We start from the raw sequence: 72,089 nt of genomic DNA, 5'->3' as shown, positions 1-72,089 counted from the left end.
TTTGGAAAGCCTCCAAAAGTGTCTTTTCTTAAGATTTGGGGATGTGAAGTATACGTCAAACGATTAATTTCAGACAAACTTCATCCAAAATCTGACAAATGTATCCTTGTGGGCTATCCAAAGGAAACAAAGGGGTATTACTTCTACAATACATCTGAGAACAAGGTGTTTGTTGCTCGAGATGGTATCTTTTTGGAAAAGAATCACATTTCCAAAATGACAAGTGGGAGAAAAGCAGACCTCGAAGAAATTCGAGTCGAACAACAAACTCTAGAGAATTCTCAAGATGACATTCAGGATGAAACTCAGAGATCTTTAGAAGTTTCTGGTGAGATTCATGGACAATCTAGAGATGTAACCCCGCGTAGATCGCAGAGATATAGATCTCAACCGAAAAGGTACTTAGGTATTTTGACGAACGAGAGCTATGATGTTCTATTACTTGAAAGTGATGAACCTGCGACTTACAAGCAAGCTATGACGAGCCCTAGCTCCAAGCAATGGCAAGAAGCCATGCAATCTGAATTAGACTCCATGTCTGAAAACCAAGTTTGGGATTTGGTCGATTTGCCAGATGGCTACAAAGCCATTGGAAGCAAATGGGTTTTCAAACTGAAAAGGGACAAGGATAGGAAACTAGAAGTTTTCAAAGCTAGATTGGTTGCAAAAGGTTACAGGCAAGTCCACGGTGTGGATTACGATGAAACCTTTTCACCAGTTGCAATGCTAAAGTCTATTCGGATAATGTTAGCAATCGCTGCATATTACGATTACGAAATATGGCAGATGGATGTCAAAACCGCTTTCTTAAACGGCGTTTTAACAGAAACTGTGTTTATGACACAACCTGAGGGTTTTGAAGATCCAAAGAATGCTAAAAAGGTATGCAAGCTAAAGAAATCAATCTACGGATTGAAGCAGGCATCCAGGAGCTGGAATATACGTTTTGATGAAGCAGTCAGTGACTTTGGTTTCATCAAGAACGCAGAAGAATCTTGTGTATACAAGAAGGTCAGTGGGAGCAAAATTGCTTTTCTAGTATTATATGTCGACGACATATTACTTATCGGAAATGACATTCCTATGTTGAACTCTGTCAAGATTTGGCTTGGGAAGTGTTTTTCGATGAAGGATCTAGGAGAAGCACAGTACATATTGGGCATCAAGATTTACAGAGATAGATCTAAAAGGATGATTGGACTTAGTCAAAGCACTTATATCAATAAGGTGCTTGATAGGTTCAAGATGGAAGACTCCAAGCGAGGCTACCTACCCATGTCTCATGGAATAACTCTAAGCAAGACTCAGTGCCCAAAAACACTTGATGAGCGTAGACGAATGAATGGGATTCCGTATGCATCATTGATTGGTTCAATAATGTATGCTATGATATGTACACGCCCGGATGTTGCGTATGCACTCAGTGCTACGAGCAGATACCAGTCAGACCCAGGAAAGGCACATTGGACTGCTGCCAAGAATATTCTGAAGTACCTGAAAAGGCACAAAGATGACTTCCTGGTCTTTGGTGGAGATGATGAATTAATTGTTAAAGGCTATACGGACGCAAGTTTCCAAACCGACGAAGATGATTTCAGATCACAGTCTGGGTTTGTCTTCTGCCTCATTGGAGGAGCAGTAAGCTGGAAAAGTGCTAAGCAAAGCATCATTGCGGATTCTACAGCTGAAGCGGAGTACATTGCTGCACATGAAGCAGCAAAGGAAGCTATATGGCTAAGGAAGTTCATAGGTGAACTTGGTGTAGTCCCCTCCATTAAAGGACCAATAGCCTATATTGTGATAATAACGGAGCTATTGCACAGGCAAAGGAGCCTAGACACCACCAAAGAGTCAAGCATGTACTTCGTAGATTTCACCTTCTACGAGAGTTCGTTGAAAGAAAAGAAGTCGAGATAAGCAAGATTAGAACTGATGACAACATATCAGATCCATTGACTAAACCTCTGCCGCAGGCGAAGCACAACTCGCACACTGCAGCTATGGGAATCAAGCATATAGGAGAATGGCTTTGATGTCCTTATTTAATGTTTTAAAGTTTTAGAGTTTAATACTTTGTAAAACATTATTAGTTAATCATTCACAATAAATGAATAGAATTCATTTTCCATTTAATTTGTGGTTTATTAAATGATGAGTCCCTTCAATTTGACGAAATATTCAAGATAGACTGTCAGGACCAGTCCTGTGACTAAGAAATGTCTATCAAGTGAACTTGAATGTCAAAAGTTGAAAATGGTCCCTGGTCGGAGTTTTCTATAAAATTGGACGCATAGAAAACGTTAGACGGCTAGAATGCAAGATGACTAGTAGTTCTGTTTCTTGAACTATGTGGACATGGCAATGTCATAATCATTTGCATAGATACTTACTTTGGACAGACCTATGAAACTTTACTGTAAGATATGAAAATTTGTCATAAGTAAATTTCATTAAAATTATTAGACACTAAATCCTCAATACCTGAGTGATTTGAGATTACTTGTTTGAGAACTGGTTACTTTGACGTTGACCAACCGTCGCACCGTAAAAGGAGGCTATAAAGGCAACGCTCAAGTAATCACCTATCAAACTAAGTCTAATCTTAAGATCACATGATTGGGATTGTCCTCCCATAAATCGGGATGAGATGCTTAAAAGTTGTACAAGGACACTCGGAGAGCTAGAAACTGTGAAATGCATGGCCGTGCTCGGATGAATCATAGGATATGATTATCTGTTTATTTGATCAGTTGAACTCTGAAACCGAGAAACACCTCTAGACATAATAAGGATGACAACTCTTACCTTATGTTCAAGAGCAAGCATCGAACGACAAAGGAATTAGGAAATGCACACTTGTCCCTAAGGACAAGTGGGAGACTGAAGGAAATAGTGCCCCTGGTCCAAGTATGCATATAATATTAAGTCTAATAAATGCGATTCAGTATTAATTAACAAGTTAATAATTCAGTGAGATCAAGTGAGATGAATGCCTAGCTAGAGGCCGCTTCAGTTCAAGTGGAATTAATTATATTAATCCACAGCTTACTCTTGACTGAACTCGTAGGGTCACACAAATAGTATGTAAACGGATCAAGTATTTAATGGAATTAAATACTCCATCTATGGATATTCGGAATCGACGGATCTTGGTTTCAGTGGGAGCTGAGATCGTCACAAGCAAGAAATGAATACTCCGGAAACGATGATATTGCCGGAAACGGAAATATGGATCGTATCGGAAATATAAATATTATCCAAATCGTAGATGTTGCCGGAAACGGAAACATGGTACGTATCGGAAAATATTATCGGAAATGGAAATATTGCCGGAATCGGAAATATTGCCGGAAACGGAAATATTGTCAGAATCGGAAATATTATCGGAATCGGAAAATAATTCCGGAAACGGAAATATTAAATATTTGTTCGAAACGGAAATTAATTCCGGAATCGGAAATATTAAATATTGTTCGTGTCGGAAATGATTTCCGGAATCGGGAATTTAATCGGAAGCGTATCGTACGAATTAGCATCGGACGAGGCTCGCTAGACGAAGGCCCAGCACGAAGCCAGGCCATCGCCCAGCAAGCCACACGCATCACCAACACACGCCAAGCCTCGACCAGGCCCAGCGCAAGGCCAGGCCCAGCCAAGGCCTTGGGCGCGCGAGCGGACACAGGCAACAAGCATGGGCCGAGCGCTGTGCGCTCAGCGTGGGCCGCAAGGCCTGCGCGAGTGTGCGGTGCTCGTGCAATGCTCGTGTGCGGGCTATACAAATCTTAAAGCTATCAGGATTCGATATATGATTAAATTCCTAATCCTAAAAGATAAATTAATTAAATAAGAGTTCTACAAGGATTCTAATTTAATTAATTCGTATCCTAGTAGGATTCCAATTCTCTTTCCATACCCCTATAAATATGTGGCCTGGGTTCACAATTTAAATCGAGATTTGAAGTATTCAAAAGGTAAGATTTTCAAGCAAAAATCAGCCAAACACTTGCAACCCATATTAGCCGAAAATCCTAGAACCTTAAGGGCGATTCTAGTTGGTCAAGCTTAAGGCGGATCCGGACGTGCTGTGGACTATATACGGAGGCACGACACTTGGAGTCCTAAAGACTTGTTCTTGTTCGGTTCGGGCGCAGCTAGGGAGGGCACGCTACAAAGTGTTTGCATCTGAATTATGCTAAATGATTATGTGTAAATAATATGTTTCCTGGCTTTATGGTTTTTCCGCATGATTTATGTTTATTCATATGTATCATAACCTAACAGTATCTAATACCCAAAAAGTAGAATTAGCAAGATTACAATGTATAACGTATATACCTGAAGGAGAAGCAACGTTTCCGTCCTTCTTCTCTTCCTTTAGTTTGGGGCAATCTCACTTGTAATGACCAATTTCATTACAATTGAAGCATTGCGATGTGGAAGGAGAAGCATTCCTCTTCATCTTGCTCTTGGAAGGCGCCAGATGCCCTCCGGGAGTTGACGAAGATGCAGCCTTGCTTTTCTTCCCCTTGCCTACTTTCTTGAATTTAGTGCACCTCACATTCAAAGGGTCTTGATTGAACTTAAGGATTTTCTCGCATTTCACGAGTAATTCCACAAGTTCACAGAATGTGTTCTCTTTCTGATGAAAGAGATAGTGCATCTTAAAACCCTCATAATCTTTATGAAGAGAATTCAGCACTAGTGCAATAGCTATCGACTCTTTGATGGAACCACCAAGTCTCTCAATTGTGAAAAATAATCCAGACATCATATCCACATGAGACCGAATTGATGTGTTTTTGTCCATCTTGACAGAGTAAATGCGCCTTTGTGCCTCTAGAAGTTCGATTTCTAGGCACGACTTGCGTGGGGTTATGAGCTTGAGATTGCTCATTGAATTAGCCAATTCATCAACCCTATTGCCATCAGTTTGACACAAGGGTTGAAAACCCGCACACTTATCCTCGAGGCTACTTAGAAGAGCTTGAGGTTCAAAAGTGATGAACCTTCCTCTCTGACAAGGTAGGAAAAGGTTGAACTTCATGACAAGGTACTTGTGAAGTGCCCAACTTCTGTACTTTTCAGGATTCATGCCTTGCGCATCATAGCTAGGAAAAGGTTGTTCAATGACATAGTGTATGCCATTAACTTTCAAAACTTCGACAAGTTTCCCTTTCCATTCAAGAAAATTAGTCAAGTCTAACTCGACATCCAGAATTTCAGCTGATATGGTTGTTGTTATGTTTGCGACCATTTTGATTACTACAATCGAAAAGAATTTGCAATAAATAACCATTCATAGAATTCAATAACTTTGAAATAAAAGCAAACATGCAATCATTAAAGATATTAAAACATTTCATTCATGCAAAAGCAAAAACATGGTCCAAAATGAATGAAACGATTCCAAGACCCCAAAAGTCCTAAATCCTTAAGCAGCTTTAGCATATCTTAAGTAGTTTAAGATTTTAGGTAAGAAAAACCTATTGCTAGTATTCTCCAAATTACTCTTGGTTAATAAATTAATGCCATAATTTATCCCATTGCCACAACTTAATGCCATTGTTGTTTGAGTTGAAACCACAATCAACGTGCTCCTTTAGGACGCCTTACCACCTAAGTCAACTAAAATAGCACCTCGCTTTAGCGTAAACCTACTATCTTAGATCCCTAGATTTTTGTAAGTGCTTGATTTGGAAGGCAATTTTTAAACTCAATATTACTTGGACCTAGTTGTTTCTATGTTGGTTCGATTATTTAGTGAACTTAATCTAATCGATTCATATGAAACAACCTATTCATGCAAAGCATACATACATTCATACATTCATACATTCACGCATAATATATATATTAAATTGCATAAAGAAATGGTGATCTAGTATGGCCGAAAACATCTTGTCTTGAAGCATCCAATCTTCATCACCTCCTTGTTAGCTTGGCATCGTCTTGAATCTTCGTTCAAATGCTAACTTAAAGTTCTAAACTTAGAAATACTTGAAAATAATAAATTACATCAAAATTTCCATGGTACGCAGACCATATTTAAAACTTTACATTCAAAGATAGAACGGTACGCAGACCGTATTTAACTATCCTAAATGGCCATACTAGTCACTTGGAGTACCTGCATTACGTAAAATATACATTCTATGCATTCACCCATTCGTGTACTAAAACGAATGGCCTATGTAAATATGCAAGTATTTACGTGAATTAATTAAAATTCACGTTCACATAAACGCGTCCTAAAAGATTAATCAATTTCCAAATTATTAATCCTTAGACTTTATTCTAATTAAAATTGAATTTAATTACAATAATGCGACCTACGAAAATAATTAAAAATAATTATTTCATTTTAATTTCATTTAGTGGCTCCCACTCAAACCAATAATTATTCCGGATAATTAATTATGAAATATTAAATTAAAACTCGCGGCCCGGCCCAAGCAAATAAAATATTAAATTAAATATCCCGTTAGCCCCAATTAATGCAAATATACGAAGCCCAACGAAATAAACAATTTTCAACGAAAAAAGTCCGATTACGTAGTTGGGCTAGGCTTGCGCCCAGCCCGATGCCCTTGCGTGTGGCCTACGAGGCGCACGAGCAAGCTCGCACACCCCCAGGCCTTAGCGCGCGCGCGTGCCCGCAGCTATTGCTGCCCCTGCGATGCGTCGTTGTGCCTTCGTGCGCTGGACGTCGCATGGCCTTGTGCCTTGCTTCGTCGCAGCCCCCACAAGAAATCGCCTGCCCCTTTCCTCACCCAGCGTGCACGAGGCACGCAGCACGCTTGCTACTGCCCGTGTCGCTGCGGCTCGGCCATCGCATAGTAGCCCATATGGCTCGTCGAGCCATATGTCCACCACACTTGTGTTCGTGCCTTTGGTTCGTGATACGGACCAACTTAATTAAAAATAAATTTAATTTCACGAACTTGCATTAATATTATTTTTCAAAAAGTTACGATTTTTATTTTCGAAAAACAACGATTTTTAACGATTTAATTAATTCCAACGACAATCCAATTTCGTAAAATATTAAATCAAAGGGCTAACATTATTCAAACTATTAATAACGAACGAATCAACATTGAATACATAAGGCTCATGATACCACTGTAGGGGAATACAGTTAAACATAATAACATGTGCGGAAACAATCCCCAACGCCAGGAAACATGTATAAAGCACAGATTAAGCAAACTTACATTCGAAGCGTGTTTTCCACAATAATCTGTCAACGAACACGAACTTAGAACTCCAGTTGTCGTTCCTCTACTTGGTTCACCGACACGATCAGATCCGTCTTGATTATCGTAGCTTAGACAATCGATCAAGAGTTTGTGCTTTTGGGATGAACACACTGTGGAGGCACAGAGAGAATTAGGGTTCTCTGTTTTCTCCTAGGGTTGTGTGTATGAATTGTGGTATGTTTGGAAAAGAGGTTAGAAGGTTATTTTCATAACCTTACTAACCGACCAAGCCATAAGGCAAGGCCGGCTAGCAAGCCCCGCGCAGCATCACACGGACACGCACAGCGAGCTGGGCCGTGGGCCGCGCTACTGCTGCTGTGTCGTGGTCTTGGCCCACGCGCACACACAGCTGCTCGGCCATGGGCCAGCGCTGTTGTGTCGCCTTGCTTGCTTGCCTAGCGCGCGCGCCCATGGGCCTTGAGTGCTTCGTGCACTCGGCTCGTGGGCCGCTCCTCGTATCCGCGATTAAATATATATAATTTTCGATATATTATTTATCGTTTCGTATACGACGAATCACCGTCGTACGATACGATTTATTCGTTTCGCCTAGCTTACGAATATTCGCGATACGATATACGATTCCGATGCAAGGTCGTATCGTATAATACGTTTTCCAACTAATTCCCTAAAAGCTATTAAATGAATTTCCGATTCATTTAATCTGGTGATCTGTTACGTGTCATTGGTGTGACCTTGTAGGTTCAATCAAGAGTAAGCTGTGAGTTTAATATCCATTAGAACTCACTGATCGGAAGCATTGCTCCAGCTAGCTGTTCCGATCACTTGATCTCACTGAATTAATTGTTCGCAATTAATCTGAACCTTGGTATTAGACTTAATGCACCTTGGGTGAAGGACATATTTCCTTCATTAAATTGGTGGAAATTGTACTATCATGAATTCTTAACGTAGATTGTGCTGGTATCAATTGATGATCTTTTCTTATTCATCTCCGGTAGTGGTAAACTGGTAAACTGTGGATTCTGGTCTGACCGTCTGAGTGTGCATGATATGCGTAGTAGTCATTGTTTACTTGGAAGAATGATGTGTTGTTATGCATATGCCTATGGTACTGAGTTTATAGGGCGTATTCAGCTCTGCTTTTAGCACTTGCAATATATTTTAGTTGTTCATGCCTTCATCTGTGGAAGTGAAAATTGCGATTTTATTCTTGATTTCAGTACTTTGATTGAATGTAGTACTAAAGATTGTTATAATACTTGCATCATATCCATTATTTTTAATTTGAGTTTGTTAATTACGTTATGTGATGTATTGTTACATTTGATTTGAATGATTTCTCCTATAACTACTTACTTGAGAGGCATCTGATTCAATTCTTTATCTCAGCTCCCACCCCTAATTTTAGAAGCAAATTATTGGCCCAAGACTGACTTACAGAAAGATCTTGCTATTTTTGTTGTTGTGACAGGTGCAGTAGCCATTCCTTGGTAGCGGCTAATCAGGTAATTTTGTTTCAGTTTTAGTGATGGCACCCTGCTGTGACAAACGGTGGGATCCAATGGCCGTTGTAACTGACAAAATTGTTGGCATACAAATCGAAATTCCTCCAATCAGCAATACCAACAGATTGTCAATTTCATCTCTGTATTTTCTGTGCTGAATTGGGTACGTCACTATTAACTGAACTACTATTCTAACAACAGTCGGCATTATGCAGAAGTTTCTAATTGTTGTCAACTCCTTCATATATATATTTACTTAATTAGCTAGGTATGTATGTGTGAGGGGGTCGAAAAAGCACGAGGCTAATGCGTGACCTCGTCTCTCGTGGGTGTGACGTTTCTTTTTGTCAAATCAAGTGTAATTGGATTTCCTGTGAGTTTACACCCAATTGACTAGTAATATAGGAGTCGTCATTCAGTTTTTAACGACAATGAGAAAAACTGATAAAACCCGGTTATCGTGACATAAAGGGAGTGCAATTATGTTTGACCACGACGGCCGTAGGTTCCCTTGTGATCCCTGGTGTGGGGATCTCTCAACATACACCCGCAAGGTAGAGATTGAGGGTTCGGGGGACTGTAACTACCAAGAGGAGTACTCGCTCTTCGATAACTCCAGAGGCAGGATTTCCTTACTAGCTCAGCATAAATAATTGAAGGGACATGCGTTAACTATTAAACTAATCTGAGTTGATTTTAACAATATGCAACATATAATACTAGATCGATCGCGATTATCTGATTTAGATTGTTTTAAGGGACCTAGCATGATAATCCAATTTCCCAACATATTATCTTTATTAGGCGTGATAGGACAATCAGATTTAATTAGTTTAACAGTTCATAAAAGGGCGAGGAAAGCAATTAAATCATGCGAAGGGGCACATTACGACGCACCCTTGAGAGGTGCGTCATGGTTCTCAGAAAACTAACCACTTTGACTTTGCTATTTCTCCTTTTATTTAACGAATCTCAAGTTACGGGACAGGATACGTTCTGTTCGATTTTTGGATCGATTGCGACAGAACGCGTGATCAATTTCGCAGCGTGAGGCTTAGGCTTAGGGGTTGGAGTCAATACTCAGAATATGAATTGTGTCTGTCCTTTTCACGTCGAACTTGGGGCTATATTTATAGAAAAGAGTTCGCGGAAAGATAGAATTGTAGAACTCTAATCCACGAGGAATTAGGAAAGAACACGTCCCAGGTAATTTCAGCGCCCAGGGCTGGGCGACGAAGATTTGGGCGCCTAGAGCCAGGCGTTGAAAATAGGGTCTGGGCCGTTTCTTTGTCAGATTCGGACTCTTAGAATCCGGAGTGTATGAGACTTAATCGAGTCTTTTAGTGGCGTATTAATTTTATGACGGGATGCGTCTGGGCCCGTTACGAACTCTAGGCTCGTTAGGATTTTAATTTAATACGTAACTCTTGTTTTCGAATCGTATTAGGAATAGGATTCTCTCGCAACTTCTATCTCATTTAGGATTTACGTTGGAGTGCAACACCTAATTCTGACAGGTTTCTATCTTTTATGACTTGCCACTTTTAACAACTACCCTATTACGACAGTTGCTATTTTTAGCAGGTTTCCATAAATAGCAGGTTTCTATAAATAGCAGGTTTCGGGTGAAATGAAAAGGGTGATTGAGATTCGTTATTTTATAGGAGATGCGTTGTCAAGTGGAGATTTATGTTCTCATCATCGAACCTTCCCTTTCGGGAATGGGGACAAAAGTAGGTGTCTACAGTTAGCCCCCACTTTGACTGAGTCTTGGAGTAAGACGATGGTCAAAGTATTAGACGGAGTGCGTCACACAAGTCATGGTGACCTGTTTTTGCGAGGGTCTCACGAGCCCCCGAGTGATAACATTTGACTTAAGGGTCATCACTTGAAGTGTCGACATATCCCTCACGTGTCATTGGGATTTATCAACGGATAGTATAGAAACTCCCTCACTTTGTCATTGGAAGTGTCTAAAGAGGCGTAGAAACTCCCTCACTTTGTCATTGGGAGTAGCTACAGATGTTTTCGAAATCAAAGCTATAAAGTGTAACCGGGCCTGGCCAAGCCCAATCACGAGGTAAAAATGTTTTTAAAGATTCTCATTTTCATGGCTAGCTAAACGAGAAAACCCCCTTGTTTTTATGGGACGTAAAACGAAGGAAAATCCAGCACATCGTTCTTTTTTGGAAAAACGGAAAACCAATCCTTTTAATTTTTTGGAAAAAAGGAAAACTACTCACATCGTTCTTTTTTGGAAAAACGGAAAACCAGAAAAAGTTATCGCTGCAGCGACTAAGGACCTGCGCGGTTAGTGACGCAGACCCCGCCGGCTAAAGATGGCAAGCCTGTCCGCTAAGGGTGGACGCCCCGTCCGATAGAAGTGGACGAATCTGTTTTGAAATTTGTTTGTGCTTTTTGAAAATAAGGACCTACGTGATTTGTGACGTAGACCCCGCCGGCTGAAGATGGCGAGCCTGTTTCATGTTTTTTGAAGATTCTATTTTTCGAAACTGAGGACCTGCGCGGCTAGTGACGCAGACCCCGCCCGCTGAGAGTGGGCGAGCCCTGTCCGCTGAGGGTGGACGTCTCTGAATTCGTTTTTTCGATTTTGGGAACTCACGTGGTTCGTGACGTGATCTTGCCAACTGAAGATGGGAAAGTCCCCCTTTTTTTTGTTCATCGTGATTTCTTTTGAGAATTTCTTTTATTCATTCTTGCAAGAGCGAATTCTTTCAAGGGATGCTCGGACTTAGTTGTAACCTGAATGTGGGTTGACAACGGGTTTAGACGGACCTTTGTCTTGTGACCGTCTTCTTTTGTGGTTTTGAGCTAGTCCTTACGGCTCGATTTTTGCCACCACTTGGTCCTTGATCAGAGGACCATGTACAAGTGTCAACGACGACCTTTCTCTGAGGTCGAAACCGGTTCTTTTGAGTTTATCCAAACATGGGACTGCGTGTAGCGTAGTCCGGGAATATGATTTCGACTCCGCACACTCTTTGTTGGAGTATATATTTTTTCGCGAGCCCCCCAAGCACTTGGGCTTGTCGGTCATTTTCCGCCAAGAGAGGTACGTATTTTATAACGTCTTTTAATCATGTTTGGGGTTGTGCTCGTATGTGCGAGCGACCTTTATAGTTGTGTGCTATTTTGGCGAAGTCGTGAGGTGCGACTTTCAGTAAAGAAATCGGCAATTTTCAAGTCGAATGAACATGGAAGGGCCCTATAGAAGTCAGAGCTGTATTTTTTGGGTCTGGGATCATTTTCGGCGCCCATGCCTGGGCGTTAAAGATATCGGCGCCCAGCGCTGGGCGCTGGAAATAATTTCTGGCGAGGTTTCTTGATGACACAGTTGGCCTCTTGTTCGTTCGTTTTCCTTTTTTTTCTTTTGAACGCGTTCGTAAATGTTCGATACTTAGAAAAGATGATATGTATGTGCGAACGAGCGTTCATAGAATGGCCGTTGTGTGCGGTCCATTAATCAGTTTGTTTGAATCATTTTTTTTTTTTGAGCAATGACTGATTTTGAATAGTTTGCTTAGAAGCTTGATAGGGTTCAGGCCCATTCATGAAGTGGGCTCAAGCATCGTGCCCTTCTTGATCGTTCAAACATTTGCTTCGAGATTTTTATTTTGCTATGGTCGTTTCGTAGCTTGGAGCCCCCAAGTATGCATGTTGGGATGCTTCCTTTTGGCGTACGATTTTTGTAGGTTCTTTCGAAAAAGATGCCTTGGGGTTCCTGCTCGTGTAGGTGCGAGCTATCCCTTCCGTGGTAGGTAATATTTTGCTACCTTTAATCCTTAATGTAGAAGTCGTGTGGCTTGCATTTTGAATTTGGGCGATAAGTAGTCTTTGCCTCCTGCTCTTGGTTGTGCCCGCATTAGTGCAATATGCCTCACTCTTTTTTTAGACTTGTACCGCGGGATGGTTGAACTTATGGTGCGACGTAGGCTTGTGTGGCCTAACCGCATGTATTAGAACATTTCTCCAGGTGTTGGGATATCATTATTATTTTTTGCGTTGGAGTACTTCGTTACGCCTTGTTCAGGTGCTCGAACAAGTGTAGCACCTTCTGCGTGGGTGTGCACGGCTTGTTACTTTGTTCGATGCGAGGATTCATAGATGTTTCTTTCTTTTTATTTTCTTATATATCCTTGATTTTTCTTTCGCTTTTGCTTTGGAACGACGTAGACTGTGTAACGGGCGCTTGTAGGGCGAGCGTTATGTGCAGTAGTTTGATCGGAGTTTTGGTGACTCGCGATTTTCAGTTACCCTTGTTAGTGGGGTGACTTTATATATTCTAAGTAGCGCTTAGAATTTGGGAGGGGTTGTAGCCATTCTAAGGTTCGTTTTACACGATTAAAGCTTAGGATTGTGCCCCTATGACGTGTGTGTAGCATTAGCATTGAGAATTTGCGATAAAATCGTCATTTCGAGCATTTTTAGAGTGTTTTTCTCAAGCCCCCTATTGTAGTTACGGGATTGGCTTGGTGCTATAATGCTTGGCATACGTTTTTATGCATTCATGGTGACATGGATCATGAATAGTTTGAACCAGACTCGTTTAGTGCGAGGTACGTTCGAGTAGTGATTTGCTACCTCTCTTGTAAATGCCGTATCGTGCGACATTGCCATGGTCAAGGTAGTCACATGTTGACGTGTGCCTTGACCAAAAGCTAGGTGCCTTTCTTTACCCATAATCATATTTAGAAATCTTTTTGACTCACTTGCAACGTCGAGATAAACGCATACTTAGATTAAACCAACGACTCTTTATTATGTTCGAAGAAGTCTTTGAAAATTATTTGAAAATTATTTAAAATCCGAGTCCTACTGTGTACAATCCGAAGTGTCCTAAGTAAGTTGACTTATAGAAGGGTTCGTACAAGATTACATGAGTGAATCAAAATACTGTTACGTTTTTTGGAATGCTGTCTAAGGATTTGCTGGAAGCCAGGGTGCAGGCGCCAAGATATACTTGTGCCCGTGTGGCACATGCTTTGGGCTTTTAGGGCCATCTTTTCTAGAATTGCGGGAATATAAACCGTTTTCAAATTGACTTAGATTTACTTGGCGTATGTCTGCACAAAAGGTCAAGGTATACTTAGTTCTTTCCCTAGCTCTTTCATTTCAATTTTTAGCCCCCAATTGCTATTATGTCTTCCCATTAATGATGCTTTTAGATTTCGATTTTAGATGCCCGTGTCATATGTCTGAGTTGGGTGAGCCTTGGTTAAGTGTCAAGTCCTATTGACAATGTCTGATTTTTTTTTCAAAGGGGATTAGCAAGCATTCGAATTACCATGAACGGGTGCCCTGAGTTCGAAGGAACGATGGGGTGATGCCGTAGAACAATCCTCTTCATTGCAAGCTTACTGCCTTTACTACTTGTTGGCGACTATGACTGTGTCTAGTGGTGAAAGAAGGTCTTTAAGCGAACGACTATGTCTAGTGGTAAAAGAAGGTCTTTAAGTAAGTTAGTTCGCTTTAGGTCAAGTCGAGTACTTTAGAGGTCATGGATGCTTGCGCTAGCCCCCATTCAATTGAGACAAAGTGGTTTTTTGAGTCTTGGCTAAGTGCCTAGGAGTGTGAGTGCTCCTTCTTGGCAAGGGTATGTGCCCTTATTATTTTTCGATGTGTGCTCGTTTTGGCATCTTGATGACTTGGATTCTTCCTTTGACTTAAATTTTTCTTTCGACTTGGGTTGCAAGTAATTAAATTTCAATAAGGGACTCTATTTCTTATTCTTGTTATTCTATAGGCTTTAATATTTTTGCAAATTGGTTGGACCGAATCATGGATTGCCTACGTATCCGCCTTAAGTAGATTTAATTTGGAATCAGGTCTTGCGTAGTTCTTAGCCTAGAAAATGGTTTCTTAGAATGCCGATTTTAAACAAGTACGTTCGAGTGGACTCGTAATGTTTGAAAAAGGGTGAAATTTATTTTAATCTGCTGCTTTGCCGTAAATTTGTTTTATATATTTTTTGAGTACATAATTTTTTGAGTACATGTATTTTTTGGTATGTATATATGAATACGTGATTTACCCCCCAAGTGTTCGTTATTTTTCCGTGTATGTGCGGATAAAATGACGAGCACTTCTGGACAAATTTTAGCAAGCAGAGAGATTCAACGCCCAGGGTGGGGCGCTAAAGATTTCGGCGCCCAGCTCTGGGCGCTGAAAATGATTTCTGGACGGATCTTTTTTTGGTGCGCTAAATGCTTCTTTTTCTTTTTAGACTAACTTTAAAGGTGCTTTGCAAAGTTTGCTTTTTTATTATTTATTATTTTTTGTACTTTTCATTTGTTTTCCTTTTTTATTCGTGACTCAAGACGGTTTGAAAGATGGGTTGAATGAGATAGGATAATTTGTATAGGTAAGCATGAGGATTATATCTGCTAGGACTCACAATTTGCAGCCTCAAGCTAGTGTCATGAGTTTACATCAACCAAGGCCGATGAGTAGCATGGGGACGGCTCAAGGGTATATCAACAGGATGTATTCAAACCAGTTATATGGTCATTATGCTAACGGTGGTGTAATAATGGGTATGACGCACGTGTCAATGGCCGTGCGTGGTTTGCAGTTGACAACAAGTTCAAGAACAAGAGTCGAGGTAATGGTTTCTTGGGTTATGGCAATGAGAACATGGATGGGTTAAATGAGCTGAACAGGGGCCCCGGAGCGAAGGCGTCTAAGAACATAAGGATTGGAAAGGGTAGACATCGTAGAACCTTATGTAGTTTTTGTGGCATGATTTGGATTGGTTGACTCAATTCTTTTCCTTCGTTTACTTGGGTAAATTTCGCACTTTGGGAGGTACGGGCTAAGTATTTCATGGCTCACTCTCTTCGCTCTTCCTTTTCTCTTTCTATTTTCTCTTTTTTCTTGGGATTTTTCCCCAACATAAATCCTTAAAAAAAAAAAAAATTGGGCTAAAAGGTAGATGGTTGTGGTCTTTGAGTTACGAGGCGAGACTGAGTGAGCCTGTTTGGTAGGCCTATAGTGGACCTTTAATTTTAGTAGGCCTAGGGTGGACCTTTAATTTTAGTTGGCCTAGGGTGGACCTTTAAATTATCTTACTTTGCAAGCATATTTAGTCGTTTCTTAAAATGTGCAAATAACATAGATTCAAAATGTTGTTTTTACCTTATTGAAATTTAAAGAAAGAATTACATCGAAAATAATTTTTTTTGCTTCTTTTCAGATTCTAATTTTCGGGATTTAATTGGAAGTTGTGATTTAGACTCGGACTTTCAGTAATCTTTCTGATTATAACCCGTGTAGGAATACAAGGAGGTGGCCTAGACTCAAAATAATGACGTGGCGTAAGCCTATAATACTTGACCAAGCAACTCTCAGACTTAGGCTAATTGGACCATAACTTTTGTTGGTTGACACTTTAGATTTTAACCCTTGGGTGTTCATTTGTCACGCGCCATTTTGCTTAATGTTGGCAAGGTAGTTAATTGGGGAGATCGAATTTCCACTTTACAAGACTAGAATCATTAGTGCGGCTTCTCTCTTAGTGTGTATTGCCTTACCCCGATGGTAGCCTTATGGCATGCCGATTTGGGTATTTTCATGGTTCGTCATGTTACATTCATGGAAAATCTTTTAGTCCGTACTTAGGAGTATTTCAAGGAGCGAGTGGCTCGAGAGGACTATAATAGTCGTGACCCAATGTGATCATAAGCCTTGAGGCCATTAATTTTTTGCTAATGGTATTGACACCTTAGGTTCACTTTGGGGGTTGTGCGACTATGGGGGAATGATTTTCAGAATGTGACTGTTTCCATTTTGTAAATATTGTAATATATTCTTTTTATTGGTGAGAGAGAGTATTGAGGCCGTAGATTCTTAGCAAGGGATGACAATTACATATGGGTGCTTATTGATTTAAATGTTAGGAAGGGAGACTCAATATGGTTTAACCTTTTAACTTGCAGAACGACACCAAGCATTAGGACCGATTCTATGGATAAGACAACTAAGACTTAGGATTTAGATTGTACTTTGGCATAGCCTAGTCTAGACTCGGATTTATTTTTTATTCGAACATTATTTTTCCTTGAAGACTCTATTTGAACATTATTTTTTGAATACTTTGCCCATGTGACATTCAAGGTTATTTAATTAGCATGCTCGGTTTTGATGCCGAACATTGTCGTCATAGGAGGCCTAACAACGACACAAAGAGTTATTTATTTTTATATATTTTTTTTAGTCGCTTTTAGAATCGAGTGCCTTTCATACGCCCTTGCAGAAATCTTTACGAATAGTTTTTTTTTGCTACGTATATTTTTTATGCGCAGGCACTGAGGCTGCTGCGCCTGACCAAAAGGCCAGGCAACAACTTCAGCGCCCAGCGTAGGGCGTGAGAAATATTGGCGCCCAGCCAGAGGCGTTGAAAATGCGTCCCTGGCTGGTGCTCGTTTTCTTGTTTGCGTATATTTTTTGTTTATGCGACTTTGATTTTCCGTGCTTGCCTAATAACGTCCTTTACGCGTTACAGCGTTTTGTGGGATTCGTTACGGGCTATCCCGAGCGTCGCTTATTTTTGTGGCGATCGTTCAGGGTTGCGGAACACGTATCTTGGTATAACTCTTTGGCCAATTGGTTTATGAATGTTTGGGCAATTTTTAAGGTCGTTGGTCTTCTAGCATTATTTGTCACACACAATCACATATTTCGCTACACATAACTAACATTACATCATGAGGCAAGATAATAATATGTCATGTAGTTTTTGATAGGCTTCTATGGGTAGTATTTGCGCCTGACTTGGTATCGCTTCTATCGCAGATCCAACACATGCCCCGGTCGAGGTAGTGCCTTCAACAGACGAATTTCGCCCAAGAGGCCAATCACGATGTAAGCCAAGGGGGCATGCACCAATGAGAGGGACCTAATGGGCGAGCGATTGGGTTTGGGACGGGTGTACTACTAGCGAAAGTGCCGAGTGGACAACATTCGAAGCGTATGCACCCCCCGGTTGGCGATGGGTATCCTTAGTCCCAACTCCCGAGATGAAACATCCAAGGGAGCCAAGATTCGTTATGCGGTTCTGTCCGTTCACATTAATATGCTGATTTTCAGGTCGTCCCAACTTGATGGGGAAATAAACGCGGGGTAGGATCGTTTCACCCTTCGGCTATTTTGATTACCTACAAGCACGAGTATTTTCTTCACTATCCCCAGTGGAGTCGCCACTGTGAGGGGGTCGAAAAAGCACGAGGCTAATGCGTGACCTCGTCCCTCGTGGGTGTGACGTTTCTTTTTGTCAAATCAAGTGTAATTGGATTTCATGTGAGTTTACACCCAATTGACTAGTAATATAGGAGTCGCCATTCAGTTTTTAACGACAATGAGAAAAACTGACAAAACCCGGTTATCGTGACATAAAGGGAGTGCAATTATGTTTGACCACGACGGCCGTAGGTTCCCTTGTGATCCCTGGTGTGGGGACCTCTCAACATACACCCGCAAGGTAGAGATTGAGGGTTCGGGGGACTGTAACTACCGAGAGGAGTACTCGCTCTTCGATAACTCTAGAGGCAGGATTTCCTTACTAGCTCAGCATAAATAATTGAAGGGACATGCGTTAACTATTAAACTAATCTGAGTTGATTTTAACAACATGCAACATATAATACTAGATCGATCGCGATTATCTGATTTAGATTGTTTTAAGGGACCTAGCATGATAATCTAATTTCCCAACATATTATCTTTATTAGGCGTGATAGAACAATCAGATTTAATTAGTTTAACAGTTCATAAAAGGGCGAGGAAAGCAATTAAATCATGCGAAGGGGCACATTACGACGCACCCTTGAGAGGTGCGTCATGGTTCTCAGAAAACTAACCACTTTGAATTTGCTATTTCTCCTTTTATTTAACGAATCTCAAGTTACGGGACAGGATACGTTCTGTTCGATTTTTGGATCGATTGCGACAGAACGCGTGATCAATTTCGCAGCGTGAGGCTTAGGCTTAGGGGTTGGAGTCAATACTCAGAATATGAATTGTGTCTGTCCTTTTCACGTCGAACTTGGGGCTATATTTATAGAAAAGAGTTCGCGGAAAGATAGAATTGTAGAACTCTAATCCACGAGGAATTAGGAAAGAACACGTCCCAGGTAATTTCAGCGCCCAGGGCTGGGCGCCGAAGATTTCGGCGCCCAGAGCCAGGCGTTGAAAATAGGGTATGGGCCGTTTCTTTGTCAGATTCGGACTCTTAGAATCCGGAGTGTATGAGACTTAATCGAGTCTTTTAGTGGCGTATTAATTTTATGAAGGGATGCGTCTGGGCCCGTTACGAACTCTAGGCTCGTTAGGATTTTAATTTAATACGTAACTCTTGTTTTCGAATCGTATTAGGAATAGGATTCTCTCGCAACTTCTATCTCATTTAGGATTTACGTTGGAGTGCAACACCTAATTCTGACAGGTTTCTATCTTTTATGACTTGCCACTTTTAACAACTACCCTATTACGGCAGTTGCTATTTTTAGCAGGTTTCCATAAATAGCAGGTTTCTATAAATAGCAGGTTTCGGGTGAAATGAAAAGGGTGATTGAGATTCGTTATTTTATAGGAGATGCGTTGTCAATGGGAGATTTATGTTCTCATCATCGGATCTTCCCTTTTGGGAATGGGGACAAAAGTAGGTGTCTACAGTATGTATAATTATATATATAAATAATTTGTACAGTAGGGTATTACTATTACCTTTTGGAAGTGACCAACTTGGTTGGTGCTGTCAATAAGGTGAGCAGCCTTGCCAAAGAAGGTGCGAACACCAGTGGATATTACAATAGCCTAGATCTCACCTTGCTTGCAGGTGGATCCTGAGAAAACTCCATCACCAGGGTGTCTGTTTACAGTCAAGGATTCACCAAGTTTTCTTCGGAGGTTAGACAACTTGAGTGGGAGCAGATTGATCGATCTTGAATGGGTCACACCCTTAACATCTAATAGCTAGCTTGAAGTTGAAACACCTTGCACCTGTCCTAGTGTTGAAAATGCTATATTTTCTGTTGTACAAAACATGCAAGTAATGCTTATTAGCTCAATTGGTAGAGCTTTGTGCAATGCACAATGATGTAGGTACGAATCCTACGTAGGCCACTCTTTGTTATTTCGTTTATGATATTAATTCTCCTATTTGATTATTCTTTACTTTTGAATCAATTCTATTTACTTTTACAAGTTTTTTATTTACTTTTGAATTGAACAAAAGGAAAATTATGTTACCTATTTTAGAGCAAAGAGACAATCTTTATCTTTAGTCCTTGTTGGTTTGTTTTATAGAGGTGGCTGGAAATCTGACCTATTATGCATGTTCTCAAGTATTTTGGATGCCCCTGATCTTATGCAAAATTGGCGTAGATTTCCAAATTTCCAACACTAGGTCCGGTGTAGTCAGGCGTGTGCAACAGTGCCAAGAGTGTTGTTGTTGCGGGGAGGGGGAGTGGGTACTGATACATATTTGGTTTAGCTTGGATTCTTAGTTTCAGTTGGTTTGCTGGCCATAATTCAAGGCAAAACACCAGCTGCTGTGTTGTTGTATGTTACAGTAATCAGTTGGTAACTTGGCCCTTAGTTGACTTTGGCCTTTGTTACAGAACTACGTTTCTGCTCTGCTGGTGTTGTAATTCTACCGAGCATTTCTATTTCTATTTTTATTTACTTTTTGTATTATTTTATTTACTTTTAAGTTAAAAACCTTTACTTTGACATTCGACCAATATTTCTTTATTATAGTTTATTTCATATTGTACAGAGATAAAAAATACAATAGAAGTTTCATTATTGTTTTGTTTACTTCTAAAGGGATTTAATTTACTATTAGCAAGAATTAGTTTGCCTTTGCTCAAACATGTAGAACTTTCTCATTTTTCCTTCACAAAGTTCAATTCATCATGTATACAGGGCATATCAACTCAAAGCTTGGAATCACAATTAAGATGTCAAATATGCCATTTATGGAAAAAGCTTATACGAATTCATAATTAGCTTAATGTATTTACTTCTTAGACAAATTCATTTACTTTTCTCAGATTTTGATCTACTTTTTCAATAATAGAAGAATACGATAAGACTTTTACACGTAGTAATCGTCAACCTATGTAGGATTTGAACCTACACCCATGTGCAATGGCGCATTTCTCTACCATTTGAGCTAATAGGTTTCGACTTTATATTTAAGGAAAAAATTAAAATCAAAGTTCCATTATCTTTTATTTTACTTTTAGAGAGATTTAATTTACTTTAAGAGATATTTAGTTTACTTTTAGAGAGAATGTATGCACAAGTGGGAAAATCATCCACCAAAAAAACCAACAACTAAAGACAACAATCCTGCCAACAAACAAGCACAAAGACCTAGCAAGAAAGCGCAACAAAACAAACCAACGACACAGTCAACGGAGGTCAACTATGGCACGACTGACTGCTCACATTGACCAGATCTTTGAGATTGACTAACAACCTACACCAACATCAGATTTATCACAACACCATAAACAGGCTGCAAACTAGCACCTGAACCCCATAGCCAGACCCAACCAAACCCAAAACCACCTGCTGAAATACCGCAACATAATGCAGATAAAAACAGCATAATGAGATGGCTGCATCACTCTCAATGAATTGAGCAAGCAACATAGAAGCACAAGCAGCCAAAAAAAAATACCAGCAAGAAAAAGACCAAAAAGTCTATTCAGAAGCATACATCTGATATTGATTCATCAAATTGGAAGAACACTGAAGGTGCGGTAAGAACTAAGCTATTAAGATGATTTATAGCAGTTACATAATATAGATTATTTCTATTTACTTTTTTCGGTTTAGGAAGGGTGGCTTATTTAAGGATAAAGGTCATGAATTCGAGTTTTGCCTTTTGAGCAGCATTTGCCTGAGTATCATAAGGCAAGAGAAGATTCAGATTTCCTGAGGACGAGAGCTTCACACCATTTGTTAACATCACCATATTAAGATGGCGTCTAAGGCTCTGAACTTGACATTTAACTATACGATCTGGCAAAGGATATGCTCCGAGGAATCCTGGCCATCTTTAAACTAGTCATCATCCATACCCAAATCATCATTCTCAGGATTTTAATCTGAGAGCAACATCAGACAAAGTAACATTAGATTTTCCTTCCTACACAGTGACCATGTGTTTTGCCTGTGACAACTCTAAACCTTCTTTACTAAAACTGACTGCAACAGATCAGCACCGTCAATGCACGCAGAACACAACCACCAAAATTGACTAGCGAAACAATCAACCTAAGTCAACTAATGTCAAAAGCATCATGCAATTTCTGCCGTATAAAGAAACCAGCAGCAAATAAGTCATCGGACACCATGCCAATACGATTTTATTTACTTTTGAGTTTACTTTATTTACTTTTGAGTTTATATTATTTACTTTTTGGATTTTTTGAATTACTTCTAAACATTTTCAACATCATCTGAGCCTGCATCACTCTCAAATGACTACACAAGCAGGAGCTAGAACAAGCCTCTGTAACAGTTAGTTTACTTTAAGAAATATTAGGGTTACTTTAGTTCAACTTTATTTACTTTCTAATCAGTTCTGTTTACTTTTATGAATTCTTTATCTACTTTTAATTTGAACAAAAAAGAAGTTATGTAACGCTATGATACATAACCTTTATATCATCCAAGCAAAGTTGAATATAGAAGCAACAAAACAGCAAAGACATGACCAACAGCAACCAAACGAACAACCTGCAATGACAACAAACTAATCACATATTCCACCTGAACCCTGCAGTCATACCCAGCCTACCATCGCGTAGCTGAGCCTGCTGTTCCATGGACTATAATTGACATCTGAGATCAATGTTCTTGCTCGTTATCCTACATATATCTCTATGGAAATAGGGAAACATAATGCATTAAATTCTGGTATACAGAAACTATTTGGTGACCCACAATTACTATTTACGTAATAGATGCATCCAAGAACATCTTATTCTAGTATTCTACCACATAATTCTGACTAAAAGAAGTACGGAAATTTTGCATGATTGGGTCTTCCTCTTATGCTTGTAAATAAGCATCTGCTATGAGCCTATGGCACGAAAACTCTTACGGCAATCATGTATTTGTTTTAGAAACTAGGAAACTCAGAGGAGATTCAGGGGAAACATTTTTTTTTAAATGAACAACTCTTTTCTCTAGCTCCTGCATATATCGTGCCTAGCAACGCTCTTATATTACACAATTTTATTTTTTTACCTGACTAGCAAGGCTCTTATCTTACACAATTTTACTTCTCAACATATTTGATTTACTTTTACTATCTTTCTATCTACTTTTCTAAATAAGTGCAAAATAAAACTTTGGAATCTAATTGATTTACTTATACTAGATTTCTATCTACTTTTATAACTTTTAACTTCAACAGAACTTGTATGCAACAATTTTGGACAAATTTAAAGAAGAATTAAGATACCTAAAAACAACCAAGACTGAAACCTGATTTTGAAATCAATTCGATCAAATCAAAATCTAAAAATCTGCGAAGTAAATCCGCATCCCTTACCAAATCACACAAATTCTAAACAAAATTCACAGAAGTTCAAGAGCAATAAACCTCGACAAAATTGACTAAAAGTTCAAGCGCAATAAACCTTGACAAATTTGTCTAAATTACCTACCTCGTCATATTAAGGAACTCAAGTAATACCTTATTTTCGGCTTGATTTTGCGACTGGAAATAAGCATTCGATTATGCAGCAAAACCATGACGATCTCCAAATTTCGGCAATTTCTATCATCTCTTCAATTTAATACACAATCGAGTTTTTCCAAAATCACTCAAAAATAGCTGCAATTTTGAAGAAAATTCAGAATCATATGAGAATTTAATCCGCTCAAAATTAGTTCGTGAACAAAAATTAAGAAATAAAATGCTTATAAATTGAACTAAATTCGCATGTTTACCTTTGAATTTGAAAAAATTGGCAGCAAATTTACCTTTGAATGGGTATTATTTATTCTAAGTAACTTGAACTTTTTATCGATCTCTCTTATTTGGATGATGAATTATATCCGATATGTTTCTATTTTCATTATTAAATTTTTGAATAGGAATTTTGAATAATACTAAGTTAGTCCTATACGGAGTACTTATGTGTAAAAAATAAAAAAATAAAAAATATCAATCTTTGCATACGAAACTTATTGCGGTGAGATTAAATACTTAAACATAAGAAAAATAGAAAATAATAATGAAAAATAACGATAAATATCATTTTTGCAGTTAGTGTTCTGAAAAATATGTATATATAGATAAGTAGAATATATACAGATATATCGATTTACATGATATTCATTATTCATGTATAGAAAATTCTCTATATAAGTTGGTAAAAATGTTGATGAATCTTTAATTCTTTATGGATTTTTCATATTAGTCATTGTTATTATAAAATCCATTTAGTTAAATATGACAAAAACATTATCTATTAATTAATTCTATATTAAAAGAGAGGCGAATCAATGAGTGACATTTGTCATCACCACATTAATTCTCTCTCTTTTAGTATAATATATAGATGAGTATTGAGGTTGGCATGAGTGGTTAAGGGTCTCTTGCTCCTTAACCAAGGTATCGGGTTCGAGCCTTGGGAATGGAAAAGAACTCAACTGGGAGGGATACTGCCCATCGAGGTACCCATGCAAACTCCCGCGGGAGATTAGTCCACTCGCTGAAGGCGGTGGGAACTCCTCGTAGTAGAACCCAAAATAAAGTTACTATGTGGTTTATAGAGTTTCTATGCCATTTGTGCCTAACCCACTTTATATACGTTTTAATTTTTTTTATTATTTTTCAAAATTTTCAGATATGCATTTTGTTCATCTCTCTCTCTTTATTTCCTCTCTATGCTTTTCAAACTTTTGCCCAGTTTTCTACGGTTGGTTCATTTTGTTCGATTTTCGTATTTGTTATCTTATAATTCTCATAATTAGATCTGTTGGAGGAGGAAATTAAAAATGGAGGAAGTAGTAGAACAAGAAGGAGGTTCGCCATTACCGAAACCGAATCAAAGAATTTGCACTCGTCTACAAATCATCGCAAAAATTTTGAGAAATCACATATCGGTTCATTGTTTTTAAAGTATTTTAAGTCAATATTTATTTAAAATAGAAAATGTTTGTTGTTTTGGAGAAATTGACGTTTGTGTTTTGGCAAAACCCGTTTTCAGTTAGCGAATTCGATCAGTGACTTCGCAATTTTAAGTAGTAATTAACTATATGAGTTATACAGTAACTTTATGATTTAAAGAGGTACTATGTGATTTTTAGAGTTTCTATATATGCGATTTTAACTATAATTATATGATATATACTGACTATTACTATAACATTTGCTTACTGTATGTTATAATGATTTATCGACTATATTTGACTATAAATTTCATGGTTATGTTCTTTGTATGTTCTTTTTTCTACTCTATATTATTAGTAATAAGAGTAACTATATCATGACAACAGTAACTAAATGATTATAACAATAACTATAAATGACTATAATAATAACTTTATAATAATTTAGTTACTGTCATGTAACTCTGTGACTATGTGACCATCAATAATAGTAATAGTGACTATATCATGTATAAAGTATATGTTTGAAATAGTTACTATGTGTATTATTATGTTCTTTATATGTTCTTTTTTTTTACTCTATATTATTAGTAATAAGAGTTACTATATTATGATGACATTAACTATATGACAATAACAATAACTATGTCTGCAACTCTGCAAGTGTATGGCCATCATTGATAGTAAGAGTTACTATATCATATATAATAGTAACTATAAGTTTTAAATAGTTACTATGTTCTTTTTTCGATCATATTTAAATTATAAATTATTAACATAGTTGATGTATTATTTATTGTTTTCATGTATGCTTTTGATACACAATGTTCTGGTGGTACATTGTGTAAATTAATAAAAGATTTTACACCACAACAAAAGGAAGTTGTTGAAGAAATTGGTTTTGGTGGCTTGCTATCTCTTCAATTGGCGAGGAATAATGCAAATATAAATCCAGCCATTTATTGTAGCTTGAAAAATGACATAGAATTCTGTCAATGTAGTACTTTTATTTGCTTTGATTCCAACAACATGATTTGTATTTTCACTTATTTGAGCTGAAAGTATACCAACAGAAAAACAAGAATGAATATATAGTTATTCTTTTACAAATATAATTACTCTTTCTGATCATAGTTACTCTTTGTGTATAATAATAGTAATAACTATATATACCACAAAAAGTTATTGTGTGACTATCAAAGCAATTATATTACATATAAGTACAGCTATATCAAATTAAGAGTTACTACATGATTTCTGCAGTAACTATGTCGCATATATTAATAATTATAATGTTAAAAGTTATTGTATGACTAGTAGAGTAAACTATATTCTCTCCTTATTTAAATAGTGAAGGAAATAATGCCCTTGGTCCAAGTATGCATTCAATGTTAAGTCTAATAAATGCGGTTCAGTATTAATTAACAAGTTAATAATTCAGTGAGATCAAGTGAGCTGAATGCCTAGCTAGAGGCCGCTTCAGTTCAAGTGGAATTAATGATATTAATCCACAGCTTACTCTTGACTGAACCCGTAGGGTCACACAAATAGTACGTAAACGGATCAAGTATTTAATGGCATTAAATACTCCATCTATGGATATTCGGAATCGACGGATCTTGGTTTCAGTGGGAGCTGAGATCGTCACAGGCAAGAAATGAATACTCCGGAAACGATGATATTGCCGGAAACGGAAATATGGATCGTATCGGAAATATAAATATTATCCAAGTCGTAGATGTTGCCGGAAACGGAAACATGGTACGTATCGGAAAATATTATCGGAAATGGAAATATTGCCGGAATCGGAAATATTGCCGGAAACGGAAATATTGTCAGAATCGGAAATATTATCGGAATCGGAAAATAATTCCGGAAACGGAAATATTAAATATTTGTTCGAAACGGAAATTGATTCCGGAATCGGAAATATTGAATATTGTTCGTATCGGAAATGAATTCCGGAATCGGGAAATTAATCGGAAGCGTATCGTACGAATTAGCATCGGACGAGGCCTGCCAGACGAAGGCCCAGCACGAAGTCGGGCCATCGCCCAGCAAGCCAGCGCGCCACAAACGCACCAGCCAAGGCTGCGCCAGGCCCACCGCAAGGCAGGCCCAGCGCGCGCCAAGGCTACGACAGCGTGTGGGCTTGCGGCAGTGGGCTGCGAGCTCGCGGGCTGCGCGCGCGCGCATGGCGCCCCTCGTGGGCTGCTGTGCGTGCGTGTGTGTTTGTGTGCTACTCGAATCCTAAAGCTACCGGGATTTGTCATATGATTAAATCTAATCCTAAAAGATTTAGTTTATTTAATTAGAGTCCTAGTAGGATTATAATTAAATAAATTAGTATCCTAATAGGATTCCAAATCCTTTTCCATAACTCTATAAATAGGTGCCTAGGGTCACATATTTACATCGAGCATTCAAGTATTCAAAGTGAGTTTTTGAGAGCAAAATTCAGTCATACAATTGCCTATAAAGTGCCGAAAATTCTAAGTACCTTAAGGGCGATTCTAGTTGGTCAATCTTAAGGCGGATCCGGACGTGCTGTGGACTATCTACGGAGGGACGACACTTGGAGTCCTAAAGACTTGTTCTTGTTCGGTTCGGGCGCAGCTAGGGAGGGCACGCAACAAAGAGTATGCATCTGAACTATGCTAAATGATTTTGTGTAAATAATATGTTTTCCTGGCTTTATGGTTTTTCCGCATGATTTATGAATTGTCATATGTATCATAACCTAACAGTGGTATCACGAGCCTCTTATTATTTTCATAATCTAAAATTGCATGAACATGGTTAAATATTACAAATTTGCAAGAATTAAAAGGGGTGATTAATTTTCGTAATTGTTAATTAATTGCAAATTGTGTTTATTTAATTATACGTACGCAATTTTTCGGCAGTTTCTTCGTTACTCATCCAAATCGAGTGATTTTTGTGTCAATTCCGCATGTAAAAGGCATTCTAAAATTTTGACAAAAATAGTTTTTTTCTGCCGAGCCCAGAATTCTCAAATTCGAAGCCTAACTATGACTTTTCGGAGGTTTTAGTTTTTCGAATGCAAAATTTCGTAAATTTAAGATGTTAAATTAAATATTTGCGATTCTTGTTGATAAATCTTGAATTTTTGATTGACCTACTGTATATGTTTAACAAGTTTGAATGCCTAGCCTTGTTAATTATGCAATCTAATTTGTAATTATGATTAATTTGTTGAAAATTAGAATAATTTAGAATTAATTTGATTTTCATAATTAATTATAATTTAATTAGATACCTATGATTAAAATCCACCATAAAAATTGTAAATTTATGTTAAATTTTAAATTTTTATGACCTAGGCTTGAATCCATGTTAATCGGAAATCAATTGAATAATAAATTTTCGATTTTTTCGCCCTAAAATTATGAAATTAATATTATTTATTAATTTGTCATTAATTTTAAATATAAATTTTTAAATTTTATGCGATTCGCTCATATAACTTGCACGCACAAAGCAATGGACGCTACGTGTTACCCTTAAGGGGTGTTGTATAGTGCGGGCATGTGACGACGAGCAAGGGAGCTCGTCGCCCATGCGGCACGAATGCAATGAGCAAGGCCATGGTGCACGAGCACAAGGCAGCAGCCCTGCCTTGTGTCGTGGGCTGTGAGCAATGGACGAATGGGCGAAGGCGAAAGCAAGGCACAGCAGTCGCGTGTGGGCAGCAAGCGAGCTGCGCCACAGCGCGCACTGCCTCGCGCAAGCGTGCGGAGCCTCGCGCGCAGCGAGCGCAAGCTCGCGTGCCACGAGTGCTACGCCCAGCGTCGATGCCTCGCGCAGCGAGCGATGGCTCACAGGATCGAGCGCTGGCAAGCGCGCGCAGCGAGCAATGGCCCGCATAAAGCGAGCGCTGGCGAGTGCGCGCAGCGAGCGCTGGCTCGCATAAAGCGAGCGCTGGCGAGCGCGCGCAGCGAGCGCTGGGTCGCATGAAGCGAGCGCTGGCGAGCGAGCGCAGCGAGCGATGGCTCGCGTGCATCGAGTGCTGGCGCGCGCAGCGAGCACCAGCTCGCATGATGCCTTGCGAAGGAGAGCAGCAGCAGCGATGCGACGCAGCGCATGGGCTGCGCGCACATGGCCAGCGATGGCTGTGTGCGTGTGGCCCATGGGCGTGCGTTGCGTGGGGTTGTTGCGTTGCGATTGGATCGTTTTGAAATTTTAATTTGAAATTTTCAGTTTACGTAATTTTAATTAATTTTAAAATTAATAATTTAAATTATTTTCTTGGATTTTAATTTTGAATATTGTAATTATAATAAATTTTATTTATTCTAATTATTTTACTAAAATTAAAATCATGAATTAATTTAAATACGACTGAAATTAAATTAAACTTTTGGATTCAATTATAAATTTATATGAGCTTTAAATTTTAATTAAATTTTTATGTTTCCGGTTAGACTAGAAATACATTTTTATGTTTAAAATTAGTAAAGCATATGAATTTATTGATTTAAGTGGGAGCCCTTTTAGTCATAAACTCTTGATTAGGTCTACAAATCCTTAAGGTTAAAACAACTTGATTAGAATTAATAAGGACTGAATAATTGGTAGATTATTTGTGCCCTTGATTAATTGCTGCAAATGTTTACGTGATGCATAATGTGTTTTACTAACCAACTGTGTGGGCCATTCATGATAATGAATGGGTAAATGGTATATATTGTATATGTACATGGTATATATTGTATATGTACTGTTTTGCAGGTTATGAAGTGACTAGTATGGCCCAAATAGGATAGAAAATATGGTCTGCGTACCATTAATTTGAATGTAATTGGTCTAAAGTACCAAAGTTGTTTTTCAATTCAAATATGGTCTGCGTGCCATCAAATAGTTGTAATTAGTTTTAATTATAGCTTATCCTATTTGAAGAAAATGGTGCCTCCCACGGAGATTTTCAAGACGGACTTTGAAGTTAAAGCTTCAAGATGAAGTCGGGCCATACTAGATCACATTTATCTTATGCATGTTTTAAGTTATTTATTGCTTTTAAATATGTCTTAAAATGCATGAGATCAAAAGCTTGATTATGTTGCATGATTAAGGATTTTAGTTCACTTAAAATCTAACCAACATAGTAAGAGCCTTAAGTTCCAAACTTAAAAATTGAGTTAAAAGGTGTCATGCCAAAATATACACTTGCTTGGATATCCTTTACATCAATCTAGTAATAGTTTTCGCTCAGCGAGGTGTTACTTATTGGTCCTAAAGGGGCAAGGTACACAAATAATTGTGAGTACATGTTAGTTTTGGTGAAACTCAACGATATAAGTAAGGAGTCCTTTTATGTCGTGGCAAAATCGATAGGTTTACCTAATAAGTTCTTAGACGTACCTATCAACCAAGAATAGTTTCTAGACTATTAGCAAAAGGCTTTTGCTTACCTAAAATGTTTTAGAATCGAGTCGACAAACTGTGCTTAATTCTTCAATGGTTTTAGGATCTTGGAATCATTTTATTCGCACCTGCCGGAACAATAAAATCGAATAAAATGCTAATAACTTGTTTTAACTGCATGATTGCTTTAATTTTCAAGTTATTATTCATGATAAATGTTTAGACTTTGCATGCTTCAATGTATGTTTTAATTATTGTTTATAATTAAATATCTTGCACTGCGGTAAATCCTTTTAGAAAGGTAACAGTAAATTTCTTCGATTGGTAGTGAATCCAAGAACGATTCACGAAAATGAGAGAAAATGAGCAATTTAAAATGTACGTTTCTTTTAGCGACTTTTATGGTTGTTTTCGAATATCAAAATCGAATGGCAAACCAATTGGTGCTTGTGAATTCAAAATACACTGTAGTTTTGAGATCATAAAGCATTGAGCTTAAACGCTCAGCTTTACCAATGGTTAACAACCTAATATCTTTGTCCATTCAATTCTCGAATGAGTCTAGTCCCTAGACATTCGAATAGATCGATGCTTAGAGAACTTTAGAAGCTTCTGGTAAGATCATCTAGTTGAAAAAGAATATTCAACATAAATTAAATGGAAAGAACCTTGTTGGAGTGACATTGGACATGTCTAACAAAATATAAAAGTCAACACTAGAGAATTCAATTCTTAAGGCTATAAGAAAGGGTACAAGAAATAGGAAAACGAGGAACAAATGAAATGAATTTACGATTCCGTTTCTACCTATAAGTTTATGTTTAAAGAGAAGTGACCTATCAATCAAACTTCCTTGGGATCATATACCGCTTGAGGTTCTTACTTCGGTAATAACTCAAACAATGGAAGCTAGGATACACTAATGACCTACAAGTGGGAAATGAAGCATGGCAATGCTACATTAGTTGTAGGGTCATCTAGTTTGTTTTAAGTCCTTTCAAAGGCTGGAACTTAATGGCTATTTTGTTCCATAATCAACATACCTAAATTTCTGTTTTCAAACACAGAAAGACTCACATTCAAGAAAAACAAAAACAATGTTTGTTTGTTTATTTGAATGAAATGGTCAATTACAGGTTGAGTCAATATGCTTGATTAAAACAAACAACGTACTCTTTAAAGAACTTTACTAGGTTCAAATCAACCCCTTGATTTGAGTTCCACTAATCTTTGGCATTATTGCTTAGACCATATCAACAAGTTAACATTCAAAAGCTCTATTTTGATGGACTTTTGAAATTTGATTGATTTCTAGATCATTTTAAGACAACTAGTCTTACTTGTTGAAAGTAACAAAATATATGAACTATTGTTAGAACGCCTAGACAATAGAGTTCAAAGCTAAAGAAAGATTTTATGACTTTATTATTTCACATAAATTTGAGTGAATATAGGTTTATTTACTCAAATGTGATATAAGTTGAATCTGTTTGGCTAGTTCAAAGATTCAGAAGTATAAAATCCACTTGGCAAGAAATCATAAAGATCTAGGTTAGATCATGTTGATGATTACTTGAGACCAAATATGATCATCAATGATTGTGTGTTGTAATTTCACAATCTAACTCCATAAGATATGGCATATCTACGTTGGAATAATCGAAGTCAATTAGTACTTGATTCGATCAATGATGAATCATAAAGACTTTTCCTGTAATTTCTAAAACAAAATGCTCAACTACCACCAAACTAAACCAAATTCGTCAAAGCTATTGAAAAGTAATTTCAGAATATCTTTTCATAATATATCTAAAGAGTTCCTAAACTCAGTGGGAGCTTAGTGTTTGTTATTCAACAAACTAAGGCCCAAGTATAGATATATGTTTCATTGTGATTTATTCAAATGAGACACAAGGGTATTGTTTCTACCACGAATTTTTGAGAACATAATGTTTGTTTGCTCGAAATAATGTCCTTTTGGAGATTCGTTTCCAAAATGACAAGTAGGAGAAAATAGACCTCGAAAGTCTTCGAGGCGAACAAAAAACATAAACGGACATTCCGGAGGCTTTTCGAAGTGCTTCAGAAAAACCGAACTTATTCTTTAAGGACTTTAGAAGTGGCTTTAAAGAATAGACATCTCTTAGAAGACTTTACAAGTGCTTCAAAGAGAATAGAATATTCAAAGGACTCTCAAAGTGCCTGTTGATATTCTATTGTTTGATGTTCTATACCCAAGTAGGCATAGAGTTCAAGTCACTGGAACTATGAGATTCTTCTAAGTAAGATTCTTAACCTATATTATATGTCAAAGAATTTAGCTAGATTTAGTATCTACTGAAACTAGATGAGCTAAACTTACATGAATAGAATTCAATTGGGAATTATTCTGCAAAAGAATTTATCATGTATGATATAATATGAGGATCGCCAAAAACGTATCGTATGGCTTTAGGCATAACGAACATATACCAATCTCTATTGATCTAAGTGAAGATCAACTAGATTGAGATCAAGAAAAACTTATGGTACTTGAAAAGGTACATAGGAATATTTCTTGATTCAAGGAAATAAAGATATGCTAAATATTGATGCTACACGCATAAACACTGGCAAAGGATCAAGCAAGATTCCTTTGGAGTTAACCATTGACAAGGACGAGCTAAAGAGCATCGTGTTTCAAAATGGCAACATGGATTGGAGACCATGAGTTGTTGCGTGGGAAATTAAAATAATAATTTCTATGTTCTAAGATATAGTTGGAGAGTCTTCGACATATCTGTGAACTGCTTGGATAAGTAGATCCAAACAAAGCATCACTAGCAACCTATACAGTTGAAGTAAAAGTAATTATTGCCTAAGAAGCAATAAAATAGAGTTGTTTACATGAGTTCTTCATTGAACTTGGGAAGATCACATGTCTGTTGACTTAATGGTTCTTCATTGCAAAATGCGTAGAACCACTAATGTAGCAAGAAAGACTAGATCACAAAATAAACATACTCAAAAGTTCTTATCATCATATCTCGAAGAACATTCGATGAAAAGGATGTTAAGATTGGCAAAGCGTGATAACTAAACCTATGCAACAAGTGAGAAGCAACACTCACGTTGTAGCACTGGAAATCAAGCATAGCTTTGAATTCCATGAACTGTTTTAAAGATGGGTTTGAGGCCCATGGTTGTAAAACAATGGGGTTGAACATTTATCATATATGAAATGTATTTTCATATTCCATTTAATCTTGGTTTAGTATTAAATGATGAGTCCCTTCAATTTGACGATATATTCAAGATAGACTGTCAGGACCAGTCCTGTGACTAAGAAATGTCTATCAAGTGAACTTGAATGTCAAAGGTTGAAAACGGTCCCTAGTCGGAGTTTTCTATAAAATTGGACGCATAGAAAACGTTAGACGATTAGAATGCAAGATGACTAGTAGTTCTGTTTCTTGAACTATGTGGACATGGCAATGTCATAATCATTTGCATAGATACTTACTTTGGGAAGACTAGTATCGGACAAGACCTATGAAACTTTACTGTAAGAGATGAAAATCTGTCATAAGTAAATTTCATTAAAATTATTAGACACTAAATCCTCAATACCTGAGTGATTTGAGATTACTTGTTTGAGAACTGGTTGCTTTGACGTTGACCAACCGTCGCACCGTAAAAGGAGGATATAAAGGCAACGCTCAGGTAATCACCTATCAAACGAAGTCTAATCTCAAGATCGCAAGATTGGGATTTTCCTCCCATAAATCGGGATGAGATGCTTAAAAGTTGTACAAGGCCACTCAGAGAGCTAGAAACTGTGAAATGCATGGCCGTGCTCGGATGAATCATAGGCTATGATTATCTGTTTATTTGATCAGTTGAACTCTGAAACCGAGAAACACCTCTGGACATAATAAGGATGACAACTCTTACCTTATGTTCAAGAGCAAGCATCGAGCGACAAAGGAATTAGGAAATGCACACTTGTCCCTAAGGACAAGTGGGAGACTGAAGGAAATAATGCCCTTGGTCCAAGTATGCATTCAATGTTAAGTCTAATAAATGCGGTTCAGTATTAATTAACAAGTTAATAATTCAGTGAGATCAAGTGAGCTGAATGCCTAGCTAGAGGCCGCTTCAGTTCAAGTGGAATTAATAATATTAATCCACAGCTTACTCTTGACTGAACCCGTAGGGTCACACAAATAGTACGTAAACGGATCAAGTATTATGGCATTAAATACTCCATCTATGGATATTCGGAATCGACGGATCTTGGTTTCAGTGGGAGCTGAGATCGTCACAGGCAAGAAATGAATACTCCGGAAACGATGATATTGCCGGAAACGGAAATATGGATCGTATCGGAAATATAAATATTATCCAAGTCGTAGATGTTGCCGGAAACGGAAACATGGTACGTATCGGAAAATATTATCGGAAATGGAAATGTTGCCGGAATCGGAAATATTGCCGGAAACGGAAATATTGTCAGAATCGGAAATATTATCGGAATCAGAAAATAATTCCGGAAACGGAAATATTAAATATTTGTTCGAAACGGAAATTGATTCCGGAATCGGAAATATTGAATATTGTTCGTATCGGAAATGAATTCCGGAATCGGGAAATTAATCGGAAGCGTATCGTACGAATTAGCATCGGACGAGGCCTGCCAGACGAAGGCCCAGCACGAAGCCGGGCCATCGCCCAGCAAGCCAGCGCGCCACAAACGCACCAGCCAAGGCTGCGCCAGGCCCACCGCAAGGCAGGCCCAGCGCGCGCCAAGGCTACGGCAGCGTGTGGGCTTGCGGCAGTGGGCTGCGCGCGCGCGCATGGCGCCCCTCGTGGGCTGCTGTGCGTGCGTGTGTGTTTGTGTGCTACTCGAATCCTAAAGCTATCGGGATTTGTCATATGATTAAATCTAATCCTAAAAGATTTAGTTTATTTAATTAGAGTCCTAGTAGGATTATAATTAAATAAATTAGTATCCTAATAGGATTCCAAATCCTTTTCCATAACTCTATAAATAGGTGCCTAGGGTCACATATTTACATCGAGCATTCAAGTATTCAAAGTGAGTTTTTGAGAGCAAAATTCAGTCATACAATTGCCTATAAAGTGCCGAAAATTCTAAGTACCTTAAGGGAGATTCTAGTTGGTCAATCTTAAGGCGGATCCGGACGTGATGTGGACTATCTACGGAGGGACGACACTTGGAGTCCTAAAGACTTGTTCTTGTTCGGTTCGGGCGCAGCTAGGGAGGGCACGCAACAAAGAGTATGCATCTGAACTATGCTAAATGATTATGTGTAAATAATATGTTTTCCTGGCTTTATGGTTTTTCCGCATGATTTATGAATTGTCATATGTATCATAACCTAACAAATAGGAGATACACTTGACGGACATGGGTATTAAGGAAGAATAGTTGAATGAAATAAAATAATAAAGCAAGCGGGGTTGGGATAATTAATATTTTAATCAAGTAAAATAAGTGGGACCATTAAATTTTGGAGGGGTGTGGAGTGAGGAGTTTATGAAATTAATTGTTTAATGTGATAGTGGGTGGGGAGTATTATTTAATTAGACGGTGGGGTTGAAAATTTACTAATAATGTCAAGTGTATCTTCTATTTAGATACGGCTGAAAATGGTAAGTGTATCTCCTATCTAAATACGTCTGGAAATGGTAAGTGTATTTCCGATTTAAATACGGAGGGAGTATCTATCTATTACATTATACTAAAACAGACACTAGGAGTGACACGTGTCACTTTCTAGTGCAAAATCGTTATATTACATTTTGTTAATATTTTAGCCAAATTGTTATATTAAGAATAGAAAATGTATTTACTCAATATTTTAGTCAAATCAACATATTAGTATATCAAATATTTTGGTCAAATTAGCATATCAAACATATAAAATATGTAATAAGTAGTATAACGAAAATTGCATCCCTTGAATTATATGATTAAATAAATTTATTAATTAGGCAGTAACTTTAGAGAGCGAAATATTTAAGTCAAATATTATAAAAAAAAATAGTCAAATAATTTTAGAATATCCTTGTATGCAAGGGACCTAATCTAGTTACATACAAATACAACTATGTCAACGTAAGAGTTACTATATAGGCCGCACATTTTTTCGGATCACGTGAACAGTGCCGGTTCATGTCATCTTTAAATGCTGTGAAATACATAAAATACCCTGGCCCACGCTAGTTACAGCATGGACCCGGTCCATGGAAGTGAGATTGGATGATAAGAGAAGTTATTTTCATATCCTAATTACAATCTATTTTTGAAAATGTTGCTGCTTTTAGAATGTTTCTATTATTAAAATATATTTGCTTTTGAAAAGGTATTATATTGGGAAATTTACTATTTATTAAAAGGTTATATTTTTGAAAATAATTAAATATTTAATGATTTAAATAAAAGTTTGAATTAAAGGAAAGGGTTGTGAACTTGTGAAATAAAAGGTTCATGGAAATTAATTGTTTTACGGAGTATGTATATTGCATGTATTTGTAATAGCATTTTTTTCTAACCTGTTTTCCTTTTTGTTTTCTTTGCTTGGCCATGTTTACATTTATGGTGAGAAATTTTAGGGAACTTGATGATTTAATGTGGCACCTTTACGTGCAAGATTAATGGAGATAGTAAACTAGTTAGGAAGTTTTAATTGTTTTTATTTTAATTAGCTTTTTAAAAAGTGTAAGGAACAATATCTAAATACGGAGTATATATTTTGAATTATATGCGATGGTTTTCAAGTATTATAGGGTAATATTTATTAATAGAGTATTTTTGAGCTATTGTTGCATTGGTTAAGGTTAGTTTAGCATTTAACGTAATATAATCTCGTGAAAATAATATTTTTAAGCTTATATATTTATGTTGGTTTCAGAGAAAGAGAAACATAGGGAGTTACACGACGTAACGTGAATTCGTACCTGTTCCGAGTGGACCCAATTCAACATGTGTACAAGGTAATTAGATAAGTTATGACCCAACCCACACAAATAGACCCAATCCATCGGAGGTCATTGTAAACCATAAAAATTCATCTCAAACTATAATCACTTATGCGACTTGACACCTTTATACACGCAAATATGTCATGTCACAATCCGAACTCCAAAAAGGGATAGTGTCAAAGGTTTACGACACATTAAACGGGACAAGTTAGCGTTGAGATTTCAACACGAAACTGATACGATTACTTAACCATACCAAAAAAGGAACCATTAATTTATTTTATTTGGTGATAGGCTTTTGTAATTGACCAACTTTATTGAACAAACACAACAATACGACAATAATCGAACAAGATAAAACGGATTTAATGCAAGGGTTTCCGACACGATTAATGAAATCGGTCAACTTGACACAACACGTTTAATAATTAAAACTAAATGGTTCAACATGACATGTTTACTTATACGAGTTGGATTTGTAAAGGTTTTACAACCAGTTTATACGAAGTAGTATTTCACAAGAGCACAAATACGTACGATCCTACACAAACATGGACATGTGATCCGATACGACACCGAGTATTTTAATGTGATACTCCGTATAACTATATAAGTATATAACCCCTCTAGTACGTTTCTAGTTATAGAATTAATAGTGAGGTGGAGAGATATTATTGGGCCAAATTGTGGCCCCACAACGATACCTAAAACTAAAAGGGGCTCCATAATCATTTAAATTAAGCTTTTTTTTTTGACGGGACATTTAAATTAAGCTTATGTTTGGTTATGGACATACTCCGGTATAGAAACAGATAAGACCATGTTTGGGTGAAAACATTTGTCCTGTGTTAATAGAAGTACTCTACAGTCAATTAATTAATTCAGTTTTGGTTTCTCGTCAATTTGAATATTTCAGCTGGTTTTCCATCACCTTTTCGCTGTAATTTGTACTTTCGGGCCTTCTCAAAATTGTTTTGGATTTTATTCTGATTTTTTTTCCTCGTACTTTCCCCGATTTGTCAGTTTTTCTCATCTTATTAGGGTTCTTCGTTTGAAGAAATCCCAATTTAATCCAGAATTGTCAACCTTCAACCAAGTTTATCACCTTTTCAGCGGTAAGTCTACTTTCTCTCTCTTGTTTTTGGGACTTATGAATTGGATTGTCATTATAATCATCAATATGCTACTTTATGATTGTTTAAAAGTTCAAAATTTAGTATTTATTGTGTTTTTTCATGCTTTGGTATGATGAATTTTGCAGTGTAGTAATTCGTGTTGTTGCAATTTGTGTTTTTGGTGATATTTATGATATACGATCGTTTAAATTTCCAATTTTGTATTTCCCTTTGCAACAGAATGATAATCAAGTGGATAATTGGACATTGATAGAGTCTTTCCTTTGTGAGTTTTGGCCTTTGGAGTTGAATTGTACTGTTTTCTGGACTTGTAGGGGTTGTGTGATAATTTTGGTAGTTTTGAGAATGGCATCATCCCGTGGAAACGTTCACTCAGATACCGCGAAAAAGGAGCAAATCATAACTGAGTTTTTCACTAAGACCCTTCAGATAATACTAGAATCTAGGTCACCTTACATGTCGTCGCGACATTATAGTGGAGAGCAGGTTGTATCATCCCCATCACCATCATCATCATCATCCCCGTCTTCTTCGAGTTTTAGGACTAGAGACAAATGGTTTAATTTAGCCCTCAGGGAATGTCCTGCTGCCTTGGAGAATATTGATTTTTGGCGTCAGAGTAATCTCGAACCAATGGTAGTTGATGTGATTCTTGTTCAAAGATCAATTGACTGGGATCCTGTGAATTTTTCTCCTCAAAGGGATATTTTAAAGAACCCCACTTTGAAAGAGCAGGTTTCAAATTTTATGAACTTGGAATCTGAAGATCCTTGTGTTGTTGAACCAAGGAATGAAAAGGTTATAGAAAGATGGGTGGTGCAGTATGAGAGCCGAAAGAGTAGAGATGGTAGTAGTTCAGGGAGCAAAAAATCTAGTGGTAACTTGCACTCACTGTATAAGAAGTCAATAGTGCTTTTGAGATCATTGTATGCAACTCTAAGACTTTTGCCTGCATACAAACTCTTCAGGGATCTCATTTCATCTGGACATATTCATACATACACACTTACACATCGTGTATCTACCTTTGTCGAGCCCTTCACAAGGAGAGAAGAGGTTGATATGCAGCGATTTAGTTTTGCTCCTGTTGATACTGCATGTGGAAGACTTTGTCTTTCAGTGTTGTATAGATCTATAGTTTCTGATGGGAGTTCGGGACCATCGACTCCTATGTCTCCACAATTCATACCAGATTATGTAGGTAGCCCATTAGCGGATCCACTTAAAAGGTTACCTTCTCTTCCCAGGTCTCATGGGTCCCCATCGTGTTCCCCGTTTTCAAGACGTCATAGCTGGAGCTATGAAAATTATCAAGCCTCATCACCATTGAACTTACCATCTCCATCTCCATCTCCATCTCCATCTCCCACGTACTCAGATTCTCATGCTTCAGTGTCTAAGTGTAGGTCCCGACTTCCCCCACCTTTGAGCTTGCCTCAGCATTTGCCTGAAGCATTTCAAGCTACTAGCAAAAATGTTGGATATGATGAGTATTGGCCTTCCCCTGTGTTTTCTCCCTCTCCTTCTCCTTCTCCACCAATGTACATTGCCAGGACTGATGCATCTAAGGCTTTATTGCGATGTGAAAGCGCTCCTGTCAGCATTCCTATTAGTAAGGCTTTCAACAGGGAAATCCTGCGACCTTCTCCTCCCCCTAAACTTACAAGAGCTGCCACTTTGAAGTCAGATAGATCTACAGGTCCAAGTGGCTCATCTGTTGAGAAGGTACTGATTTCTTGAGTCATTATTTGTCAAATGTGTATGTTGCTTTATACTGCCCAATGTGACTTTCTTCCTCCAATGGTTCTGATCTTCCTGCTTTGCAGTTTTCTCTGGGAAGAGATGAAAGTGGAAGGTTTTCTGGGCTCAGAATATCAACCAACAGCTCACCCGGCATCTCTTTTTCTAGGAGTTCTAGTAGACCGTCAATTCCGGATGATTTTGATGATGCCGAGTTTGCTTGTCCGTTTGTTGTGGATGATGATGACATGGGTAGCAGGTAAATTGCTATTATGTCACAGTCATGTGTTCATTTAGTCATTTTGACATGTTTCATTGAAAAACATTGTGTTAACGTACAAAATTGACAAGTATGAGTCATGAATAAGAAAATAATGACCTAAGATAAATCCTACTTTAGTGATTTAACTACCTTCAAGATCAGAACTTTTTTTAAGGAATCTCTAAGCAACATGAGTAGAAAACTAGGACTTGCAAGTTTCACTACAGTAAAAACATTAGCTAACCTATTCTGGCTACATCGATTTCCCCCCCCCCCCCCCCCCTTTTTTTTTGCTTACTAGAGTTGTAATCTCTCCGGCCTGGTAGTTCTGCTCACTGTGTTCCTGCTTTGCCACTCTCGGGCAATCTTGCAAGGAATGGTGATATGTTTAAGGATTGCCTGCATTTTTGTTTCAGATTGTTTTTCTTGTAACTCTATAGGTGCTATTAAGGAAGAGAAAACTTGGAAAGCTTCAAAATTGTAATTAAAACAAAGAGCAGCAAGAACATCTGCTGAATTATCTTAGGCTAGTCTTATATGCACGCGATGCATGCAATAAAAAGAATCACGCACGCAATATTGACCTGGGGTAGTTGCATTTGTGATTCTCTTTGTATCTCTGCATCAAACTTTCCTATTTGAATAGCTGACATTAAATAATCGTGTGCAGACATAGCGGAATCCCTTGATTAAATAATGTTGCATCATTTTTTCTAATTAATTCAATTCAATTACTCCGTATTTAATATTAAGTGAATGAGAGTATTGTAGACTATTCACAAGGGGACACTAAAAGGTCAAAGACCAGGAGCTCCCTTATAGATTAGAGATGTTATCAAAATTTTGGGGCAAATAACAACATTTATATTGATTATCAAGTGGAAGTAAATTACTTGATTAAGTAGTTTGTGATTGACTGTTAAATTTACAAACCAATTTATTTGAACTAAGTGACTGTGTTAGAATCCAACCTTCATTTACTTGTATTTCTCCTTTCTATTGCTTTCTAGGATCTTTCTAATAGTTTTCTAGGCTTTAGGGAGAATTATTATGTTACTGTAATTCCAGTGTTCACTGGCAAGTTTTAGCTAATTCAAAATAAACCTTTAGGGGTATGAACCAATACCTCTCATCAGAAGTTGCATTTGCTTAATTCATGTGTTGTTGCTACCCTTTATAGATATTGTTATGTCGCATGCTTTTAAGCTTTCCAAGACCCATCAAAGTCCCTCGCAAAACAGGTACACTCTCGTCGTCGGTCCCGCTTGTGCCTGCTGTGCGCACACAAGCGCCCCGATCGACCCTCGACCCTTGCTCTTGTCGCCAATAGGCAAGAGTGCCCATTCTAAAGCAAACACCCGCTCGTGCCCCGAGCCCTGAGATTTACTTTCCGCACAAGGCTTGCGCCCTTGCCGCCCCATAGGCAAGAGCGCGCCGCACGGATCCGGTGTCAAAACATTCGGACCGTGACACACTGCACCAACATATTCATGGAAGAGCAAGACTTTTTTTGGCTTTACTTTGGATTTTAAACATGTGGAGTAAACTTCTACTGTCCACCAATAAGTAATATCAGAGAATAGGTTAAAGGTTATCAATTAATGTTGGGTGTATACTCTTCATCTAATTTCACTTATTTGAGTTTTTTAGCCTTATCCAAACTTATTACTCCAAAACTTATAGTAGCTGTGAATTGAACGTTAGTACCCCTTATTGGCCTTTATCTGAAGTTATTAGCCCCTATTTGCTTATTAGCCTTTATCTGAACTTAGTTTCCTGTATCAAGTAAAAATAAGGCGACAGAACAGAGACCTAGCCTGATTTTTCCCAAAGCTGAGTTAGCTAATGTGGTTAATCATATTTTTTTGAAGATTTAAAACCCGAACACACGTTAACAGCAGCAGGCTGTAATTCCTTGTGATAGAATTTGTAGTACCATTCATTACTTAATTCTTAAAATGGTCTCCGACTCCCCCTTACTATATGAAATATCTGTTGAATTTGGTGTCTTTAAACACTAAGTCTATAAATCACCTTTTCTTGAAATCACGCTATATCTCAAAAAATGAAAGAAAACAATGTCTGCATTTCTTTTAATTGGCAAATTTCTTTCCTTGTCTAAGTTCGAAAATTATATTACTTCATTTGGCACATGCTCACTTGATTTACACAAATTTCTAGGCCTGAATCCTTGGATCAGAAAGGGAAACCATGTGACCCTCTGGACCACGGAGGATCATTCCCTGTTAGAACATCCCAAGACGCTGCAGTGGGTGCCCTGGTATTAATGCTGAAGAAAGCTCCACCTCTCCGCCAGGATTCACTGATGGCCTCAAAGGCAGACATTGAAGAAGCTGTTCTAAAACCAGACAATCAACAACAGTCACAGAAGGGGGTCTGCACAAACATACAGTCATCAAGCCTTGCCATGTCAAGGACAACAGCTGATGCCCTAGAAGAGTTACGGAGCTATAAAGAATTGAAGGAGCTGTTGCTTACTCAAGGGAAAAGTTCCCAGGTTATTGATAAATAATGCGGAAGGACCTTCAAGGAGAAAGAAAATCCTAGTTATTGAGCATTTCATAATTCATACCATCATCCGACTTCTGATCTTGTGAATAGTGTCCGTTCTAGAGGTCTGGTGAGACCCGGGCTTTGTGTTTTTAGTTATGCCTGGTTTCTACAGAGGTTCTTATTTCTAATACGAAGTATTACCATTGTGTATAAAAGCTTTTATCTTTGATGTTTTTCAAGGTGTGTAAAGTTCTGCTGGAGAGGTATTAAGGCAGGCGAATTTGCAATATCACGGAGACCACGAAGCCAAAGAAGATATAAACTTTTGAGCTTTGGCTAATTACCTCAGTTTATAGTTTACATTAAGGTGTTTAATCGAGTCTTTCTATCCTTGAGAGTTTACATGTACATAGTAATCTATTTTATACATTCCAAAGGTGTAAAAAGGCTAGAGATACAAAATTTTATGTATATGCTTGTGCAAGTGTTAGTGAATCGATGAGCTCAACCAACCATGTCTTTGGTTCCACATCCAAAACTTTACTAATAAGCTAACTGCCATCTCCGATAAACTCAATTTTAATCCTACTTTTTTTTTGTTGAATTACTCGGGTGTCTACCGCGGACAACAGTGACTAATCCCCTCACATAAGGTGCTCTACTTAAGGGTGGTCGAGCATCTATTTTCATTCTCAAGGTTAGATTGAACCCCTAACTAATGGATTAACAAACAAGTGACTATACAGCAAGACCAACTTTGTTGTTAGTCGTACTTGATCAACCTCGTTTGACCAATAAAGGTTTAATACCTTAATTACAGTCATGGAGCTAAACTATGTTAAATTAAAGTTGGATCTTTGATTCGTACCAGTTGACTTTACTTCAAACTTCCAATTTTGCGTTGAACACACTCTAATAAATGAAAGGATAAGTAAATTAGATAATGTCAATTTCATGTTAATCAATTGTATAAACTCAACTAGAAAATCATGTAAAAAAAAAAAAATTTATTCCCTCAAAAAAAAAAAAGAACTTCAAAATAATTAGGGTAAAAATAAAATTATTATTCACCCATTAGATTATACTTCAACCCTGTTTGGTACGGAGTATTCCACTACTCCATAACTAATGAGCAAGTCAACCCAAATGACTCTTCATTACTAAATTGACTTTAGTAAAAAAAAAAAGTCAACTTAAATGAGTTAAGGGTCAACTTCAATTTGGTCAACCTTGTTTCTTCTTTAACCCAGTAAACAAAATCAACGTTATCTTCCAGAAATGTACCCAACCTAGGGAGCCTGGCCAACAACAATCATAAAAACGACGGGAAATTCCATTGAATTCGAGAATGAATTCTTCTGAAATAACCCCCAAAAACAACTGGTTGATTTCGGATTTCATATTGAGAGAAAAAATCAGTGAAACCCCATTTTCCACTGTTTGGAAAGCTAATCATCGGAATAACCCTGATTTCAAGGATGTAGCTTTGAAGAAAATCACACTTTCTAAGCTAACCCCAAATCTTAAAGCTTCCCTTGATTGTGAGATTCATTTCTTATCCACTGTTAATCATCCTAATATTATCCGTCTTATGGGTTTCTTTCAGGTTCGTGTTTTCAGTTTTATTTTTGATTTTTCTGGGTTTTTGTTGTTGTTGCCCATTTGGATGTCTTTTGATATCATGATTTGTCTTTTCAATTGGGTGTAATTAATTTGTGGGTTAACAGATTATCTGCAGCTTTTGAGAATTTTAGGCTGGAATATTGTATGAAATTGGCTTATTGTTGTTCTGTAATTCTTGAAGGGTTCTATTGCACTGAGTTGCAAGCTTGCAACAGTTTGAATGCTCTAGAGTTGTAAGCTTTTGGGCTTGCTAGGTTCTTATGAGGTTTTTGGAATGTTGGGAGGAAAAGGAAAGAAATTACTATATATGGTTTTTATTATGTTCCCATGTTTGCTTTGACAAATGATATAGGATTTGATAGGAAGTGTAGGGAAATGAGAGGAAAACTCCTTCACAAAATTTCCACTTTCTTTCCTCCAAAAATCAGAGGAAATTGAGAAGAAAGACAAAAATAAAAGCTAGGAAACCAAACATTGGAAAATTAAATCTCTTTCATTTCATTGAGGAAGTCTATGTCAAAAGTGGCTTGTGTTTTGGAGATTGCATTTTGGTTTGGTGTATGGAGTTTGTCAATAGTCACTTAAGTTGGGTTTTTGGAGGTTTTGCCATTATGCAGATGCTTTCTATGCCTCAAAACCTAATATTTTCCCTGTTCAGGCTGAAGGTTGTTTGTTTTTGGTCTATGAGTTTTGCAATGGGGGTAATCTGGCTTCTTATATTCATCGTCATGGTGGAGTCCAAGAGCAAATAGCTAGAGACTTTATGTATCAACTACGTAAGTGGGTTTCATAGTATGTCCACCTTTTTATTTTAGATATTTTCTAGTCGTGTTAAGGTAAGAAAGTCCCATTGGAAATCTCTTGCAGGTGATGGTTTAAGAATTATGCGAAGCCATCAGATCGTCCATCGAGATTTGAAGCCACAGGTATTGATGTCGTTTAGTACTGGAGTTACTAGAGGCTGGATTCATGTTAGAAAACATTGAATGTTGGGCTACTTTCGTCACTATTTTGCAATGTTTTAAAGGGTAATGGAATTAGTGGTACTACATTTCGTCTTTGCCCTGACCTGTAAGTCACATTAGTATGGTAGTTCTTTGTGAGTTTAAAATATATTTGATTGGATTGCCAGTTTTCTGGTGAGAAAGCTTGGATCTTCGAACATTCTAAACTGTCCTTTAGATTCCTCAAGCTTCCGAGTTGCTAAGTTGCTGAAACGGGAAACTTTACCTTTGATAAAGACTAAATATCTAAACCTAGTTTTTGGGTCTGCAGAATATTCTATTATCGAGTTGTGACAGCAGGACGCTACTAAAGATAGCTGATTTTGGCCTTTCAAGGTAACTAGTCAGATACTCATGCAGCAAACATTGCGGCGTTATAACGTATTGATTTTTGTTTCTTGTTTTCTATGGGAAGTTGTGTGATTTATTACTTGAATTTTATATGATCCCCTTTCATGTATCATCATGTCTAATAAGTAAAGGTTGTGTTTGTAATTCTTTTCAGTTTTTCAATTTTCACTATGTTCCTAATGTTTTTCACTTGCAGGGTTTTGCACTCGGGGGATTATGCTGTAACTGTTTGCGGCTCACCTTTGTATATGGCCCCAGAAATGTTGGGGTTTCAAAGATATGACGATAAGGTAAAAATCTTCGTCCACATAATTATGAAAGAGCTGCACTCCGTTATGTAAGAATTGCATTCTGCTCTAGGTTGACATGTGGAGCATTGGGGCAATCCTTTTTGAACTTTTAAATGGTTATCCACCTTTTAATGGCAGGACTAATGTTCAGGTATGTTTGTTCTTTTGCTTAAATTGTGAGCATATTGCAATTTTTTCTGATATCTATGTTGAATTTTCATTTCCAGCTCTTGAAGAACATAAAAGCTTCTAAAGGCCTTCCATTTTCACAGCTTATCCTACAAAAGATACACCCAGATTGTTTTGACATGTGTTCTAGGCTGCTATATGTAAATCCAGGTTGGCATAATAACATGTCATGTTTAAAAATCTAACAGATCCCTCATTTCGATTTTGTTTTGATACTTGGCGTGTTTTTGTGTCTTCGAATTTTTCCTTTCTTGCAGCTAACAGGTTGTCAGTAGAAGAAATTTACTGCCATAGATTCTTCGTGCAAACAAAGGAAGGGCTATGACTGAAATCAATCATAAAAATATTCCGCAATCTCTAAAATGATCCATTTGGAGAGGATTTGGTGGAGTTCATGGTCTAGCCCCATGTTTCGGTATACCTTCTCTCGTACCAACCCATAAATTCTTTGTAGAAAACTAGAGCCTATAGATAACCAACTTCTGATTTTCCAGGTTTATCTGAAGAGCAGGGAAAAGAGAGGGGAATTTTGGTCTTTGATGTGGAAATTACCTATAGGGTGTCTTGGATTTAAAAACTGACGACTGCAGAAATGATCTGAAGCAGGTTTTTTATCTTGAAAATTTTCACGATGATCAAGTAGTAGATGTGTGTGCTCGATGGGACTCGATCGTTGCATTGATTTTTTGCTGATAATACCAACTTAGGTAATGCTGAATGCAAAGCAAGCACAGAGCCAGAGGGAGTGTTCTTCTCACTGGAGCTAGTGTAGCGCCCAGTCATGCCTTGTTTACCATTTGGTTTGGGAAATCATATATTCACACAATCCAACAACAATCATATATTAATTCTTTTGCTGAAACTCCATCCAGATCCCAAACTATGTAACCTGGACTCGGATACCCATATCGGACATTGGTACGTGTCCAAGTGTCCGACACAGCTGATTTGTGAAAAAAATGCATGGTTTTGGTCTAAAATGAAGCGTCGAAGTGTTCATACTCATGACCCTTGCCCTTAACTAGAGTAAACCAGTAGTGAAGCTAGCTATTTATGATAGATTAACATATACGAAGTAATATTACCTTTGTAAATCCATGCGGGACAATTTGGTTCCTGCAAAGCTCGTAGTAGTACTCAACGCACCTTTGATAAGAAGGAAAAAGTTGGTTCTTGCTCGGTTTCATGCACTTTCTGTTCAGTTGGCGCAGGATTTAATGTTTGTTTTCCTTCTGGTAACATGGATATTTCTTTCTTTTGTTGACACTTTCCATGGGCTTTTCGACTTTGGGTGCTCTCAGATTTAATGTCTGGTCACTTCACCTGTATCAAATTATTCTGTCCAATATGTTAAAGATTCAAGAACATCCCTTAAAAAAAAACTCAAAAGTCTAGTCAATTTAATTGGATTACTTCAGTACTACAATACTAATGAAGTATGGAAGTATTAGAGGCCTGTAATTTGTAATTCTCTCCTATTCATTCGACTCGGTCTTTGCCTCTTTTCTAGATGAATAATATTTGGAAATGACTATAATGCCCTCAATGTATAATATGGAGGATTATAAAATTCTGATTTCTGATGCAGAAAAAGAAAAAGAGAAAGAGAATCCCCGTCTGTAATCAGCGAGCATGGCACCAACAAAGAAAGGCAAAGCAAACAGCGTGACCGAGTCGAATCGGGCGAGTCAACCGAAAGAATACCCATCATGTCTTAGAGCAATTCCTCCATCCTCCGTTGCCATTACCATCCACGCTAAACCCGGCTCCAAACTCTCCTCCATCACCGGTATTTGCTCTCTCCTGCTTCTGATTTTTATAATCCAAATTATTATTTTTTAAAAGTAAAATTAAAATTATGGATTTTATTCTGAAAGATATAAGCGAAGAAGCAGTTGGAGTACAGATTGATGCTCCTGCTCGAGATGGTGAAGCTAATGCCGCTTTGCTCGATTTCATCCGCTCTGTATGTTTCTCTCTCCTCCCTTTATTTCATTATTCAATTTCTTGCCCTATTTTATAAAATTATTGGATTTTACACTCCAGCTTGATGCATATCCAGCTTCCTGTAGAAATTACACATGTTATATGTACTTCCAGTCTCTTTTTACTCGCAATACGTTGTTTTTTGTGTCGTAAGTACTAGTCTTGCTAACATATAAAAACATGGGATCATCTGTCATCAACTAAAGCTTCAATCTTTAACTCTATTGTTAGTATGAGTTTAATAGTTTATGATCAAACTCATCCTCAAACTCCAGCCTCACCTAAACTCCTAAAAAAACTAATTAGGATAAAGTGCGATAATGTAGCATGATTTGAGTTGGTTGGAGAAAAACAGTGAAATTTTGAATGAATCTTGGATTTTCAAACCCACCTCCGAATTTGTTAGAGTCTTTTACCACATTATCCCAAAAGTCTGGCTCCATACTCCCTTCCAGATTAGTGATAAAATCACACTTAGTTTAACTAACCAGCCTGATTGTTACACATCATTATGTTACAAGTTTCTATTTGGTAGACCAGTTCTTTTTGTAGAACGCAGCATGTCCCTTTTACGTAGGGCTGTGGACGTAATTCGCAATCTAGTTATGTTTAACTTGTCCAATCTGTGTACCTACATGGTCATCTAGGGGGAAGGGGTTAGTAATAAAGCTACTGCGACTGAATGCATATGCATATTCATGTATCAGATGTCATGCACCAACTTTACAATGCCTCGAGCTTAGGGATGAACAGAGGATGTTTCTTGTCTTTTTTTTTATACCAATAATGGAGACAGGGAACAATGATGAATGCCGATGATGGCCTGAAATGTAATGCAATACACCAGTATCCGATGATGGCCTGAAATATTGAAGTATAATGCAATATGCCAGTATCCGATGACGGCTTGAATGTAGGAGGACTTAGCTTGAGTCTCTATTATTCTTGAAAAGACACAATACTGATTAGCTATCAATGTCATGCATTTGCATTTTCCTATGCCATTAGGAAAACATTATTTGAAATCAGAATCTCAATGATTATTCACCTTATCTCTAAATTCTTGCTTTCCCCTAAACAGAAAGGGCGAGATCTCGGCCGGTTCAACCGATCCGAACGAATTTTGTCCGCGTTAAACGTTATTAGCCTCACATCTACTCGGTTTTCAGCCGAATTCCCCATGTTCTCCACAAAAAAAAAGGGAAAAAGGAAAGAAATGGAGAGACTCCACTGAAATGGAGTAGAGAATTCCATTTTCAGATCTAAACAAGAGAGGAGAGAGAAGGTAGACAAATGAATTCATTTAATTATGTCACGTGTACGGTTTAGGGGAGGGAGACTAGGGTAGGTAGTGACTGGGGTTGACATGGGGCTTCTTTTTCAAATTCCTACACGACAACCGCGATACGGTCCGCGACTAACGCATCATTTCCGTTACCGAGACTCCGCGACCGATACCGCATTTTTTATCTATGCACTCCCCCCCTATAACTCTTACTATACAGATGGTGACATATACCAGATCTGATTAGTTGCCATGCATATTTTAATTGACAACATTCTTCAGGAAGCTGGTTTCTGATGCAATTTTTCTCAGGTTATAGGTGTGAAAAAGAGGCAATGCTCTATTGGTTCAGGTTCTAAGTCGAGGGACAAAGTGGTGATTGTGGAAGATGTAACTTTACAAGGCGTGTTGGATGCTTTGAATAAAGCTGTGAAATCCTAGCAAAAGGATCAAATGGATGAAACAAGCAGTTATGTATAAGAGAGTTAGCAATTGAAGTTAAGAGATGACTTCATGTTGGCTTTGTTCATCTCTTAATCTTGACTTGTAAGATGTCTAATCGAACTGCATTTACCAAAGCCTCAGCAGTTCAGCAACTGGTGATTCAGCTGTCAGTTACGGAATAATTATCAAAAGAAGCTGATGACCCTTATTACAGTTTCTTATGTGAAGGTGAATTTGTAAAGACTGAAATTAGATGCACACTGCTTTGTTGCACTTGCATAGCCTCTTTCCGGCGGAAAAAATCAGATGATTTGGTATGCTTTGTTGATGTGGATAGTGTAGAGTTAGAATTGAACCGTAATCCTTGCATTTCTGGACGACTTTAACCAATTAGCCAAATATAAGGGACTTTTTTAGTTGACGAGTATTGAACCCTAGTCTTTGCTACCCTCTCCAAGGTTTTGTAGATTTGAAGTGAAGTGAACATGTTTTGGGCTAAGTTAGTGACATTTATCTTTCTCAAGTTACTTGATGCCCAATAAAACCAAATGGTGCCTATTTTCCTGTTTTCTTTTCTTGTTGGTTTCTCTTCAGGTACTTGAAAAAATATACTTTCTAAAGTTGAATAGTGCTACTCCATAATAATGTGACTTATGGGGGGTAGGAATGAATTGGAAGAAATGGGGGCCTTTGATATACAAGTCCAAAAATATATTAAGGTGTCTATTTTACGTCCCTAACACTTTTATAGCCGGTAATAAATGTAAGTGTTATTTGACAAGAAAAAAAACATCATAAAGCACTGTTTTTTATGTTATAAATTTGTATTCTCACTTAATACCACTCTCCAAATAGTAATGGATGGTAATGAAAATTTATGAAAAACAAGAGAGAATTTTGAGTGAATTAAAGTTACCATGAGAAAAAGGAAATTTTGGTATTTACTACCTTTAAAATACACCACTTTTGTATTTACTACCTTATGAAATTTTTATTTTAAATTACTACCCTAAACTTTCAATTTTTTTTATTTACTACCACTTTACAATTTTCTCATTTTAAAATTAAGATATCTCTTTTCTTAAGCGTTTAAAGTGATTCAAAGTTCATTATTTTCCTTTTTCTATAAGGATTTCAATGAGAACGTCATTTCAAAAAATTCGTTTGATAATGCATATATATTTAAAATTTTACAAATAATATTTAATTTGTTTTACTTTTTACAAAATGTTAAAAGCAAGATCCCTATGGAATCCTTACATATAAATGAGAAGAATGAGTTTTGAATCACTTAAAATGATCAAGAAACGAGAGAGATATCTCAATTTTAAAATGAGAAAATTGTAAAATGGTAGTGAATACAAAAAAAATAGAATTTTAAGGTAGTAATTTAAAATAAAATTTTGATAAGGTAGTAAATACAAAAGTGGTGTATTTTTAAGGTAGTAAATACCAAAAAAATCTGAGAAAAAAATGCTGATTTTTTTCTTTACAAATTTATTGACACCATGTACAATCGGTTACCAAATGAGCCATTAATACACTTCAATTCATCGCTACACCTTTGCAAGAAATATTCAAAATTTACGCATAATAAGTCTTGATCATGAGACCAACAAAATGCAAGGTAAAAATCTTACCATCTTAGCCAACTATTTGTTATGGTTTTTACTCCATGTAAATATATAACTTGGAATAATGAATGTTTATTACGTTGTACTATGTACTAACTCTTACAATTATTTTATGCTTTCACCAGATGTTGATAGGCAAAATATTTTTAATTTGACACCAAATAATTTTTAAGTAGAGAAAATAGTTCAAAGGAACAATTATCCCTGTTAAAATCAAATTATATTATTCGAAGTAGAAATTGGAGCATTGCCCGGGCTACGCACAAGTTTTATCACTATTTGGTACCGGAGTTGTCAAGGGTTAGTCGTCGACCACCCAATTTAGTAAAAAAAAACGTTTATACCTTATAATTATTAGAAAAAGTAAATTAATACGGACTAAATAACTTTTTTACTACACCCTAATTCAAAAATGTCGACATTCCGATTCAAACGTCTTGGCCCCGTCACTGGTTTGGTGACCTTGTCTCTATGTCTTTTTTCCCTTCTCGAAAGCTCCAAGTTCTAACCATATTTCCAATTCAAAAGTTGCAATATGACCAATAAGATATTGAAGGAAATAATGCCTTTGGTCCAAGTATGCATCCAATGCTAAGTCTAATAAATGCGGTTTAATATTAATTCACAAGTTAATAAATTCAGTGAGATCAAGTGAACTGAATGACTAGCTAGAGGCCGCTTCAGTTCAAGTGGAATTAGTAATATTAATCCACAACTTACTCTTGACTGAACCCGTAGGGTCACACAAATAGTACATGATCGGATCAAATATTTAAGTGAATATATTATTCATTAAGTACTCCATTTATGAACATTAACGACAGATCTCGGTTCTAGTGGAAGCTGAAATCGTCAAAAGGCAGAATAAAGAATACTCCGGAAATGATGATATTGCCGGAAAGAGAAATATGGTTCATGACGGAAATATAAATATTATCCAAGTCGTAGATGTTGCCGGAAACGGAAACATGGCTCGTATCGGAAAATATTATCGGAAATAGAAATATTGCCGGAATCGGAAATATTGCCGGAAACGGAAATATTGCCGGAAACGGAAATATTAACGGAATCGGAAATATTACCGGAATCAGAAATTATTTCCGGAATCGGAAATATTAACGGAAACATAAATAAATTTCGGAATCGGAAAACGAATCGGAAGCTTGACGAGCGACAAGCCGGCAAGCGAGCCGGCCCATCGCTCGACAAGCAAAGGCAGCACCATGGGCCGCGCCTACGAGCAAGGCAACAACCATGAGGCCGCGCAGCTCATGGGCTGCGCCCAGCTAGCGTGCAGCAATTGCGAGGCCTGCCGAGGCGTGGGCCGCAGCGCCGTGGGCTGAGGAAACTCGCGCAACCCACATGGGCCCTTGTGGCTGCGTGGGGTTGTTCGTCTTGGGCTCCAAGAAATATATATCCGATTGTTTAATTCCCAAGTAACCTTGGATTAAGTATTCCTAGTTTTACTAGAATTCAAATAATTAAGAGTTTAATTATAGTTGCAATTCTAATTGAATAAGAATTTCAATCCTAGCAGGTTTGATAATTCTATTCCTAGTAAAGCTCAAATTCCTTATTTCCTACACTATAAATATAGGGCTAGGGCCTCATAATTATACACATCAATTGAATTGAAAATCATATTCTTTATTCCCATTGTGTTCAAGGGAGAACATAATACAAGACTAACTCGAATACATAAAACCTTAAGTAAAATCCTAGTTGGTTAAACCTAAGGCGGATCCGAACGTGCTGTGGACTTTCTACGGAGGAGCAACGTTTGGGGCTTTATAGACTTGTTCTTGTTCGGTTCGGGAGCAGCTTGGGAAGGCACGCATCACATTGTATGTCACCTAAATTATGTTAATTGACTATGTGGCAATTAATTTGGATTATGGCTTTATGGTTTTTCCGCATGAATTATATTGTTGTATTATTCATAACTGATAGACTTTGTATATTTTGTATATTGTTAAGATATGTTAAGATATTAGATATTATTCTGTGAATATTCTGTAGAGTCCTAACTATGGTAAGTTACCTAATGTGTACCTAGGGTTTAGGTAACTGAGTTGTACTATATATACGTGTGTGATTAATGAGAATGATACGAGATTACACAATATTTGACATGGTATCAAGAGCCTAGGTTAAAAACCCTAGATTTTTTTTTCCGCACGAGTTTGAGAGAGTTTGAGAACAGCGAATTCCTTCGCTTGTTGAGTACTGCGTTCTGAGGAGTTACAAATTCCTAGGGCATAACAATAGGTGAAGGAAATAATGCCCTTGGTCCAAGTATGCATTCTATGTTAAGTCTAATAAATGCGGTTCAGTATTAATTAACAAGTTAATAATTCAGTGAGATCAAGTGAGCTGAATGCCTAGCTAGAGGCCGCTTCAGTTCAAGTGGAATTAATGATATTAATCCACAGCTTACTCTTGACTGAACCCGTAGGGTCACACAAATAGTACGTAAACGGATCAAGTACTTAATGGCATTAAATACTCTATCTATGGATATTCGGAATCGACGGATCTTGGTTTCAGTGGGAGCTGAGATCGTCACAGGCAAGAAATGAATACTCCGGAAACGATGATATTGCCGGAAACGGAAATATGGATCGTATCGGAAATATAAATATTATCCAAGTCGTAGATGTTGCCGGAAACGGAAACATGGTACGTATCGGAAAATATTATCGGAAATGGAAATATTGCTAGAATCAGAAATATTGCCGGAAACGGAAATATTGTCAGAATCGGAAATATTATCGGAATCGGAAAATAATTCCGGAAACGGAAATATTAAATATTTGTTCGAAACGGAAATTAATTCCGGAATCGGAAATGTTAAATATTGTTCGTATCGGAAATGAATTCCGGAATCGGAAATTTAATCGGAAGCGTATCGTACGAATAAGCATCGGACGAGGCCTGCCGGACGAGGGCCCAGCTCGAAGCCAGGCCATCGCCCAGCAAGCCAAGCGCGCCACACGAACAGCCAAGGCCACGCCAGGCCCAACGCAAGGCCAGGCCCAGCAGGCCGTGGCAGCGCGCACAGCGCGCGCAAGTGCTTGCGTGGGCTTGTAGCTCGCGTAGGCCTCGCTGCGTGGGCTGCTGCTCGCACGCACGCGCATGGGCGGCCCATCGTGGCTGCCGTGTGTGTGTGCGTAAGTGTTTGTGTTCATGCACGATTCCTAAAACGTGCAGAGTTCGGTTAATGATTAAATTCCTAATTCTATTTGATAAATTAATTAATTAGAGTTCTTGCAGGATTCTAAGTTTAATTAATTCGTATCCTAATAGGATTCCAATTCTCTTTCCATACCCCTATAAATATGTGGCCTGGGTTCACAATTTATAATGAGTTTTAAAGTATTCAAAGTGAGTTTTTGAGAGAAAAATTCAGTCACACATCTTGCTCAAAAGTGCCGAAAATTCAAGTACCTTAAGGGCGATTCTAGTTGGTCAATCTTAAGGCGGATCCGGACGTGCTGTGGACTATCTACGGAGGGACGACACTTGGAGTCCTAAAGACTTGTTCTTGTTCGGTTCGGGCGCAGCTAGGGAGGGCACGCAACAAAGAGTATGCATCTAAATTATGCTATATGATTATGTGTAAATAATATGTATTCCTGGGTTAATGGTTGTTTCCGCATGATTTATGTAATATCATATGTATCATAACCTAACAGTGGTATCACGAGCCCCTTATTATTTTCATAATCTAATTTGCATGAACATGGTTAAATATTACAAATTTGCAAGAATTAAAAGGGGTGATTAATTTTCGTAATTGTTAATTAATTGCAAATTGCGTTTATTTAATTATACGTACGCAGTTTTTCGGCAGTTTCTTCGTTACTCATCCAAATCGAGTGATTTTTGTGTCAATTCCGCATGTAAAAGGCATTCTAAAATTTTGACAAAAATAGTGTTTTTCTGCCGAACCCAGAATTCTCAAATTCGAAGCCTAACTATGACTTTTCGAAGGTTTTAGTTTTTCGAATGCAAAATTTCGTAAATTTAAGATGTTAAATTAAATATTTGCGATTCTTGTTGATAAATCTTGAATTTTTGATTGACCTACTGTATATGTTTAACAAGTTTGAATGCCTAGCCTTGTTAATTATGCAATCTAATTTGTAATTATGATTAATTTGTTGAAAATTAGAATAATTTAGAATTAATTTGATTTTCATAATTAATTATAATTTAATTAGAAACCTATGATTAAAAACCACCATAAAAATTGTAAATTTATAATAAATTTTAAATTAGACTTGAATCCATAATAATCGAAAATCAATTGGATAATAAATTTTCGATTTTTCGCCCTAAAATTATGAAATTAATATTATTTATTAATTTGTCATTAATTTTAAATATAAATTTTAAATTTTTATGCGATTCGTTCATATAACTTGCACGCACAAAGCAATGGACGCTTCGTGTTACCCTTAAGGGGTGTTGTATAATGCGGGCATGCGACGACGAGCAAGGGAGCTCGTCGCCCGTGCGGCACGAATGCAATGAGCAAGGGCATGTGCACGAGCACAAGGCAGCAGCCCTGCCTTGTGTCGTGGGCCACTAGCTATGAACAAATGGGCATGGGCGAAAGGCAAGCCAAGGCAGTCGCGTGTGGGCAGCAAGCGAGCTGCGCCACAACGCGCACTGCCTCGCGCAAGAGCGCGCAGCCTCGCGCGCAGCGAGCGCAAGCTCGCGTGCCACGAGCGCTGCGCCCTGCGTTGCTCGCGCGCACAACGAGCGATGGCTCGCGCGCACAGCGAGCGATGGCTCGCGCGCACAGCGAGCGATGGCTCGCGCGCACAGCGAGCAATGGCTCGCGCGCACAGCGAGCTGTGGAGCGCGCACAGCGAGCGCTGGCGAGCGCGCACTGCGAGCGATGGCTCGCGTGCGACGAGCGCTGGCACGCGCGCAGCGAGCACCACAGCGTGCGATGGCTTGCGATGGGAGATGCAGCAGCTATGCGACGAGCGCATGGGCTGCGCGCACATGGCCAGCAATGGCTGTGTGCGTGCGGCCCATGGGCGTGCAATGCGTAGGGTGTTTGCGTTACGATTAGATCGTTTTGAATGTTTAATTTGAAAATTTCAGTTCACGTAATTTTAATTAATTTTAAAATTAATAATTTAAATTATTTTCTTGGATTTTAATTTTGAATATTGTAATTATAATAAATTTTATTTATTCTAATTATTTTACTAAAATTAAAATCATGAATTAATTTAAATAAGGACTGAAATTAAATTAAACTTTTTGGATTCAATTATAAATTTATATGAGCTTTAAATTTTAATTAAAATTGTATGTTTCCGGTTAGACTAGAAATACATTTTTATGTTTAAAATTAGTAAAGCATATGAATTTATTGGTTTAAGTGGGAGCGCTTTTTAGTCATAAACTCTTGATTAGGTCTACAAATCCTTAAGGTTAAAACAACTTGATTAGAATTAATAAGGACTGAATAATTGGTAGATTATTGGTGCCCTTGATTAATTGCTGCAAATGTTTACGTGATGCATAATGTGTTTTACTAACCAGCTATGTGGGCCATTCATGATAATGAATGGGTGAATGGTATATATTGTATATGTACTGTTTTGCAGGTTATGAAGTGACTAGTATGGCCCAAATAGGATAGAAAATATGGTCTGCGCACCATTAATTTGAATGTAATTGGTCTAAAGTACCAAAGTTATTTTTCAATTCAAATATGGTCTGCGTACCATCAAATAGTTGTAATTAGTTTTAATTATAGCTTATCCTATTTGAAGAAAATGGTGCCTCCCACGGAGATTTTCAAGACGGACTTTGAAGTCAAAGCTTCAAGATGAAGTCGGGCCATACTAGATCACATTTATCTTATGCATGCTTTAAGTTATTTATTGCTTCAAATATGTCTTAATTATGCATAAGATTGTGGCTTGATTATGTTGCATGATTAAGGATTTTAGTTCACTTAAAATCTAACCAACATAGTAAGAGCCTTAAGTTCCAAACTTAAAAATTGAGTTAAAAGGTGCCATGCCAAAATATACACTTGCTTGGATATCCTTTACATCAATCTAGTAATAGTTTTCGCTCAGCGAGGTGTTACTTATTGGTCCTAAAGGGGCAAGGTACACAAATAATTGTGAGTACATGTTAGTTTTGGTGAAACTCAACGATATAAGTAAGGAGTCCTTTTATGTCGTGGCAAAATCGATAGGTTTACCTAATAAGTTCTTAGACGTACCTATCAACCAAGAATAGTTTCTAGACTATTAGCAAAAGGCTTTTGCTTACCTAAGATGTTTTAGGATTAAGTCGACAAACTGTGCTTAGTTCTTCAATGATTTTAGGATCTTGGAATCATTTTATTCACACCTGCCGGAACAATAAAATTGAATAAAATGCTAATAACTTGTTTGAATTGCATGGTTGCTTTAATTTCAAGTTATTATTCTTGATAAATGTTTAGACTTTGCATGCTTCAATGTATGTTTTAATTATTGTTTATAATTAAATATCTTGCACTGCAGTAAATCCTTTTAGACAGGTAATAGTAAATTTCCTCGATTGGTAGTGAATCCAAGAACGATTCACGGAAATGAGAGAAAGTGAGCAATTTAAAATGTACGTTTCTTATATCGACTTTTATGGTTGTTTTCGAATATCAAAATCGAATGGCAAACCAATTGGTGCTTGTGAATTCAAAATACAATGTAGTTTTGAGATCATAAAGCATTGAGTTTAAACGCTCAGCCTTACCAATGGTTAACAACCTAATATCTTTGTCCATTTATTTCTCGAATGAGTCTAGTCCCTAGACATTCGAATAGATCGATGCTTAGAGAACTTTAGAAGCTTCTGGTAAGATCATCCAGTTGAAACTTAATATTCAACATAAATTAAATGTTAAGAACCTTGTTGGGGTGACATTGGACATGTCTAACAAAGTATAAAAGTCAACACTAAAGAATTCAATTCTTAAGACTATAAGAAAGGGTACAAGAAATAGGAAAACGAGGAACAAATGAAAGGAATTTACGATTCCGTTTCTACCTATAAGTTTATGTTTAAAGAGAAGTGACCTAGCAAGCAAACTTCCTTGGTATCATATACCGCTTGAGGTTCTTACTTCGGTAATAACTCAAACAATGGAAGCTAGGATACACTAATGACCTACAAGTGGGAAATGAAGCATGGAAATGCTACATTAGTTGTAGGGTCATCTAGTTTGTTTTAAGTCCTTTCAAAGGCTGGAACTTAATGGCTATTTTGTTCCATAATCAGCATACCTAAATTTCTGCTTCAAACACAGAAAGACTCACATTCAAGAAAAACAAAAACAATGTTTGTTTGTTTATTTGAATGAAATGGTCAATTACAGGTTGAGTCAATATGCTTGATTAAAACAAACAACTCTTTAAAGAACTTTACTAGGTTCAAATCAACCTCTTGATTTGAGTTCCACTAATCTTTGGCATTGTTGCTTAGACCATATCAACAAGTTAACATTCAAAAGCTCTATTTTGATAGACTTTTGAAAATTGATTGATTTCTAGATCAATTTAAGACAACTAGTCTTACTTGTTGAAAGTAACAAAAGATATGAACTATTGTTAGAACGCCTAGACAATAGAGTTCAAAGCTAAAGAAAGATTTTATGACTTTATTATTTCACATGGATTTGAGTGAATATAGGTTTATTTACTCAAATGTGATATAAGTTTAATCTGTTTGGCTAGTTCAAAGATTCAGAAGTATAAAATCCACTTGGCAAGAAATCATAAAGATCTAGGTTAGATCATGTTGATGATTACTTGAGACCAAATATGATCATCAATGATTGTGTGTTGTAATTTCACAATCTAGGTCCATAAGATATGGCATATCTTAGTTGGAATAATCGATGTCAATTGGTACTTGATTCGATTAATGATGAATCATAAAAAACTTTTCCTATAATTTCTAAAACAAAATGCTCAACTACCACCAAACTAAACCAAATTCGTCAAAGCTATTGAAAAGTAATTTCAGAATAACTTTTCATAAAATATATCTAGAGAGTTCCTAAACTCAGTGGGAGCTTAGTGTTTGTCATTCGACAAACTAAGGCCCAAGTATAGATATATGTTTCATTGTGATTTATTCAAATGAGACACAAAGGTATTGTTTCTACCACGAATTTTTGAGAACATAATGTTTGTTTGCACGAAATAATTTCCTTTTGGAGATTCGTTTCCAAAATAACAAGTGGGAGAAAATAGACCTCGAAAGTCTTCGAGGCGAACAACAAACATAAACGGACATTCCGGAGGCTTTTCGAAGTGCTTCAGAAAATCCGAACTTATTCTTTAAGGACTTTAGAAGTGATTTTAAAGAATAGACATCTCTTAGAAGACTTTACAAGTGCTTCAAGGAGAACAGAATATTCAAAGGACTTTCAAGTGGCTATTGATATTCTATTGTTTGATGTTCTATACCCTAGTAGGCATAGAGTTCAAGTCACTGAAACTATGAGATTCTTCTATTAGATAGTGAAGAAACATGGAGTTCAGGTCACTGAAACTATGCAATTCTTCTATTAGATAGTAAAGAAACCTACAACTTGCAGTCAAACTATTATCATGTAGATTAATGAGTTTGTGACTTGTAAGAAAGCTATGACGAAACCTAGATTCCCTAAAATGGTTAGAGGCCATATATAGACTCAAATGTTTTAAATGGTTAGAGGCCATAAAACATACTCAATGTTTTGATGACAAAATTGAAATTTTGTTGATTTGCAAGAATAGGTTCACACCTATTGGTTGCAAGTTTGTTTTAAGGATAAAAACCATCAAACATGAAATTGTGTTCACACACAAAGCGAGATTAGTTGCTAAAGGTTACAAGCAAATTCATGGTGTGAATTGTGTTGAAACCTCATGCATAATCGTAATGCTCAAGTCTATAATTCAAGCAATGATTGCATATTGGTACATATAGCAATTGGATGACAAAACGTATTCCTCAATCAAATGTTGGAATAAACTATGTACATGGCATGTCATAGGATTTGTGGATCCAAATAATGCTTGAAAAGGAAAGCTAGCTTATGAAATCTAAGTCCAGATTTAAGCAAGCAATTGGGAATTAGAACTGTATTTTAGTGAAGCTAATAAGTATTTTAGTTTCATAAAATGTACATGATTCTTATAGATATATAAGAAGTTTAGTGGGAGTACATAAAACTTAATTGGTCCTATGTGTATCACACACATATCTCTCTATTGTGAAATAACATTCAAATGCTAAATACTTAGATTTGAGATTATTCATCAATGACGGACCATGGCGAAACTTAGTGCATACTGGGTATTAAGATCTGGTTACAAAGATCTTATAATATTGTTTTAGATTAAGTAATGGAATTTACTAAATCAAACACGAAAGACTCCATTGGAGATATTCGACCCATATGAATAAATCTAAGTAAAGGATGTTTGAACTATGTATAAGCATTTACTAAGTTAAACATCAAAGAGTCTAAATGAGATTCTTAACCTATATTATATGTCAAAGAATTTAGCTGAATTTAGTATCTACTGAAACTAGATAAGCTAAAGTTACATGAATAGAATTCAATTGGGAAATATTCTGCAAAAGAATTTATCATGTATGATATAATATGAGGATCGCCAAAAACGTATCGTATGACTTTAGGCATGACGAACATATACCAATCTCTATTTATCTAAGTGAAGATCAACTAGATTGAGATCAAGAACACTTATGGTACTTGAAAAGGTACATAGGAATAGTTCTTGATTCAAGGAAATAAAGATATGCTAAATATTGATGCTACACGCATAAACACTGGCAAAGGATCAAGCAAGACCCTTTGGAGTTAACCATTGACAAGGACGAGATAAAGAGCATCGTGTTTCGAAATGGCAACATGGATTGGAGACCATGCATTGTTGCGTGGGAAATTAAAATATTAATTTCTATGTTCTAAGATACAGCTGGAAAGTCTTCCACATATCTGTTAACTGCTTGGATAAGCAAATCCAAATAAAGCATCACTAGCAACCTATACAGTTGAAGTAAAAGTAATTATTGCCTAAGAAGCAATAAAACAGGGTTGTTTAAAGTTCTTCACTGAACTTGGGTAGATCACCTATCTGCTGGGTTGATGGTTCTTCATTGAAAAATGCGTAGAACCACTCTTGAAGCAAGAAAAACGTCTGCTAACTTGATGGTTCTTCATTACAGAATGAGTAAAACCACTATCGAAGTAAGAAAGACTAGATCACATAATAAACAAACTCGAAAAGATCTTATCATCATATCTCGAAGAACATTCGATGAAAAGGATATTAAGATTGGCAAAGCATGATAACTAAACCTATGCAACAAGTGAGAAGCAACACTCACGTTGTAGCACTGAAAATCAAGCATAGCTTTGAATTCCATGAATTGTTTTAGAAGATGGGTTTAAGGCCCATGGTTATAAAACATTGGGGTTGAACATTTATCATATATGAAATGTATTTTCATATTCCATTTAATCTTGGTTTAGTATTAAATGATGAGTCCCTTCAAATTTGACGAAATATTCAAGATAGACTGTCAGGAACAGTCCTGTGACTAAGAAATGTCTATCAAGTGAACTTGAATGTCAAAGGTTGAAAATGGTCCCTAGTCGGAGTTTTCTATAAAATTGGACGCATAGAAAACGTTAGACGATTAGAATGCAAGATGACTAGTAGTTCTGTTTCTTGAACTATGTGGACATGGCAATGTCATAATCATTTGCATAGATACTTACTTTGGGAAGACTAGTATCGGACAAGACCTATGAAACTTTACTGTAAGAGATGAAAATCTGTCATAAGTAAATTTCATTAAAATTATTAGACACTAAATCCTCAATACCTGAGTGATTTGAGATTACTTGTTTGAGAACTGGTTGCTTTGACGTTGACCAACCGTCGCACCGTAAAAGGAGGCTATAAAGGCAACGCTCAGGTAATCACCTATCAAACGAAGTCTAATCTCAAGATCGCAAGATTGGGATTGTCCTCCCATAAATCGGGATGAGATGCTTAAAAGTTGTATAAGGCCACTCGGAGAGCTAGAAACTGTGAAATGCATGGCCGTGCTCGGATGAATCATAGGCTATGATTATCTGTTTATTTGATCAGTTGAACTCTGAAACCGAGGAACACCTCTGGACATAATAAGGATGACAACTCTTACCTTATGTTCAAAGAGCAAGCATCGAGCGACAAAGGAATTAGGAAATGCACACTTGTCCCTAAGGACAAGTGGGAGACTGAAGGAAATAATGCCCTTGGTCCAAGTATGCATTCTATGTTAAGTCTAATAAATGCGGTTCAGTATTAATTAACAAGTTAATAATTCAGTGAGATCAAGTGAGCTGAATGCCTAGCTGAGGCCGCTTCAGTTCAAGTGGAATTAATGATATTAATCCACAGCTTACTCTTGACTGAACCCGTAGGGTCACACAAATAGTACGTAAACGGATCAAGTACTTAATGGCATTAAATACTCTATCTATGGATATTCGGAATCGACGGATCTTGGTTTCAGTGGGAGCTGAGATCGTCACAGGCAAGAAATGAATACTCCGGAAACGATGATATTGCCGGAAACGGAAATATGGATCGTATCGGAAATATAAATATTATCCAAGTCGTAGATGTTGCCGGAAACGGAAACATGGTACGTATCGGAAAATATTATCGGAAATGGAAATATTGCCAGAATCGGAAATATTGCCGGAAACGGAAATATTGTCAGAATCGGAAATATTATCGGAATCGGAAAATAATTCCGGAAACGGAAATATTAAATATTTGTTCGAAACGGAAATTAATTCCGGAATCGGAAATGTTAAATATTGTTCGTATCGGAAATGAATTCCGGAATCGGAAATTTAATCGGAAGCGTATCGTACGAATAAGCATCGGACGAGGCCTGCCGGACGAGGGCCCAGCTCGAAGCCAGGCCATCGCCTAGCAAGCCAAGCGCGCCACACGAACAGCCAAGGCCACGCCAGGCCCAGCGCAAGGCCAGGCCCAGCAGGCCGTGGCAGCGCGCACAGCGCGCGCAAGTGCTTGCGTGGGCTTGTAGCTCGCGTAGGCCTCGCTGCGTGGGCTGCTGCTCGCACGCACGCGCATGGGCGGCCCATCGTGGCTGCCGTGTGTGTGTGCGTAAGTGTTTGTGTTCATGCACGATTCCTAAAACGTGCAGAGTTCGGTTAATGATTAAATTCCTAATTCTATTTGATAAATTAATTAATTAGAGTTCTTGCAGGATTCTAAGTTTAATTAATTCGTATCCTAATAGGATTCCAATTCTCTTTCCATACCCCTATAAATATGTGGCCTGGGTTCACAATTTATAACGAGTTTTAAAGTATTCAAAGTGAGTTTTTGAGAGAAAAATTCAGTCACACATCTTGCTCAAAAGTGCCGAAAATTCTAGTACCTTAAGGGCGATTCTAGTTGGTCAATCTTAAGGCGGATCCGGACGTGCTGTGGACTATCTACGGAGGGACGACACTTGGAGTCCTAAAGACTTGTTCTTGTTCGGTTCGGGCGCAGCTAGGGAGGGCACGCAACAAAGAGTATGCATCTAAATTATGCTATATGATTATGTGTAAATAATATGTATTCCTGGGTTAATGGTTGTTTCCGCATGATTTATGTAATATCATATGTATCATAACCTAACAATAGGTAATGATGAGGAGCCACCACAAAAGACAATCGCCGCCGCCGTCGATCTGGACTACTATCTTGGGTCAGGTGACGGCCCCGGTATTGTCATCACCCCTGTAAAACTTCGAGGAGCGTCGAACTACGATGAGTGGGCCAAAGCGGTTCGTCGCTCGATGATTTCAAAATTCAAATTTGGTTTTCTTGATGGGTCTGTGAAGGAGCCCATTACGGACGAGACGAAGATGAAACATTGGATTGCGGTCAATTCGATGGTGGTGTCTTGGATCACAAACACCATTGACGAGAGTTTGCGTTCGAATCTGGAGGACTTTGATATTGCTCACGAGTTGTGGAGTCATTTGAGGACGCGGTACTGCGTCGTGTCGGGCACCAGGGTCTGCCATATTAAGATGGCTCTGAGTGGTTGCAAGCAGGGCGCGTCTGAGGGCGTCATGGAGTACTATGGCCGCTTGTCGAAGGTATGGAAGGAGTACGTACAGTATGCACGAGTTCCCAGGTGTGTATGTGCGGGTTGTACGTGTAATATAGCGAAGCAGGTGGGGGACATTCACGATGAAGATCGTCTGCACTATTTCCTAATTGGCCTGGATGATCACTATGAAGCCATTCGTGCACAACTGTTAGCACGATCGCCGTTGCCAGGACTCGACGAGGCGTACCAGACGGTTATGAATACCGAGACCATGCGCACCAAGGCAGCGAGAGGTCCGGAGAGTGTCATGGCGTTCAAGGTCGAGACTAAGGCTCGATCGAGGTCGGGAGATGTTAGTGGCAGATTTTGTGGTCATTGCAATCGTGAGGGTCATGAGGAAGAAACTTGTTATCAGCTGATTGGATTTCCTGAATGGTGGGATGAGAAGAAACGAGGTGGACGAGGGCCTGGTCGAGGAGGCAGGACGTCGATTAGAGGAGGCAGAGTAGCTCGTGGGGCAGCGTCGTCGACCAGTGGTGTCGCTCGTGCCAATGTCGTGAGCAATGCCACAGGAGGGGCGACAACCACTGTGACGAGTGGAGACGGCTCGCAGGGTGCAGTGACGACAACCAATCATGAGCCTGTTGGGGTGACGAAGGAGCAAGTCCAGCAAATAGTTGACATCTTGTCACGACCTTCAAACAAGTTGCAAGGTAATCTTGATTTGCGATGGATTGTTGACAGTGGGGCATGACGTCATGTGACGGGTGATATTTCAATCCTGAGAAATATCAAGACATCAAGAAATCAACAGGTTGTGTTGCCGGACGGTCAACCTGCAAATTCAAACCAATATGGTTCGGTGGTCTTGGAGGATGGTTTCGTGCTCGATAATGTTCTATTTGTGCCTAAATTGAACTGCAATTTAATTTCTGTAACTCAATTAAGTGACGAATTACATTGTGCTGCTCAATTTACTAACAAAATGTGTGTTCTTCAGGACCGCTCGACGAGGATGGTGATTGGCGTAGGTGATCGACAGGAAGGACTATATTTTTTCCGTGGGGCTCCAAAGGTTCGTGTGCTAGCAGTGGAGTGTGTGGTCGACTTGTGGCATCAACGGATGGGGAATCCGTCGGAAAAAGTGTTGCAGTTACTTCCTCATGTGAGTCATAAGATTAGGAAGAATAAAACAATTTGTGATGTATGTCCGCGGGCGAGACAATGTAGGGAGAGTTTTCCAGTTAGTGTTAGTCGTGCTAGTCGCACATTTGAATTGGTTCATCTTGATTTATGGGGACCCTACAAGACTCCCTCGTCTTGTGGGGCAAAGTATTTTTTTACCATTGTTGACGATTATTCTAGAGGTGTGTGGATTTATTTACTGAGTAATAAAATGGAAGTTGCATCGATATTTCTTAATTTTGTTGCCATGATTAAGTGTCAGTTTAATCGATCCCTTCGAGTAGTACGCAGTGATAATGGTACTGAATTCAATTGCTTACAAAATTATTTTCGTCAACATGGGATTCTGTTTGAGTCGTCGTGTGTTGGGACGCCTCAACAAAATGGGAGAGTCGAGAGAAAACACCAACATATTTTGAATGTTGGGAGGGCGTTACGTTTTCAAGGAAATCTTCCAATAAAATTTTGGGGGGAATGTATTTTGGCCGCCTGTTACTTGATAAACCGTACACCTACCCCGATCCTTGACAATAAAACACCTTATGAGATGTTGTTTGGTAAACCACCATCGTATGTGTCTATCCGCGTGTTTGGGTGTCTGTGTTATGCATATAATCTCCGGTGTAAAGGGGATAAGTTTGAGTCTCGGAGTCGCCGATGTGTGTTTTTGGGTTATCCGTTTGGCAGGAAGGGATGGCAACTTTATGATCTAGAGACACATGAGTTCTTCGTCTCACGGGATGTCAAGTTTCATGAAAGGACGTTTCCTTTTGTAGATGAATCGGATGTGTTGCCACTGGTGCATGATGGTCATGGGGGGCTTGACCATTGGAGTTTGGATGAGAGTGGGACTACGGGTCCTGAGACCGTGTCGTCGCCTGCAAGTGATACTGCTGGGGTGTCGCCGCCTACAGGTGATACTGAGGGAGTGTTGTCGCATCCGGGAGCTGATGAGGGGGTGTCATTGACCAGTGGCGACGACAGGGGAGTGTCGTCGCCTGTGAGGGAGGAACAACAACATGAAACACCTAGTCGAGTGGATTCAGACGTCGTTTCCTCACAGACAGGTGTAGAGGAGACGACGGGTAGTGACGAGAGTGAGACAAGGCAGTGTGTGGAGGATACGGAGTTAGGAAGGGGGAAGCGTGCGAAGTTTCCGTCGACAAAGCTGAAAGACTGTGTGATACATACAATACGGGAAAAATATAGTACTTCCGACAAAACACCTACGGCGTCATCACCCTCAGGTACTCCTTATCCTATCACATATTTTGTTAATTATGAGCGTTTTTCGTCAAAGCACAGGCATTATATAGCAGCATTGCAAGAAGGGCAAGTTCCTAAGAAATTTAAACAAGCGATGCAGCATGAGGGGTGGCGTCAGGCAATGGCTGCTGAAATCGACGCGTTGGAGGAACAGGGGACATGGACGTTGGAAAATTTACCGGAAGGGAAGAAAGCACTGGGGAGTAAATGGGTGTATACTGAGAAGCGTGATGAGGATGGGAATTTGTTGAGACTGAAGGCTCGATTGGTATGTTTAGGGAATCATCAGGAGGAAGGGTTGGATTATAATGAGACATTTGCTCCCGTCGCGAAGATGGCGACAGTTCGAACTTTCCTAGCTGTCGCAGCTGTCAAACAGTGGGACGTGCATCAGATGGACGTCCACAATGCGTTCTTGCACGGTGACTTGGAGGAAGAGATCTATATGAAGATTCCTCCTGGATTCCAGAAGAATCACTTTGACAAAGTGTGTCGAATGAGAAAGTCGTTGTATGGGTTGAAACAAGCACCTAGATGTTGGTTCCAGAAGTTGTCGACGGCATTGACGCACTATGGATTTCGACAGTCGCTATCCGATTATTCGCTCTTTACTCTGTCTAAAGGTACGTTGCAGCTGAGTGTGCTCATTTATGTGGACGACATGATTATCTCAGGCAATAACAAGTTTGCGCTTGAGAGTTTTAAGGCATACTTGAAGGAGTGTTTTAAAATGAAAGACCTCGGGGCTCTGAAGTACTTCCTTGGGTTAGAGGTGGCACGAAGTAGTCAAGGGTTCTATGTATGTCAGAGAAAATATGCCCTCGACATCATCTCAGAGGCCGGATTGTTGGGAGCAAAGCCTGTGGACTTTCCCATGGAACAGAATCATAGGTTGGCATTGGCAGACGGGCCAGACCTGTCGGACGGTGAGCAGTATAGGCGTCTGATCGGACTTCTGGTTTATTTGGCTGTCACGCGACCAGACGTTGCCTACTCTGTACATGTCCTATCTCAATTTATGCAAGCACCAAAGGAGGCACATTGGGAAGCAGCTTTGCGAGTAGTGAGATACTTGAAGAAGCGTCCGGGTCAAGGTATACTACTTCGGTCGGACAGTGCGTTGCAGTTGGAGGGGTGGTGCGACTCGGATTGGGCAGGGTGTCCAATGACGCGTCGGTCGGTGACTGGATGGTTTGTGTCACTTGGTATGTCGCCAGTTTCTTGGAAGACCAAGAAACAGCATACTGTTTCTCGGTCGTCTGCTGAGGCAGAATATCGATCGATGGCAGCTCTGACGTGTGAGTTGAAGTGGTTGAAACAACTACTACGCGACTTGGGGGTGACACACGACCAAGGCATGAGGATGTATTGCGACAGTCAGTCTGCGTTGCATATTGCACAGAATCCGGTGTTCCATGAAAGGACAAAACACATCGAGTCAGATTGTCATTTCATTCGAGATGCAATCAAGGAAGGGATCATCAGTCCGTCGTACGTGTCGACGAAGGTTCAGTTAGCAGATATCTTCACCAAAGCGTTGGGGAAGGCGCAATTTGAGTTTTTTTTGAACAAGATGGGCATTCGAGATCTACATGCTCCACCTTGAGGGGGGATGTTAAGATATGTTAAGATATTAGATATTATTCTGTGAATATTCTGTAGAGTCCTAACTATGGTAAGTTACCTAATGTGTACCTAGGGTTTAGGTAACTGAGTTGTACTATATATACGTGTGTGATTAATGAGAATGATACGAGATTACACAATATTTGACATATATTCTGTAATTATATTCTCTTTGTAATTATGTAAAGCCTGCTTAGGTATATTAGGCCCAAATCCCAACCCTAATGTAATCTAGCATATAAACGTTTGTTTAACTCAATAATAATCACGCACAATAATTCTTATATACCTAAGCAGGCTTTACATAATTACAAAGAGAATATAATTACAGAATATACAAAATATACAAAGTCTATCAATAACCTAACACTTATTTTATTACTCTCTCCGTTTTTTTACCTGCAACTTGGACCGGCACGATTGTCAATGCATCACTCGACTATTAAACATCTCTAATCTTGTATTTGTAAAATTTATAAAAGTTGATATTATGAAAATATGTATTGTGACTAATCCAACAATATTTATATAATAATATTTGATTATTATATATTAGTAGAAAAATTAAAGTCAACTTAATATATGAATAGTGTCAAAATCAAAGTGATATAAGTAGACAAAAAATAGAGGGAGTACCATTCAAGAAGGTAGTGGATCTCCGTGGCCTAGCTTCTATTTTACATCAAAAAATAATAAAAGAAGGCAATGGATCGTATACTCGTGTGTTAAAAAGTTTTAATTTAATAATATTTTGTGAAGTAACATTTTTTTTTTTTTTAAGTAGGAAAAATAACTTAGAAAATTCTATGGGCGAGGGAAATTCTTAAGTGCGTTTTGTACAGTCAAAGATAAATGGAGAAAGACCAATAATCAATACTTAATTATACTATTATTGATTAAACGGATTTTTCATGAAATACCCCCGAATTATGGCGTAATTCACCAAATGCCCCTCGACTTTCAGAAATTCACCAAATGCCCCTCACAAATGACTTAATACCCAAAATACCCTTACTAATGACGCGCCGTTAGTCCTCCGTTAGCCTAATTTTTAAATTCACCAAATACCCCTATTTTATTACTTATTTCATATAATACCCCTATTCTGAAACTTAATTCACCAAATACACATAACTTAAAATTACCCATTTTGATGCTCAACGGCTAGTTTTTATGTTTGAAAATTAGCCGTTGCTTATTGTTTTCTTATAAAAACCCCTTTTCTGACTATTTATTGTAGTTTTTCTATTGTTTTGTTAATTTCATATCATTTTTGTCATGAGTTTTCTTTCAAAATCATCATCCACACCCATGAATCCACATATGTAAGAGTCCCAAACAATTTCTAATATTATGGGAGGAAATTTCCATCTGAGGCTCCGATACAACACTCAGTAAATTTCAATTATGATCCAATAAGTTCAGGCCTCATCCAGTAAAGACAATGCACTTTAGCTGAGCAAAAGGCCAAAAAACCCCATTTTCAAAGGGATCTTATGTAAGTGAAGCTGAAGTAATTCAATCTAAAGCTAACACCTTAATTTTCTTATTGTCCGAATGGTAAAGAAACTAAGAAATCAAGTTCAATAACACATATATTTTTATCACAACCTCGATTTCAACTTGGATTCATGATGTGAAAATCTTGAGTTTGGAGGCAAATCTTTGTGCCAAGATTCATGTTTTTTCACTGGTTCATGAGCTTTGGAACATACCTTAGTTTCATTTTTTTTTCTTGTTCCCTCAAATCCAAAAATAGACATTTGTCCATAAATCTGACCATGTCAATAGGACCTAGCTCAAAAGAAAAGTGGGAAAACCTTTATGCCTCGACTGTAAGGTTGAGATAAAGTTAGGAGATTGAAGAAAGATGTTTGGAGGCAGTAGAGACAGGAGACAAAAGGGAGTTAACGTTAAATATGTGGCATGGAAGCAATAGAAGTCGAGGTAGCTGGAACATATGCGTTAGAATAAAATTAATAAGAGCTTTATTTTTAATCTGTTTGCATATGTTAAAGATGTTTCCCATATTGAAAAAGGAATACCTTCCGATTGCGTGGTAAATATAATTAATTGGTCACATAAAGAATAAGGTACAAAAGAAGTAGCTATTTTCTTGAAGAGTTGCGACGTTTTGAGGTGTTTTTAGGAGTGTTTTCTGTTTTAGTGTTGTACCGGAGCTTCAGATTGAGTGTTGTATCAGATATTCGGATGTCAAATTTTCTCCCATGATAACAAAATTTATTTGGGACTCTTACATATGTGGACTCATTGGGTGTGGATGATGATTTTGAAAGAAAACTCATGACAAAAATGATATGAAATTAACAAAATAATAGGAAAACTACAATAAACCGTTAGAAAAAGAGTATTTATAAGCAAACAATAAGCAACGGCTAATTTTCAAACACAAAAACTAGCCGTTGAGCATCAAAATGAGTAATTTTAAGTTATTGGTATTTGGTGAATTAAGTTTCTGAATAAGGGTATTTGGTGAAATAAGTATTAAAATAGGGGTATTTGGTGAATTTGAAAATTAGGTTAACGGAGGACTAACGGCGCATCATTAGTAAGGGTATTTTGGGTATTAAGTCATTTGTGAGGGGCATTTGGTGAATTTCTGAAAGTCGAGGGGCATTTGGTGAATTACGCCAAAATTCGGGGGTATTTCATGAAAAATCCGTTGATTAAATGGGCAACATTCGCAATCTAATTTGTAATCCTATTTGCTTCTCGATACTCAATTTTCCAGAATTCGAATTGATGAAGACGATCCTGGCGTCATTGATGATGTTTGTGCATTTTCCATAGAATAGACCATACCCTTTGATGAAGTCGATAATATGGAGGTTGTCACCTTCAATGTGGAGATGTTGAGGTTACTGAATACCTTAATTTCTGGAGAGTGGTGACTCCTGACATGAAAGCTCGAGTTATCCCTAATCTAGAGACACAATCACTTAAATTAAGTAACATTATGTGTACAACACTCTTTGTGTAACAAATATATGCTATTAGCTCCGAAACGTGTGGTATTATTTTTACGTTTTTGCGAAAATAGAGACAAGAACTATGGAATACTAATCCATGTGTCTTAATATGGTAAAGAGTCAGGTCGTAGAC

The 72,089-nt window shown here is 37.9% G+C and overlaps 3 protein-coding genes and 1 long non-coding RNA gene across 7 annotated transcripts; 3 read left to right on the top strand and 1 right to left on the bottom strand.

Annotated features, from left to right (window-relative positions):
- Window positions 1-21,407: 21,407 nt before the first annotated feature.
- LOC130470488 (uncharacterized) lies at window positions 21,408-23,899 on the bottom strand. The gene is made up of 3 exons (XR_008930933.1): window positions 23,720-23,899; window positions 23,463-23,603; window positions 21,408-21,864 (listed from the first exon to the last, which is right to left on the bottom strand). It is a non-coding gene; the product is annotated as an uncharacterized lncRNA (long non-coding RNA).
- A 14,098-nt stretch (window positions 23,900-37,997) lies between these two features.
- Window positions 37,998-43,425, top strand: LOC110774766 (autophagy-related protein 13b). Of its 3 annotated transcripts, XR_008930932.1 has the most exons (5): window positions 38,031-38,373; window positions 38,709-40,119; window positions 40,221-40,393; window positions 42,578-43,032; window positions 43,151-43,425. XR_008930932.1 is itself a non-coding variant. In XM_021979344.2 (4 exons), the coding sequence occupies exons 2-4, from the start codon at window positions 38,740-38,742 to the stop codon at window positions 42,927-42,929; spliced, it is 1,905 nt and encodes a 634-aa protein (XP_021835036.1). In that variant the 5' UTR covers window positions 37,998-38,373; window positions 38,614-38,739; the 3' UTR covers window positions 42,930-43,425. The 3 variants fall into 3 exon arrangements, 2 of the variants coding, with proteins under 2 accessions (XP_021835036.1, XP_021835038.1); XM_021979344.2 differs by having other exon boundaries at window positions 37,998-38,373; window positions 38,614-40,119; window positions 42,578-43,425; XM_021979346.2 differs by having other exon boundaries at window positions 38,026-38,373; window positions 42,578-43,425.
- Window positions 43,426-44,147: 722 nt separating this feature from the next.
- On the top strand, window positions 44,148-47,285 carry LOC110774767 (serine/threonine-protein kinase ATG1t). Of its 2 annotated transcripts, XM_021979348.2 has the most exons (10): window positions 44,150-44,516; window positions 45,192-45,309; window positions 45,401-45,459; window positions 45,809-45,873; window positions 46,085-46,178; window positions 46,249-46,329; window positions 46,406-46,517; window positions 46,625-46,782; window positions 46,862-46,973; window positions 47,075-47,285. In XM_021979348.2, exons 1-8 carry the CDS (start codon window positions 44,259-44,261, stop codon window positions 46,690-46,692), a joined length of 855 nt encoding a protein of 284 aa, XP_021835040.1. In that variant the 5' UTR covers window positions 44,150-44,258; the 3' UTR covers window positions 46,693-46,782; window positions 46,862-46,973; window positions 47,075-47,285. The 2 variants fall into 2 exon arrangements, with proteins under 2 accessions (XP_021835041.1, XP_021835040.1); XM_021979349.2 differs by lacking the exon at window positions 46,249-46,329 and having other exon boundaries at window positions 44,148-44,516; window positions 46,862-47,285.
- A 670-nt stretch (window positions 47,286-47,955) lies between these two features.
- LOC130459065 (uncharacterized) lies at window positions 47,956-50,506 on the top strand. Its single transcript, XM_056840705.1, has 3 exons — window positions 47,956-48,156; window positions 48,245-48,333; window positions 49,951-50,506. The coding sequence occupies exons 1-3, from the start codon at window positions 48,000-48,002 to the stop codon at window positions 50,077-50,079; spliced, it is 375 nt and encodes a 124-aa protein (XP_056696683.1). The 5' UTR covers window positions 47,956-47,999; the 3' UTR covers window positions 50,080-50,506.
- The last annotated feature ends 21,583 nt before the right edge of the window (window positions 50,507-72,089 follow it).

This window comes from Spinacia oleracea, chromosome 3, assembly GCF_020520425.1.
Source record: "Spinacia oleracea cultivar Varoflay chromosome 3, BTI_SOV_V1, whole genome shotgun sequence".
Classification (NCBI taxonomy): domain Eukaryota; kingdom Viridiplantae; phylum Streptophyta; class Magnoliopsida; order Caryophyllales; family Amaranthaceae; genus Spinacia; species Spinacia oleracea.
The sequence above is the reverse complement of the archived record's forward strand: the minus strand, read 5'-3'. Positions and strand labels throughout refer to the sequence as shown.

Bases quoted from the DNA above. Each gene is read 5' to 3' on its own strand.
- LOC110774766 (XM_021979344.2), top strand. From the start codon at position 38,740: ATGGCATCATCCCGTGGAAACGTTCACTCAGATACCGCGAAAAAGGAG. The intron at 40,120-40,220 runs GTACTGATTTCT...CCTGCTTTGCAG, and splicing joins GTGGCTCATCTGTTGAGAAG to TTTTCTCTGGGAAGAGATGA. The intron at 40,394-42,577 runs GTAAATTGCTAT...ACAAATTTCTAG, and splicing joins GATGATGACATGGGTAGCAG to GCCTGAATCCTTGGATCAGA.
- LOC110774767 (XM_021979348.2), top strand. From the start codon at position 44,259: ATGAATTCTTCTGAAATAACCCCCAAAAACAACTGGTTGATTTCGGAT. The intron at 45,874-46,084 runs GTAACTAGTCAG...TTTCACTTGCAG, and splicing joins GCTGATTTTGGCCTTTCAAG to GGTTTTGCACTCGGGGGATT. The intron at 46,330-46,405 runs GTATGTTTGTTC...TTTCATTTCCAG, and splicing joins ATGGCAGGACTAATGTTCAG to CTCTTGAAGAACATAAAAGC.
- LOC130459065 (XM_056840705.1), top strand. From the start codon at position 48,000: ATGGCACCAACAAAGAAAGGCAAAGCAAACAGCGTGACCGAGTCGAAT. The intron at 48,157-48,244 runs GTATTTGCTCTC...TTATTCTGAAAG, and splicing joins CAAACTCTCCTCCATCACCG to ATATAAGCGAAGAAGCAGTT. The intron at 48,334-49,950 runs GTATGTTTCTCT...AATTTTTCTCAG, and splicing joins TGCTCGATTTCATCCGCTCT to GTTATAGGTGTGAAAAAGAG.